Genomic DNA, 72,089 nt, shown 5'->3' on the forward strand with positions numbered 1-72,089 from the left:
CTGGGAAAATGACAGTTATACGTTTGAACGCAACTATTACGAGTCTGATAAAGATTTAAGCGGGAATTTTAAACCGTTATCTGTTCATTTCAAAATTTTGAATGAACTTCAAAGATATTTTGATTCACATATCTCACTTAAGGCTGGATTTTTTATTTTCAAAGAAAATGGAAATTATTATTTTCAAATTGAGATAATGAGTGCGATGGAAATTAAAATATTCGGTCCTCTAGCAGACCTCTTACAAATTGAGTACAAAGTAGATTATATATCTTCAGTTTATAAAAGCAAAGCATTAGACCCTCTTCAAATTAGATTAGAATTAGATAATACGGCTAATTTTATAATTTTTCGAAACGATTTAAACAGAGTTGAGAATAGTCGACGACAAAAACGTGATATTGATTTCCACAATTACGAACATGGTAAAAATAATAAACTAAATATTGTAGACAAATTCCATTGTCGAATTCCAACTGGTGTGTACCACACTATTGATGATATTTTATTAGCGATGAAACAATCATTGCCACATCAGAGTTGGTCTAAATTCGAGTTTAATTTTAATTCAGATTCGACAGTTTCAGTTAAAGGTTTGGGTGGAAACAGTTTTTTAACCTTTCCAATAGATAACCCCAAACTCGGGCGAATGTTAGGTTTTTCAAACAATCAAATTGAAAGGCCTCTTTTTAACGAAATAGGTATGTACCCCGCAGATCTCAACCACGGAATATCCAGAATTTATGTCTATACAAATATTATACAACCTATAATCACAGGCCACACTAATACGCCCCTGCTGATAATTATCAAATTAAACGAAAATAAAAATCGAGCACAGGTTGAAAGATTTCATTTTTTAGACTATTTTCCAGTTCTCTACGATCAAATACAGACTATAGAAATTTCTTTAAGGTCGGATTACGGTGAACTCCTGCCATATAAAACAGGCAAGACTATAATTAAATTAATATTTAAAAGACTGGATGCTTAGTCTAAAGTACACTTAAAACAAGCTCATCATGGAAAGATATTATCATCATTATGTTCAAACAGGACGCGGATATAACATCTTTCGAGGAAGTCAATATCAGACTGGTCGTGGATTTGGGTCAATTTTTAAAAGTTTAGCAAGATTCGTAACACCTCTTTTTCGACCCGTAGCTAAATCACTCGGTATTCAAGGGTTGGTTATGGGGAAGAGAATTATGGACGATGTCGTTGCGGGTCAAAATTTTAAGGAGTCGTTAAAAAAAATAGTAAAATTGCTGGAACAAATCTTTTAAATAGTCTCGGTGATACCATATTAAATACACAGAAAGGCTCTGGAGTTCGGAGAGTAAAGAAGCGCAAATCAAAATTACGCAATAAGCAAAGAAAACGCAAGAAAACAAAAACCGATTTTCTTGACTAAAGCATTATGCCTCAATTTGAATCTATGTGTTCAGAGTTAGAGCTTTTTAACGAACCCTTGATTAATGGGAATATTGAGGGGAATAAATTTGTAGACTATTTCCCTATAGCTCCCTTGTCTAACGCTACACAGATTGATTTTTCTATCCCCGGGGGAGATTATTATATTGACATGTCAAACTTGATGCTTAAAATTCGAATTCGGGTTAAAAAAGAACAAAACGGTGTTTTAATAGATATTCCAGCAGCCGAAAAAAAAGTATCACTATGTAATCTTCCATTGCATTCTATTTTTAGCCAAATAGACGTGTTTAAGAATGAGACTTTAGTACAATCTAGCAACAACTGCTACCCATATTTAGCATATTTAGCAACAGTTTTAAATTTTGATAAGGGAGCCAAACAATCTTACAAAACCGCCGAGGGCTATTACGAAGACGGGTTTTGCGACCCAACGCTAGCGTTTAACGATGTTCATAAAGATAAAAAACAATGGAATTTTAAAAAGAAGTAAAGATATTGCTGGATCGAAACTTTGTGAATATATGGGTAGACTTCATGTAGATTCTTGTAAAATAGACAAATTTCTTTTAAACAAAGTGAATTTAAGAATTCGACTCTTGAAAAATTCCGATGAATTTTTAATTATTTCACAAGAAGATGTTAATATCAAATATAGATTATGTATCGAAGAAGCGGTTCTTACTGCTAAACATATTCTCGTAAATCCAGATCTCCAGCTGGCACATAATGCGATATTACACAAACAGAGGGCTTTGTACGATCTAACACAAACTGTTGTTAAAACTCTGACAATTTCAGCAGGCGCGAGCGATTTCGTGAAGTCAAATATTTTTTTAGGTAAAATTCCAAATCGTGTAATAATCGGAATGGTAAACAATTCAGCTTACAATGGATCTAGTCGAGAAAATCCCTTTCAATTTAACCATAATAATCTCTCGTTCTTACAACTTTCATTAGACGACCAGAATATACCAGAAACTGCTCTAACTCCAGATTTTAATAAAAACCTCTACACTAGGTCATATTATTCACTATTCTCGGCAATGGATTTAATTGGAAATAACTCTGGTAATTGTATTGATTACGAAAATTATAAAAACGGTAATACATTATTCGCGTTTGATTTAACTTACGATTCCTCGGCAAACAATAACAATCTCTCAATTCAACGAAATGGTAGTTTACGGATGGTAATGAAGTTTTCTTCCCCCTTAACTAATATTCAAAACATAATTATTATTGGAGAATACGAAAACCGATTTGTCATTAACCAAGAGCGTCAAGTTACGTATATTACGGAATAAAATCAATCAAAGAGGGCAAAGATTGGTTAGTTGTTTCGCGAAATCGTAGTGGTAAAGATGTCTCGAACTCACAGTCTCTCACCTAAACCAGAAGTAACGGTGCTAGGTTATGTAAATCCATCCATCAAAATTTACCGACTAGACACTTGCGCCGAATTTGAACTGAATTTGGAAGCCTGGCAATCTCTATTCACATTCGAAAAGGAAATAACTGATTTTTTTGAAGACCAAGTTGCTAGTTTTCACACCTTGCTTCCTCTTGAAGGTTCAAAGATAAATATCGACTGTTTCAAGGGACAAAAGGAAAAACTCGTGGATGTACGCGTTTGTGCAAGAGGAAAAAATCATTTGTATCATCTTTTTTATTCAACAAATTATGGTTTTAATATCAACCAAGCAGGGTGGAAAAGATTAAAACATTGTAAACATACAATTGATCAGGAGATTAATTTAATTTTGTCGGCAAAAAATATTATGCGTGACATAATTGTACATGAGCTCACGGATAAAATGTTTGAAATTACCGAAAATTGTGAGAATCCGCATTGTAAATCTTCGATTGCTCACGATGTCTCTTGTAAACTAGGATTTAGCACAAATTTTGAAGACCGAGTGGAAAATATGATATTAATAGCTATCCCCCAATTAAACTACGATCATATTGTTGTAAGATTCCAAAAGGAATTTGGTCTTGATCCCTTAATAGTAGAAAGTCAATTATATTTTGATATTGTTCAAAATGTGTCAAACTTAAAATGTGATTTAATTTATTAAAATAAAAACTTTTACTATAGTTTGTTTTTATTATTTCTATTCACATATTTAAAGATGGTGTTGTCAAAAACAGTCAAACAATTAAGTAAAGTTTATTACGATGTTGAAAGCCCATACAGTTATTCTGACAGTGTTACTTTAAGAAAAAAATTTCCCAAAATTTCGGAAAAAGAAATTAAAAATTTTCTCAGTAAACAACCAACCTACACACAACACAGAGCTAGGAGGTTAAATTTTAAACGTACCAAATTATATGTAACGACGATTGATGAGACATTTATGGCCGATTTATTAGACCTCCCTATTTTACAAACTTTTAATAAAAATTACCGCTATACGTTATTAGTTCAGGATATATTAAGCAAATTCGTTTTTATTCTGCCAATTAAAAATAAAACCTCGAGCGAGATTGTGAAGGCCTTTAGAGAGATTTTCAAAAAACGGGTACCCCTTAATTTATGTACCGACGCAGGGACAGAATTTCGAAACGCCCCATTTCGCGCTCTCTTAAAGCGTTATAACATCCACCATTACCTCACGTACTCCGAGAAAAAGGCTTCTATGGTTGAGAGACTCGTTCGCACGGTAAAATCTAAAATTTTTAAAATAATTACCAAGACCGGCGATTTACACTATCTTAATAAACTACCATTAATTGCAAAATCTTATAACGCTCGAAAACATTCAACAACGGGAATCGCCCCTAAAGATGTCAATAAAAACAATGAATCGGCAATTTGGGAAAAAAACTATGGCAAACTTAGTATGATTGGAAAGTCAAATTTAAAAATTGGGGATAAAGTTCGATTAGCCGTTGCAAAAACAACATTTGATAAAGCATACAAGGGAACGTTTACAGCCGAAATATTTGAAATTCATAGAGTAATTACGAGAGATCCCTGTATGTATATTGTGAAAGATTTGACCGGCAATATAATTAAAGGAGCTTTTTACGCTCAAGAAATAGTTAAAATTCAAGTGTAGAGCGCTAAAGTCTTTATTCAACATTTTGTTATCCATGGGTAAAGTACACATTCTCCTGGGTCTCGCGATTGTAATATTTGGCGTGAGCGCAACAATAGTATCATCCGCGATGAAATTTAAAAAAAGAAGTCCCGAATACAGCTTAGATATTGGAGTTTGCGACAAAGCCTAAGATTTAGGAAGAGACACGTACCTTGTAAAATGTAACGAAACTTTCGACGTGCGACATTTTAAAAAAGAAGACGGGAGTTTGAAACCATCTATCAGAGGAATCAACTTAACAAAAGATCAATATGAGAAATTATGCATTTTGACAGTAACGTGAAAGATGAACACTAATCAAATACAATCTATACTTAAGTGTGACCCCCGCTCGAGAGATAAATTTATCGGAGTGTTTCCCGCTAATAGATTACCAAAAGTTCCAATTAAAAAAAAATCATATTGTTTCGTAATCAACACCGATCCTGATACGCTTCCAGGGTCTCATTGGACGGCTGTTTACAAATCGGGCGACACTCTGGACTTTTTTTGTTCTCTAGGAAGATCCCATCGTGACTATGGATTTTTGCTAGAGCGATATAGCAAGCGTATTCGAAATTTCAATCAAATAAAAGCCAAAACTGCGGACCTCGTGTAATTTATTTTATAACCTCGAGATGTGTGGCGATTTCTTACAGTAAAATAATTAACGAATTGTATAATTTCGATTTAAAAAGAAATGATAGTTTAGCGTTGTTGAATATATGTATTCATTTGATGAAAGAGTGGAAACGAAATAAATCGATTTGTTTAAAATAAAAAAAATGTTTATTTATTTCACACAATTATTTTTACACATTTTTATTATTCTTGCCAACGAGAAGGAGGGCGGGTCTGTCTTTTGGGCCTTGGCGATTTTTTGGGGGATGGTAATTTTAATTTTTTTTGCGGCGATATTGGAACGCCACCAACAGAACCCTCCTCCAAAGACAGCTCTCGATCCCAATCATCTTCCTTGCTTAATTGACTTCCAATATCGGTATTTTCTAAGTATTCTTCAAATATTTCATTTTCTCGATTTAATCGTTTATGCATTCTATCATCAGTAATTGTCTTTTGTTGCTTAACAATCGGCGTAGATGCTTTCCTCTTCCAAGATTCTACATTTTTTAAGAGACTCGGGAATTTTCTACTCTGCTCGTTTTCTCTCTCGCTGAGATAGTCTTTCATTTTGCGTGTCATAGTATTTAAACGCAGCTCTGCAGCGTCGCCAGCGTTAACTCCCTCGGGCGTTTTGAAGGGTGAATAAATTTGCGAGGCGAACGGGGAATTTAATGATCCAACAGGTCCGGGGGCTTGAAAGTTTGGAATTTCAACTTTAGGTACCGGTATCGCTTTTCTCATTTCCCGGGCCTCGCTCAGTATTTTTAGAAATTCTCGTAATTTAGAGCGGCTGTTTAAATTAGAAGTTAATATATTTTGCATCTTATTATCTAATAAGTTATAATACGTTTCCTGGGGAGAAACAAGCTGTTTATTTTCTTGAGATATTTGTCCGACACTCGAGGCGGGAACTAAAATCATTTTTTTCATTTTATCTTTTATTGAATAAATTGGCAATTAAAGGAACAATAGAGCAATATAATGCCGGTATGAAGAATCCCGTACCTTTCTGAATTATTAGAGCACGCTTCTTTTTTTGCGAAATTTTCGGACTGGCTAAGAACCGTATTGTTTTTTTATATTTAGATAATTGTTTTTTTTTGGCTTTAGATAATATAATTCCACCCCTTTCAAGTTTTTGCAAACGGTCTGTAAGGCTTTTAATTGCGTTGGAGAACTGTTAGCTAATAAATTTTTACGTATCCCTCCTTTAGATTTATACAATAAATTTAAATATGGATAGTGTGTTTTAAACCTGTCAGAGGGATTTGCAATAGGAGTAGTTTTTTTACGTACTGTCTTTTTTGCTGTCATTTTCTTTAATGAACTTGATAATAATATAGTAAATTATTTATTATTGGAAAAAACTACCATTTGTGGTCCGATTTGATTAAATGTGTACGATTTTAATCGTAAGCTATCTGGAGTGGTAACAGATGTGTCTATACATAGTGAATTGTAAGGTTCTCTAGTAGCCATATTGTAGGCCATTTTAATTATTTTTGTATTATTTGGAGATGTTTGATTGGCCAGATATTGAATTTGACTTAGATCTCGAGGAGATTTAAACAGATTTAGATATGACATATTAAGAGAGATTAAACGAGATTGTTTGCCTCGAGGAAATAGGGTTTGTGAGATTAATACGACTGAAATTTCATAATGATGACTGTCTACGGTAACCAATTTAGCAATTTGATCATTTTTGTAAAGTTCTTCTGCTAAGTCATCAATAATAAGTAAAGAATTTCTATTTGATTCCCAGAACTCGCTGTCCATTGGAGGAAGTCCTTGAATAAACTCTATATCGGTTAAAAACTGAGATAAATCGTGGTAACCTGATTGCCAAACCGAATAACAATAAATAATTTTAATAGGAGGTTTATCAATTAATTCATTCCTCCATCTAATTAGTGAGTTCGCCCATGCTGATTTGCCCAACATGGTAGGTCCTGACACCATCATTCGAAACGGTGAAAGAAATTTTATATAAGACATTACTGTTTAAACAAAGACAACATACTACGTATTTTGTTAGTGCATGGACTATTTTATAGAATATATGAAAAAATAAACAAACACATTTTTAAATTAAAAAAATTATTTTATTAAAAGTATAATATGTTTCTTATCAAAACTATCCCTTCACCAGTTATATAAAGTTTCAAAATAACATACAAAAATAACATTTTGAATAAAAAATAAAATCATAATATCTCCTTCACCAAAAAAATTATTAATTCCCGTTTTTTAGTAAAAATTCAATTTTGGAAGTTAAAAGTTTAAATCTTAGGTTATTTAAAAAAAAGTATTTACTCGATTTTCGGAAGAGATTTCATTTACGATAACTATTTTGTTAAATGAAACATGTTTTGCAAGTTTTTTTGTTACATGTTTTTTAGATTTATAATTAAAAGACAACTTTATTTTACAATTCGCCATTTTCACATTCTAAATAACAATAGGGGACACTAGAAATATTATCTTGTAGCACACGTTTACAAAAAGTCTTTTTGAAAGTTTTACTTAAGTTGCCAACACGTAAAAGCATTTTGTACTTATCTTTTATTACGTTAAAGGGAATTTTCACCTTAAACTCGGTATTTGGCACAAAAATCATTTGTTTGAAGGCGTCGAAATGTATGATTTCTGAATTTTCCCTGGTAAGAGTTATTCCTTTAAGTTTTATAATTGTCTGATTATTTTCAAGTTTATAGCTGTAGCTTTTTGGTCCAGTTGATACGAATTTTGTGATATATGAATTCGGAGTCTCGCACGTAAGTTCACCTAAATTACCACCAAGGGGGGGTAGCCACTCGTGTGGTTTATGTGTAAATTTTATTCCGTCAGTGTCATAATAAATTACACGCTTTCCCAACCTATTAATTATCTTATGCAGATGAATACGCCCGTAACTGGTGACAAAGGAAGCCACAATAACATTACCTTTTGAAAATGTTGGGGCTAGCTCACTTTTTTTTATAGCTTACCATGGCAACATCGTTGTTGATTAAATGAAAGTCTGTTAATTTATTCGATGTGTCTGCTTTAATCTCAGTTAATTGGGAGTATCTATGTATAATTTTAGTTGATGATTTGTCCATTGTTAACGCCATTCTGCCATATAACGAATTTGGCGCCAATTTCGCGGAAGTTCTTAAGGATGGGTTATCAACAATTTCCTCAGGCTCTAACCTTACTCCATCAGCTTCGTATATCGCGTCTAAATACTCTTTTTGCTCTTGATATGTTTTAATATTGGGTGGAAATCCTGAATTTTTAACTTTTGCTCTAAAAAAAATGTCAATATATGGTTTGAAAAAATTGGTTGTAATATTGTAATGGTATACTTCGAAAATTTCTAACAGTTTGTAGTTACATTCTTTTATTGAGTAGTAGATTTCCACCGAAGGTAAGACTACCGTTATAGCGCGTTCGTCAATTCTGTGGGTACATTTTTCATCATTATATATTACACAACTTCTGCATAAAGGATAATAAAGTTTTTTATTAAATCGGTATGGAAGAACGGGTAAGTAGAGGTCTCTGGGGGGGAGGATTCGACAGCTAATTATTCCAAAATACGCGTCCGGTGCATAATCAAAGTTGTGTGTGATAACTTTAACATTTTTACATCCGTATTCCATTTTTTGTAAGCAATACGCATACAGACTACAAAAATCAAAATATCGGATTTGTTCTCCAAGTAAGGGTTCAACTTCATGGTACAGCTTAATTGTTTCTACACGCCCTCCAACTAAAGAATCTCTAGGGTTAATTTTAGGAATAATTTTAATTGTATTAAAAAATACTTTCGCCTCGGCATTTTTTCTCAACAGTTCTAATATCTCACATTCAAAAATTTGAATATATGTGTGGTTTGGTAAATTTTGTTCAATAAATTCTTTTCGATCTAATTCTCTTTCTCTAATTTCTTTGAATGTTTTTCCGACAATTGAATTAAAGCTCGAGCCAGAAAAATGTTTTGGACAACCGTGCCAGAAATCACCCATTACATCAATTACTATGGTTGGATTTTCACAGTAGCCATCTACAAAATACGGACCTACAGCCTGTTCCCCAGCCGCGGATCTGACAGTTTGCAAAATTAAATTATTTTCCTTCTCGTACCAAGATAAATATTTTAATGCAATCTCGCTTTGATTCTGTCTACTTGCCAAACCGATAGCAGGAATAGTACATAAGGTATATGGTTCTAAAAACTTGTCAATAAAAACATTATTAAGTGCCCCAGAAAGAGAAATACCCCCATAATTACTGATATCAATTTCAATTAGTTCTTTATATAAGATGCGAAATTTCTGCATAGCTAAGCGTAATAAATTACAATCTAAAAGACAATACGCTCTGGATTCTGATTTAATACAATAGACTGGTTCGAGCTGTTTGTGTGAATACCAATTTTTAAATTCTCGGTATTCAAATTCTTTCATTTTATGGGGTTCAAAGTATTTTTCGTCCGGAATTTTACCTGAATAGTTCAAAGTGTCTTTCGTCCAAAAAATATAGGGAAAATATCCTTTAGATTGAGGCAAAAAAAACATTTTAGGAAAATGTCTTAATGGAGCACTAACATAATTCAAAGAATCTACAAAACGAATGTCTACACTTTTAATATAAATAGTAAGTATCTTGGCTCCATCGTAAATAACCTCGGGAATGACATGATTAATTAATTTAGAAATAATAAACATTCCGTCGAAAGATCTTAGATTATGGGCCATTACGATGAGGTTGGTAAATTTCGGCCTAATTGTTTTTCTCTTCCGTTTTCCATCCGTAAGTAAAATCGTTTCATGTTGAAACAAAAAATTGAGAAAGTTATTTACACAATATTGTCCTTCAAAAACCGTGGTTTCCACAGGCTGATTTAAAATTTCACTTTGGGCCACTAAGAGAATGGGTTTATGCACATTATTCTCGATTATAGTTTCAATATCGAAATATACATAGGATCGTGGATTCTTTTTAAAGGTCGACGGTTTAACATAATGTTGGTTTGGAGTATGTTCGATTTTACAAGACTCGCAAGCTGTTTCACATTTGTGAGTTTTTGAAGTTTCAAATTGAACACAGCATTTTTCGCATCTGTGGAAAAGCTTGCAAGTTTCATTTTTAAGGTGAAAACTATAACATTCCCCTTGTTTTAAATATCTATTACAAAGTTTACAACGAATTGAAGGAATTTCTAAAATTTCGTGAAAATCTCGACCTAAACACCTTTTACATTTTATATTTGAAGCAGAAAAACAGTGGTGCTTGTTTCTATGTGTGGTGGAATAAAAAAAATTTTCACAATCTAAGCACGAAGCTACCCCACCCCAAATGGAATGTAGATTTTTAGCTAAATGAACGTGCGTGCCAATTTTTACAAGTAGAATTTTGTTCTCTGCAGGGGGAAAACCCTTGAAATAAATTTGAAAATTTTCCGTGGCGTTAAATATTATTATCTGATACTTTGGGGCTAAAAATGTCTGAAATTTAGCTATATCACCAATTTCTACAGCTCCTTGAGCAATTCCTACATCATCATGTAATTTCTTAGCGGCTTTAGTTTGTAATTTACTACGAAAGAGTGTTAAGGTTCGATATTCTTTAAGAACGTTTGTTAACGAAAGTTTTTTCTTTTTGTACTCGGCAATTTCACAAAGTTTTATTCCTACTGTAAGGCCTCTTGCTACGCATAAATTATCGATATTGTTGATATAGTAAAAATTGGCTTTAGATTTCAAGAAAGCATCAAGATCGATAATATCTCTGTTTTTTAGAGCTAAAAATTTTTTTCCCATTTTCTGTGGGGATTTCAAAAGAATTATACTAAATTTAATTTCTCCATCTAGTAAGAAATCTTTTTTCGATTGAGCAACGCGAGCTATATGGTTAAATATTCGAGAAACAGTTAACTGATCAATTTTAATAAATTTAATGTTAATTGGATGTTCTAAATTTTCCGATTGAATTGCAAATCTGGGGAAATCGAAACCGGGTGCTTGTTGTCTTACGTATTTGATGATTTTGGACAGAATCTTTTCAAATACTGTAAAAAATAAATGTGTGGGGATTTCGTTTAAGTCTATTAGTTCTAGATCAATATCCAATTGTTTATATTTCCACTTTTTTGAATTTCTAGGGCTTAATTTTTTAATTTTATAAAACTTTTTATAATTAAAAGTGTTTAAAGATGAAAAGTCTAATTGAGAGTCCGAATCGTAATCACTGGAGTCATCCATGTTCTAATTTCGTTTCCAGGTCTAAAATATTATTCTAATTACTATTACGAATAATTAATTAATGAGTTTAACTTGCCTTCGTGGGTGGAACAACAATTTTTCCTTCCGTCTGCTCAATTAATTTTTTCAGCCTGTTTGTTGAGTTTATGCTTCGAATAACATCCATGGATAGGATGTTAGCTAAGAATTTCACCCTCTTATAATCACCCTTCCAGAGTTCATCTTGGGGAAGATGTTTGATGTTTTTATATGAATATATCTGGATATCTAGATATAACCCCTTGTCGCTCGCTTTTTTTCTCGGAGTTTTAGTTTCGTAAGACACTCCACCTTTCTTCACTTTCACTGATTGTTCGATTCCAACTTCTTCGATGTTTGACATTCTACGGACCTCTTGAATATAGTCCCCATCCGATTCGTCCGACTCTAATAACATCTCCTCTTCGGGCCTATCAAAAACTGAAACTACCTGACTCGCGGAGATTTGACTATTACTTGTGGAAGCCATTTTAGCCTGTTATGATTCAATAGTAAAATTTTGCCCTTTTATACCAAATGTATTTTTTCATTAATTTTTTTCAAAATATAAAACCTTGAATATTAAAGTGATTAATACTACAAGGATAGAACCTAGTTATAATTTATCAGTATGTAAACGGTATTTAAAATTATTTGTGAATAACAATTTAAATATGTAGACATGTATAAAAATATAAAATTATTAATTATTTTTTTGGAGGCCTTTATATTTAATTTCGTGACAAAAAAGACAACGCCCTAAGAGTTTTAATATTTTTTGCTTTAAAAATCGATTATAGATGTAAGAATTTTGTTAATAACAGGGTTAGATGTTTTAAAATTCTATGGGAAGAAATATATTTCTGCGAGGTATAAAATTTAAACGAAGGGATAAAATTATATTTCTGCAGGGTGTATTTGATAAAAAATTGTCTTTTAACTTGATTTTAAAACAGGTTAAAATCAGGATGTAAAAATTAAATATTCTGAAATCTTTCTTATAAAAGCGTGTTTTTCAACGTATTCTTTTTATAAACCATGGGCTCTCGCGAAGTTTTGACTGTTTCTGGTAAGATTTCTCATCCTCTCGCTATTAACCCTTTTTCACTAAAATATTTAGCTTTACGTAAAGTTAGGAATTATAACCTTTTTAAAATTAACGATATTTCAATTACAGTTGAAAATTACTGTATGAGAACTGTCTTTCTTGAGTGTAAAGCATTAATAGAACCCTTTAAAAAAATTGTTTTTGCCTGTCCCTTTATAAAAAACTCTTTCAAATTATCGCCAGCTGTTTTCGCTTCGGTTTTTTCTAGTTAGAATCAATAACAATTCTTGTCTATTTGACGTTCATTCTATTAATTTTGTCTGTCCCCACGAGGCTTTTGAGTTTGACGGCTTATTGTTCCACACTCAATCCTCTCTTGAAGGCTGGTTTTCTTACGAAATTTTACGCCTAATTGGAAAACATATGCGCCTATATCAAAATTTTAATAAGATCCCATGGGTCCATCAACACAAAAATCGTAGGAGCCTTCAACGTGACCTTTTGTTACTATTTCAATTACAACAAGTTTCCTTTTTTCGAAAAAAACAATTAAGTATAACAACTGACTTTCGCCTAACGAGATATACCATCCGTTTGGAGATAGGAATGATAGTTTTATTTTTTATTAATGATTTGGATAAACAGGAAGTTAAAATAGTTACAACTTTAGAGTAAGGAATACTAATTTAAAAAAAATAATTACAATAATTAAAATAAATATTTTTATTTAGTCGCAAATTATCTCGAACAGATCAAAATTTAAATGATCGTCGGCAACTTTTCCAACTGCGACTCAAGGTAATTACAATATTTTATTTATTTTTTTAAAAAACTAAAACTATTTATTTTTTGAAATAGGACTCAAATCTTATAAAATTTTAGAATTGTTCAACAGACTATTTTATTTAAAGACTATATTTGTGTTTTTTATTTTTAATTGTTTTTTTATTTGGTGAAAGTGATAATTTTTGAAATGTTTTATATTTTTTATTTTAAATGTTCTTATTTTAAAAAGTTTAAGATTTTTTAAAACATGTTTTCCAAATCAACTAGCTTTATTAATTTAATTCAGGCGGTGGAGGTTCTTTTTAATACTTCATAATCTACTTTTTCTTTTTTAACTAGCTTTATTAATTTAATGTTAGGATTGATGTAAAGTTCTTTTTTCTCTATATTAAAAATCCTTTGTTTTCATCGTTTTTATCCAACGCATTTTCAAGAAATTTTATTATTCTTATCTTTTTTGTTTTTTCATCTCTTGCGCTATATACCCTTGAGCCTAACCGCAACCTTAAAAGTCTACCTGAGATTATTAACATTTCTTTTCTATAGCAAACATTCTTTGTTTTCATCTTTTTTATCCAATAAGTTTTCAAGAAATGATATTCTTATCTTTTTTGTCAGGTATCAAATTTTTTGGTTAAATTAATTGTCTGATATAAATATCTTTTTGTTTTTTTTATTAGTATTAGTTTTTTTATATTTATTATTATTATTATTATAATGATTATTTAAAACATTTCTTGAAAATTTCTTGTTTAAAACCGATTTCAACAAAGTTCATCTGGGATACTATCTATCGCCTATATCAAACGACCCATTGATTATTTATTATTCTTTCTGATTTTTTTCATGTACTCTATGTACTTTTTTATACTAATATCGGTTAAACTTTAATGTTTTATGTTTTTTTTGGTAATTGATTAGTATATTAACTGAAAATTGTATAAGTACATTTTGTACTAGGTTGTTTTTTAAAAATTGAATATAATTGTTTTTATTAATTTATAAAAACTTGTTTAAGAAGGATAAGGATAATTAGTTAACCTTAGTTGTATTAAAAAATTAATAATTATTCCCAAAGACAATATTTTTAAATTTTTAAAATATATGTCAGGCTTAAACTATAAAATCTCAATGTAAAGGATTTTACCAAAAGAAATCTAGAATCAAGATGTCTGGTGAATTTCATCTAAAGCCTGTACTTTCTTTGCCACGATATTTAAAAATTATCTTTCTTCGAGTAGTAAGAATGTATAATCTTTGTAATACTCGTCAAATTTCGTGGTGGAATCACAAGAATTTTTTTTACAGCCGTGATAATAACAACCGTGATATTGAAACACTTCGTTGCCGAGAAGTCCGTCCACGTTAATGTTAAGAATTCTAGGTTCAAATCCATTAAAAGCAGACTGTATTTCCTTCCCTCGTAAGTGAGACATCCATTCAAGCCATTCAATCGCTCCAAAACTCTGGTTACAGTTCATACGATAGCCGAAAGGGGGCACTACACCAATCGTATCGGGCTGTAAAAAGTGTTTCCTAAAGATAAAACTGCATACTCCAGCAATCGTTATCGCGGTTAAGAAAGGGTCTATTTCGAATTTATCCATGAAAATAGAACGATACGATAAACAGCCTTGCAAAAGAATGTTTACGTCCTGGCGGCAGTACCGGATTAAATCTCTTTTATAATCAAAATAATTAAAGTTGGGGTCCCAAATACTGCAGGCTTCGGATCGGGAATCGTTATACCACTGGATAAATTCATCGTAGGCCTTACCGCTTAAACGATTAGGGTCGTACGCTTCCATCGGAGTAGTACGTAATTGGTTTCGTTTGAACGGGCGGGATCAAATTCATGGTCTACGGTATTAAACAATAGATGCGGGAAATGTCCCATATTTAAATTATTATCTAAACCGAATGTGGAAACGAATTGACAAAGTGCAAAGGGCATAAAATTTAAGGAATCTAAGAATTTTAATTTTTTATACTGTACATTCATGAATTTGGTCCCGTCTGTCAAGACTTTAGGGGTCCACTTTAAATCGACCATTTTACGTACTATAAATTGCGCGTCGTAACCTTTAGCGTTATGGGCGATACATATTATCTTATCAGCCACGCTGTTAAGCGTACGAAGATACTCTAGAAAGTCGCCGACGGGGTCTTTTGAGAGAAATATTTTCTCCCGAGGACCACTACCGCATTTAGCACATGCGTACTGACTATCTTTTTCTTCGAAACAGAATTTACACGCTTTTTGCGAAACGCATAAAATTGGTTCGTGAATCAAAGCATTGGCGTCAGTACGATTTGTTTGTTTACATTCCAAGTCATAAAAAACAAAGACTTCCGTTTTTGGAGTACTTCTCTTGGTCGGTGGTGATTGTTCATTGTCGGAGTCGTGGACCCGTTTATTATTGCTATTTATTCGAGAACGAGTAGTTTTATCGGCAGAATCTTTACGGTCGGTCTTTAAAGGTTGCATGTAACAAAGATGACCTGCGGGGTTAAACTCGCTACACGAAAGACAATAGGTCTCTCCACAAACGTGTACTGCCTTACGCTTAAACATACTGACAAATTTTCCGCAAGGATTACAAACGTAAATTTTATTACATAAGGGCTCGGGTCCTGATAAATGGTAATCGTAACAATTTTGATTAGGGAAAACTCTTAAACATGTTTGGCAAGTTATTTTATCTACGTCCTTCAGGCAATCTTGTTTTCTACAACAAGCGTGACAGAAAAGAATAGTGTTATATTTCCTTTTTAGTTCAGAGTCGTTCTTATTATTTAAATGCTCTCGGTGAGCTATAGCTACAACAAGAGCGCGTGCTAAACAAATTTTATCATTGTTATTGATTGTAATAGTACATTTTTTATAAAAAGAAAACTCTTTTTCTAGGGAAATATCTAACCCTGCAGGTCTAGTTCCTCCTTGGATGAAGGAAAACGGCGGGGAAAGCGACCGAAATCATGATTGATAGTTTCTATTGCGGAAGGTAAGATGGGGGGTGGATGGGAGAGGGTTAAGGAAAAAGCTGTTAGTAGCGTCTGCTACGACGCTTCTGTACGATCTGCCGACGAATTAACCTCGTGTTCGTATAACCTCGTGTATGTATACTTTTATTTGGGATTGTTATTAATAGAATCATCTTTTAATTATAAATTATAACAACTGACAGAAGTTTACTTTTAATAGTTTTTAATTTTTATTGATTCCATGTACGATTAATATTGTATTTAAAGTTCGCAATGTCTGACGACCGAAACGAGTGACTAACCAAGGCTTATATATTTAAAACCCTATTTTTGGGCATATTATCCACCTTGAATTGATTGACTTCATTCAAGATATAACTTTCAGAATTAAAGTAGTCATATTTTTAACCTATTATGTAAAAATAATTAATACAAAGCCATTTTGGGCCTTTAAACCACCAAGTCTCGCACACTAGCATTTTTCAACTAGTATGGTTAAAATAGCGTATTGAAATTAGTATCGTGTTTGTATTTGAAGTAACGAGTTGGGAATTTTGGTTGTAGCGGGCTACTCCAGTTATTTTTACAGGATTCTTTAAAACTGCTGCTCTGTGTAAAGTCTCTTCACTATAGAGTAGTAGCACTCCGTAGCTTTGGCCATGGCCGCCATTGTGGGCGCGAATTTTTTATGAATAGGAAAAAGCATGGGTGACGTTATGTGACGTAGCACTGCCATTACTCTATAGAGAGACGCAACTCCTTCAAAAACCTGGGGTACGATTTTATTTGCTGAAAATGACAACAGTTTCTGGATGTTTGGAAGCGCGGTTTAATTTTTTCGAGAATAATAGTGGATTGTTAAACCTAGGAGCAACAAACACAACACCCTACACAAGGAGAACGCAGCCCGACAAAAGTCGTGCATTTTCTTGTGTACGTTTTTCATTGGCTAGACGCTTTAGAGCCTGCTGCCGTCGGAAGGGGAAAATTCGGAAATGGTCTTCCCCCCGCCCGTAAAACGTTCAGCGTAAAGGCTCGTGAAGCTCGTCCAATTAAATTTGTAGACAACCCTTCGTTAGCGTGTTTAAAGGCTAGCTGCGTTCTCCTTGTGTTTGTTGCTCCTAGGTTAAACTAGGGATGCACCGATATGGTTACAGCCACAAATATTGGCCAATATTAATAAAGTCACTTATCATAACAGTAGTGTATATGATAAAAATCATTGTAACTCAGTGCACTGTCATACCATTTTATTCCAATTAATTTTTCATGAAAAAAGTTTGCAAAAGCATATCTGCATGTTTCTTTTTATTTTACTTGATACATATTATCTATCACCCTTACCAAAAAATAAGTTGGCTAAAAAATATTTAAACTTGGTTTTAAGTAGGTTTTAAGTTGGTATTTGAGACAAATACCAACTTAAAACCTACTTAAAACCTACTTAAAACCAACTAGAAGTACACTTAAAACCAACTCTGATTTTGCTTAATGGAGGCAACTTAAAACCAACTTAAAACCAACTTGAAACTTGCTTAATAAAGACTACTTAAAACCAACTTAAAACTTACTTAATAAAGACAACTTAAAGCCAACTTGAAACTTACTTAGTAAAGACAACAACATGTTTAGTGGGTGGCCTACCACCAGGGTATTTGCACTGCAGGCAAGTCAATATAAAGGCGGACTGACAGAAGCAAACCTAGGCCTTTAAACCACTTAACAACTACTAAAATATACATATACATACTCCCTTTAAAACTATATATTAAGGGGGGCGCAAAAGCGGCTAAATACCCCGGGCGCCATTTTCTCTCGCTACGCCTCTGCTGGAACAACACTAGTCACAAGCATGAAATGTGCCCGAAATATTCTGTTAAAGAGCGACCCTTGGACAGATCGTTACAAAGTACCCTCGTAGGTTCTTAGAAATATAAATACGTTCTTTGCATATTTGGACGAGCGTAGTTATTTAGTAGAAAAATATTCGTCAAAACATTTTAAACCTTCTCGCGATACAAGCACAAACTTAAAGCCAACTTAAAACCAACTTAAAAATAATATGAAATTTTCCGACCACTTAAAACCAACTAATTACCCCTTTAACTAGTTTCTTGAAATATGCTGGCAACTTGAGCCTACTTAAAACCAACTTAATATCAACTAAAATGTGTAAACCAACTAAAAGCCAACTAAAAACCAACTTATTTTTTGGTAAGGGCAAAAAGCGAATATCGTTGATTTTATTTGTTTACACTTTAAACCCCTGTCTATAAAATTGTCTAGCTTCTAAAATCTGGCGTGCGTGGCTCGGTCAATCACTCTTTGGGTATTTTAAAAACATTCTTTGGTCTTACGCGCCAAGTGGCGAAAAATTCTCAGACCTCTAATCCCCGAGTAAAGCAATCTTTTCGAATGGTGGAGCACCAATAAAGAACGACAACCAATTCTTGCCAGCCTTGATGGAATATATCTATATTAAAAATTAAGAAATATGCCAAGCCTTTTTGAAAGGGAAATGTCAGGTTGTGGCAATGATTATTATCACAAGGTAGTTAATCGAGTATTTTAGTATTTTTAAATGTTTTACCTACAAATATTTTTGAAATTCCGGTATTGGCTGATACCGATATTAGAAAAATAGGCCGATATATCGGTGCATCCCTATGCTAAACTCGCATTTCACTGCTTCAAAATTTTGTTTACTTATTCGATTATATATCTCAGACGCTAATGAAGCAGCAAAGGTAAATAAAGTAGTTTTCTTTCAGTTAAGACTAATTTTCTTTTTTTGAGTTGCTCTAACGTAAATTATATCAATAGAAAAATTGAAGCCTTGGTAGTAAATTCACTAGTGACATCCGGTGCCTGGGAATTGCAATAGCTGCCATCTGCTTCTTCATCATGGTTGTGTTTCTCTGAAGCGAAGCGACTTACTCTCTCTGTGGGTTATGTGTGTATGTAAATATATTCATAAGCGGGTTATTAATGCAAAAATTCAGCTTAAGTATTTTTTTGTATGTGGGTTATGTGTGTGTGTATATATATTCATAAGCGGGTTATTCATGCAAAAATTCAGCTAAAGTATTTTTTTAGTATTTTATTTTAAACAATTTCAAAAAATTTATTAAAGTATTTTTTTAAATTACTAATAGTTTTAACACTTCAAGTAGACATTTTGACTTCTTTTTGGTTTTCACATTTATGCCCTGTGTTATTCCGTACATGCATGTTTGATACTTAACATGTTCGTTTCAATGTAGCATGCACCAAAAGTGACATAATTACCAAAAGTGTGGACGGCTTACCTTCTTACAGGTGTATTTTGTTTTTAGTTGCAATAGCATATGGTAGATGGTGATAGGTTTCCCGTTGATTGAATTAAAAACTATGTATCTAGCCCTTCTCAGGGAATTATATCACACATCTATACTTACCAGGCGTTTTATTTGCCAGTTCTTTAATTTCCTTCCCTCCTCAATGTAAACTCTCCTTCCTTCCCTCTACACTTTTACTTTGAGAGGAATTTTCATTACCAAAAAATCTTCAATTGACACACTTTGTAATTGTAATTTTTAGATGCACTTATTTATTACTTACTTCAATAGGTAATACCGAAAAAAATTGAAGGTAACGTGTTTTGGTTACTTTTCCCCGTATGCAGAGATGAGAAAAAGAGGTAAATTCCATTGCTCGCCTTCTCTCTTGGTTCCCCTGCAATATTTTATCTCTCCTGATAGAGACTAAAAAAGGGAGAAGGAAATTTAACTCACATGATCCCATGCACGCAAATCTTTTTGGAATCATCTAATCTGCTAACCCAAGCGATTTTGTGTGGTCTGCGAGCAATTTGTATGAATGGTGTGTCAAAGTGGATGCAATGACAGATAGTAAATGTTTTTCTAATACCACTCTTAGGGTATTGATTGAGCTTTAACATTTTTGTAATAGGTAACACCAAGAATGTATTTATTTATTGTCAAGATTTTTTTTTGCGTTTCTCTAATTCCACCTGTTGTGGCCCCGGTATGCTCCTCCGCTTTAATAGAATCGAATAATACTGCAATCTCATTGGTTCTTAAAAATTACGTTTTTCGCCGCCATTAACGCTGCTGCGAGGATGCAAAAAATATGATGGCTGCCTTTTTTCCTCCCCCTCTTAGCGCGACGGGGTTAAGGCTTCAACGTGTCCGTTGTTAGTCTCGATATATTCATTCTCCCTGAGTATAAATAAATACATTCTTGGTAACACTTTAAAAAGTAATTTATCTCAGCACTACCTGCGCTATTAAATAAGGTACATGCATGCTCACATCAAAATTTTAAGAATTTTATAAATCTCGCAGATTTTTTTAATAAAAAGTAGGATTTAGGTTGAAAATATAAGAAATTTCTAAATGTCTTATGTTCTTAAGACCGTGGTTAGGTAAATTAATTAAATTATCAAGTATCAATAATTTTTCCATCAGTATTTTTCTAAACTAAAAATAGTTCACAAATCTTCAAAACAATGAAATCTCATTTGCATATAAAATTTTCCCTAAATTACACTGGAGGTCAACCTAGGGTTCATAGCATGTATAGTATCTTAAAAACTACAAATAGTTTTAAAATGGTTTTTTTATAAAATAACCTTTGCCATCTTGTTGAAATGTTGCCTCCCCGCCTCAGCTGTGGATCTGTTTTCTCTCTCACTAAAGAGTTTATGAACTCATTCTTAGGCGTTGGCTGAACTATTCCAGGGCAACATTTCAACAAGTTGGGCAAGCGAAAAAAACATTTTATAAAATCATCTATTGATAATATGGTTCTTACAGTTGAAAGAACCCCAAAAAATAAAATTAAAAAATTTCTTTATAGGGGTCGTATGGGGTGAGTTTTAGTCAGGGTCGGGGAGATAATAAAAAACTCAGAAACCCGGATCAGGTTGGGGTTTATGATATATAAATTTAAAAAATTTAAAATAGGAGATTTTGAAAGTCTACTCCAAAAACTACTGAAATAGTAGAATGAAAGAACTGAACTGTCTTTACCCAGGACTATTACCATAAGTAACATTAACAATAAGTATGACACTTCCTATTGTTTTAATGCTAATTTTCTAACCGAACATTTTTTCGGCACTGATACTCTCTTCAAGCTGTGACTTGGACTCGTGACTTACCGTTTTGGATGACTACTTTCTGATAAAAATTTAAGTCTTATATTGGAGAGCATGCTCTGGAATCGCGAGGGGCTTTTGCTTTGTTTTTGAAGCCTATGTGCGAATCATGCGTGGTATAAAACATGAGCTTGTGGCGCTGAGAAAACCTTTTTTAATTCTTATCATCTTAGCCCATCTATCAGAAACCAGATTTTTCTGCTTAGCAGAAGTTGAGTATATTTTAGATACTAGAGGGCTTTGTGCTGAGAAATCAACTTGATTATGCAATAACTATGAAAATCAGTTTGGTTGTAAATCTCGTCAATTGTAATCCTTATTGTTGTTATTTTACTTATGCCATTTGTTTTAATGTTGCAAAATTTAAGGACAATCGTGAAAATAAAGAAGTCAATAATTATTTTGAAAGTTTTGTAAAGTTTAAGTGTTTCTATTAATTGAAAAAAACATTATAAGCTAAAGAAAAACGAATTCATTTATTTTTTAGAAAACCTGACCTTTTTTAAAACCCAGACTTGAAAATTGGTCATCCTGACCCGAGTTGGGCTGGGTATAAAACCTGAGGTCGTGGTCCCTGTACAATCACTATTTCTTTAATGTGGTTAAATGTCTTTAAGAAAGTCTTATTTCTTTTTAATTATTGGAATTTCAAATTTAATTAAATTTCGACTGGAAAAATTCTTTGTAAGAACTAACATCATCCATTTTTATGACCGAGGTTGGTCTAAGTAACGCAGTTCTTTATTCTTGGTAGAAATTAATGTTCAAGCACTAACCTTATTTGTTTTACTCTTAATTAATTTAATAATGGTTAAATTTATTCCTACTACGCAGTTTGATGATGTCTGAAAGTAACCCTTGGAAAAGATCAGGTTCTTCTATCTCACAATTGGATGAATCAGGAATTGAAGTATTCTCAATTCAATTGAGAAAACATAAACAACCATCAAAATGCAGAGAATTAGGTATGGTGAACAAACTTAAGAAAAACTGATTTGTAATATACTGAACAGAGGTAAGAAATCAACCTAATATAACAGTAACTAGGGGTATGTTACACTAGGAGGAGTTTCCATTCCTAGCCCCTTCATTTTTGTAACGCCACTGGCTCTCCTAGTCTGAGCAGCTGCTATTGTGCTTGGTCTTAAAATTTATACCTTTTTGTAACTAATATGCTGAGAGATTATAGAACATGGAAAAAGTCACAAATTTAATTTGTGATACTAAAAAAGATTACTTTGCTTCAGAACTTAAAGGTGTTGAATGAAATTCCGGTGTAATCTGAAAAAAAACTTTTACTGAAAAACTGATACCTGTAATTTGGTCTCCCTTAAAACTGGATCAGATATTATTAATGACATAATGATGAATTTATTTATTTTGTGGGAGTTAGTGAATCCAATGTTTTTACCTTTTAAACCAAGTAAAGCGTCGGGAACTGATGGTCTATCATGTGTATTGATCAGGGGTTAAGTTATTATTTTAGCACCTATTCTAACTAAAATAATTAATTTATACTTAACTCATCAACAATTCCCAATAATGTGGAAGATTGCCGGGGTTATTTCGGTGTTTAAATCAGGTGACCCTTTGGATTCTGAAAATTACCGTGGTATTTCAGTATTACAAGGTCTTTTTAAAGTTCCTCTGAACAGTTGCTACAATATATTATAGATAAACAAAACTCTCACCAAACCAATCAGGCTTTAGACCCGGACACTTTACTGTTGATTGTGCCATTAATCTACATCAATCCATTCATTGTTACTGAGCTTGGAGTGGTATTTTTGGATTTATCAAAAGCTTTTGATAGAGTTGACCAAAGACTTTTAATTAATATTCTTAGAAATAATGGTGTCAGTGTAGAAGCTGCAAACTGGTTTATCATGTTTATGTGAACGTTCTCCATCTTAATTGGTTAATATACATATGTTCTAATTCTAAAAGCCTGAGGTCTTCTAGATCTTTTGAATATCTTGATGACAATTCAATATTAGACTGATACTGCTACAAATATTAGTAGCTTAATTCATCGATTAGAGAGTGATATGAATCGTTTAAAACTACCCTAGCACCAAAAAAATTTGTGGAACGTAACTAAAACCTTTTTCTTATTGTTTGCTCCTAACCAATTTAGACGTGTAATAAAAAATTTGTTGCTTTCTTAATTTAAAATCAAATGTAAAGAAAGTGTCGTTACTTGACATTTGAATCCTTGACAACGATTATTTTATGTATATGTATATTTTTTGTAGAATACTAAGAACTAAAAAAAATACGTTTCTTGTAACATAGTGTATTTTAATACCTCATGATGCATTTTTAGGTGACAGAAAGAGAACGGCACCTGTATTCAGAAGAAAAAAACAAGCTTCTGAAACCTCTATTGTTCAGCAGATAAATCTAGTTACTAGTGATCAGAATATATCTAGTCACAATGAATATCATTATCAAGCAAATACTACATTTGTGGACGAAGAGGTATGCTATATTACAGCTACTAGTGTTAAGCCTGTTGAACGACTGGCTATTCGATCTCGAACTGACAGGCACAGAGGCTTTATATATCAGTTTAAATTCATATTTTTCATTTAACCTATAATTTCTCAAATAACTAAAGCATAAACCCTTATATAAATGTCTAATTTTTATAAATAGGCTTAAACAACATATAAATATTGTAAGAAATATGGTTTAAAAAATCTTAAATAAGAGGTTCACCCTTCATTAGAAAAATTACAATTTTTTTAAATAATTTATTTAACGATTTTGAAGTGTCTAGTTCTGATGCAATAAAAAGCACCATTTCCAATAGACTACTAAATGTATGCATAATAATATTAGAAAGCATCACAATTAAATCTAAAGGGAATAATGTAATTGTTTTTAATTAAAACAATTTATCATATATAGTGAATATTTTTCATGTTTAGGTGTAGTGTACTAAAAAATATTTGAATTTAGAGTATTTCTGTCTAAGTAATGTTTTCAATACACGTCTTTCATTTTTCTACTTATAAACATAGAAATATTTCAAAAGTGAACCTTTTTTAAATATTTATCTGTTTTTATGCTGACTTTAATGGGTAGTTTTACTTAAAAACCATCAATACCAAGTAACTATTAGTAGGTGTTGGGAATTCTTCGACCAGATTTTCTCAATGTTTCATGTGAATCAAGGACTTGCTAGCAATTGCAGCACGGTAAATGATAAAGTTCCCCTTTTCAGTTCAATTTTCTCTAATAGTACGCTTAAAACCTTTGCAAGAAATCCGGTCTGAAACTATATAGTATTTTACCGGATTCAATTGTCAAAACTAAACCAAGAATATGTGATGATTATTTTTACATCCTTTCATGACAAAAATGCCGCCGTGATCTATTAAATTATGTTGTGGTTCATAATAACTGAATTCTAATGGTCATTAAAATAAACATAAAAAAGCAATAACAATCATAACTTCCCTCTAGGTTTTTTTTTCAGGGTATCTTATTAAGAGTACTATTCCATTGCATTAAAATTTTCTGATAAATAATAGTTAATCATTTAATTTTTATATGTATTAATTTATATATATATATATATATTAGAGGTACTATTTTTTTAAACAGCCGTCCAATTTATTTGCATATAAACTTGAAGTTGCAAGGGTTCAAGGCTTGCAGCCTTGCAGTGATTCTGGCAATTTTTTTTGGGTTCTTGACTTTAACGAGGAGCAGAAGAAACTTAAAGTATTCATTTCAAATTTTTGTTACTCAGTACCAAATGTCAATTTGGTTTTTCGTATTAGGAAAATAACGTAATTTTTATTGAACCACGGAAGAAAACCTTTACAGATGAAATCAAAATGATATACTGTTGTGCATCGTGTGATAAATTTTTATTCAGTTTATCTCCAATTATCCAAGAAACCTACAGTGGTAATATCTTGAAATTTTTTTTTATTTATCATTTTAATCTAGAGTTGTGAGAGTACCATATAATTGTGTAGAAAGAATACCTTAAGTCTTTAAATCTCAAGTTTGTTTTTTAGAATGAGCTTTTTTTTTTCAATATTAGCAATTCAAATTTTGTAATTATTTAAAAAAAATATGGTGTAGCTATAGTTTCTTTTATGCGGGTATTTCACAGGAGCTGCTATTACCATGCTACATGTGAGAGAACGGGTTTGGGGAAATAAATTTCAATGTCAGTCGGTCAGAGATTTGCATAAAAGAGTGTATAGGAGTGTATGTGGCAATTTTTGTTATTGACAAACTTATACAATCTTCCAGTGGTGGGTTTAGGAACTACCGAGATAAAGAGGAAATAAATTGCTGCTCATTTATTTTTACAAATATATTACTCGAAATTAGTTGCTTATTTTTGGAACTAAAGAAACGCTTTATCAATTGAAATTCAGCGATAAATGTGACTTAAGTTTGCTAAGTCTCACCAGCCATTTTTGCATCTTACTTTCTTCTTTTTGCTGAGTATAACACAAAAACAGCGTGTAACTTTGGGTAAATTTGTAAACATCTGGTGATTTGACGCGTCGAAGAAATGTCAGGCAACCATGAAATTTAGATTCTGAATTTCATGGTTGCTAGACATTTTTTGTCTGAAACATATTAAATTTAGACAAAAATGGACTGACAACTATGTATTTTAGTAGTAACAAATGGTCTGCTTCTCCACACTCCCTTCTACTTCCAAAATCCGCCACTAGATGTCAATATTAATAATGTTCATTGCCTACTGAAAATATCTCAGATTGATAAATTGTATAGAACTCGCAACACTCTTTAACTTATAAAAATTTGCAGATTTCATTAAAAAGACTGAATTTTGTATTCATTCAAAATGTGCGAAATTCTTCCTTGACGAATATTTTACACCAGAAACTATCGAAGGTAGGATATACATTAAAAAAATAAGCAAAGTTCTTAAAAAATATTACTTTCTGGGACAATTAACTATAACCTGATTTACCACATGTTTTAAGACTACAGTTTGTGGTTTTAAAGTTTAAGATCTTAGTTATGTTGTTTATAACTTAAAAATTATTAAAAAAAAATTTAAGGAATAGGAAAGGCATTTAGGTCTGCTATGTACTAAAATCAGAATGAAAAGTAATATTTTTTCTACCGTTTTAAGCATTAATATAGGGAAATTTAGCATTTCAAACCATAAATCTTTTAACTTCTGATTGTAGACATGCAATATTGTCAGGAAGATTTGAAATCGGTGACAGTGTTGGTTCGATTTTAAAATGGTTATTCCAACCGCAAATTTTATCAGCTAATTTATTTATTGTCATTTCTCTAGTGGGGGTTTTTAACCCCAGGAATAGACTCAGGGAGTGAAGTTATAGGAAACATTGATGAGATGAAAACTTAAACAAAGATTTAACAAAATTAAATTTGAAAATGGGCGATATTCCTATTGCTCTCAAACTGTGGTTTTAAAAGCTTAGAAAGGGAAGAATTGAGCATACAATATTTCATTCCTTAAAATGACCCATACAATTCCTAAAAATACAGGGTTGCAATCTCATATTGTCCAAATTTTTTTTGTATTAAAAATGTCTGGAAACCATGATTATCAGATACCAAATTGCTGGTTTTCCAGATATTATTTTTGTTTAAATTACAAGATAAATCGGGATGAAATAAGACTGACAAACATTTATTAATGAATAAAGTATCGTCTGCTTGACCAGATTCCCTTTCTGAGAATAAGAAAACCATTTCGTAAGACTAAACACATACAGGGGCAACTCCAGACCAACTTTTTGTTGTTGATCACTACTCTGAAAAAGCCTATTTAAATGACACAACGATGTGAATGCTCTTAGTGGACGCGTGATTTCCGTTACTATTATTACAATATAGTCATGCACTGTTTTGACCTTTGACGTGTGTTGGAAGAAATTTAATGACTGTCACTTTGCGGGGTTTAGCTATGACATACATCTTTTTGCTTTAAGTATTTTGCTCATGGTTCAAGGATCTAACCAGTTTTAATTTATCTGTGCAATGAAATGATTTTGTGAATGTGTAATCATTTACGTGACTGTCAAAATGTAAAGAAATTGTTCACTGATTACACTTATTGATTAGCCTAGCCCTTACCTTGAAGCTTCAGGGATTTAAATTTTCTGTTTAGGGAAATATGTTTGACTGACATGTTTTTTTTTATAGATTTCACAGAAGAACATACGGAGCCATTTTCTGTAAGTTTAGGCATTTTATTGCATTATGAAAGTTTTGCTAATGATCCTAAGAGAGAACTTGCAAACTCTACGCAGAAGAAGTGGTTCCAGATTTTTCACCCAGTGCCACAAGCTGGGATCGAACCCGGTTCCTCTTGCGAACCGCTCCGCCACCCCACTTTTTATTTTAATTATTAAAGATTAATTATAAAGTTATGAGTAGCTCAAGTATCCCTAATCTATCCAATGGATCTAACACTGAATTTTTGATGCCCAAAAATAGTGACCTAATAGTCTGTTATTTACTTTGAATTCATGATTTCACTAATATTTTGTTGTATCGTTACATTTTAAGCAAAAATTTTAATGAGAAATTTTGTGAAATTAATACAATAATATATAGAACCTTCAAATGTAGTATGAGGGGTGTACCAGCAACAAGGTAAAGAAATTGTTTCCCAGCTGGCGGAGTTCAGAGGAAAGAGGGTAAAGAGAAGCTCCCGCTAAATTATCTTTCTCATAATCGAATAAAATTCTTGGTTGTACTAAATAGCCCCAAGAAGTAGTGAGGTATTTGAAGTCGCAAGAGATTTGATTTTCATTTAAAAGGGGTTGTAAGTGAATAATGGTTTATATGGTCACGATTGCTTTTTTGGTAAAAAATTGTATTAATAAATATCTTAGTCATACTTTTTTTCTGATAAATTTCTATATGTGTAATTTCATTTCAAAAAATTTCCTTAGCATATCATTACGTCTGTGAATGTGGCACATCATTTGCCTTTGATGGAATAGAAATTGGAGCGATTAATATGGGACGCTTCATGGTGAGCCACCAATTACTTTGGGAGTACCATGATGCTTTTGTTTTTGCAAGGTAAAATCTTTGAATGAAAGGAAATTTATTAAAATTTCTGATACATGTTTAAACCTTTATAATTTTATGTATTTTCAGAAGTTCTTTTCATGCTTTTTATGAAATTGTCATTGCTCGTTTTGAGAGATCCTTCAATTTTCAAAATATCAGGCAACTATTGTCATATGCTCAGTTAAAAGCAGCCTGGGCTCACTTCCTGAGTTTGCTGGATATAGACTATTCTGATGGCTATAAATGTAGTGAATGTCTTGAAAATCCAAGAATTATTCTATGTGATGGGACTACTTTAGGGTTCAAAAGAAAGTTTTTGTCCTGGAACCACACTAATATCGAAGACCAAAATATCAGAAAAATACCTTATGCCAAGTATGTTTTACTTTAATTACTAGACTCAAAATAAAATTTTAAGTATAAATATCCAAAATAATTAACAAGACTCAAGAACCTTTTAGTTTTATTAATTGTCAAATTACTTTGACATCTAAGAGCTCCATAGTTATTGTAAAATAAATGTTATAATGAAAAGTATAAACCAATATAGGTTTCACATTTTCTTATTTTTCCTAAGAATATAGCACTTGTTTTGTTTTTCTAAAAGTCTTATCTTTTACAGGTTTTCTGATAGAACATTTCTAAAAAATTCTCAGTTAAGGAAAAAACTATCCAACTTTGTTTGCTCGAAGAACATCTCCAAATTTTATTTTGAAGTTTTAATTTCTGATCTGTTATCTGAAAACACAAATGCTGCAAACAGCTTAGTGAATCTACTCAATTCTATTATTGTCAAATCAGAAAACCCTTGTTGTCCTCAAAACTATAAAGACTTCCTCTATTGTTTATCAAAGGATTCTGCACTTTGTGCAACTTTTCCCTGTTCAGTAGAATTTCAAAACTTAATAGATAAATTATATGTTGGATATAAAATTTGTGAATTTCCTGATGATATGAAAACATTATCTACAGAATGTCCAGTTTTATATGATTTATTATCAAGTGAATCATTGACTTCAAATTTAATTCAAATAATGAGTGTGATTGCTGTTAAATCAAAAGTGTTTCCCACTGTATGATGCAACTGAAATTAATTCTGAAAACTCATCATTGGATTTACCAGAGGCTTCAGATATCCTAGCATGCTTTCCAGCAATGACCAAGAAATGCACAAGAGGAATCTACTCAGCTGACAAGTCAGCAGATGATAAGTCTTGCGAGAAAGATTTTTCTGGGAAACATGCAACACTCACTCCTGGAATATTCACAATATATTGCCAACATGGTAATTATGTTTTCATTAATTTATGAATAGAATGTGTGGGAGAAAGAACAACAATATGCTTTTGCCAAACTTTTTGCAACTTATATTTTTTCAATATCAGCTGTGGTTAGATAAAAACCCATACTTCACAAACTTACATCAGTTAGCCCACACTCATTTAAGTTCCTCACAAAACTCCATAGGAATTAAGCTAGTTAGTCATTTCTAGTAGCATCATGAATTCTTAATTAAATTTATGAAATTAAATGTCTGCTTTATTAAATAAGGTAAAGGGAAGTAGCTGTGGTCACTAGCTCTTAATTCAAATGATGAGAGGATATTGGAATATAAATATTTATTTGACTGAAATTTAGTTTTTCAAACTGTATATTGAAAAACTATCTTTCATCAACCCACATTTTCAGTTTTTTTTTCAGTTAAAATTAATGTTCCATAACATTTTTACTAGCTAGCAGACTCCTTTTTTTATTTTGTAGTTTTGGTTTAGATGAAAAGAAAATAACTTTCTGATACCAATCCAAGTTGAATAACATTTAACTGGAAAAATATCCAAAATCAAAGTTAATTTCAATGTTTTTTAACTTTCATAAACTTAAAATGGGTAGCTCCGATTAAAATTACCAAAATTGAACTGCTTTATAAATAAACAGACCATTTTTAGTCAGTACACGTAAAATTCACATTTTGGATTAGTGTGATCAGCACCAAGGGGTTAACTTTTGCGTTTTCAAAAATGTTTGAGATTAATTTTGAGTATGTTGTTAGTTAAACCCCAGCATGCCATATAACGATACCATACCTTAAAATATAATTATTTTTCATTCAAGAGTAATTTCAAGTCCTCTAAAAATATTTGTGATCACAGTAGATTAAATTATATTTATTATATATTAAAAATGATAATTCTAAATATTAGTTGGTATATCTATGCAATAAGATAATTTTTTCTTTTTTTTTCTTTTGAGGAATTTGTTATGGATTTCAAGTCCTTAATAAGTCCGAATCTGTTAATGTTCCATTTTCTATATTGAGAACAAGATTTCACCAAAGTATGATTATTTAAAATATTTATCATAAAATTTCTACTAGCACTTCTATTTAATACTAGAGTCCAAGTACTTTATAGTGGGAACTCGGAATTTGCAATTTGAAAAACCCTTCATATGGTTTTCTATACAAATAAAACAAACTTTATCTGTAAATGCTTTAGCTTTGTTTCAATAATAAAACTGAAGTAGATTACTACCAGTAACGTTAGCACGGGGTCATCCAATTTGTTTTTTATTTTATTTGAAATGAAGTTTCTAAAATATGAAAATATGAAATTTAATTTTTCTTTTTATGAAAACATTTCTTTTAAAATGAGTCGTAAGATGCTAATACCTTAAATATAACCAAATATAGATGTTGAAAACTAAATTCTGATATTTTAATAAAATGATGTTTTTTTGTTTTTTTTTAGGTCCTGGGGTTGTGGTATATGACTTTGCTTGTGGTCTTCACCAATACTGCCTAAACAGAGATCCTATCTTTTTTAAAAACACAAAGTTTTTAATTGATAAGCTTCACTGGAGGAATCATACAGGTGCTTTGCTAAAACCTAAACATTTAAAGGGGCGTTCAATAGGAGAAGGCAACTCCTGTGGGCCCCCAAATGTGTCCAAATTACATGTAAAAGTTAAGTTAGGGGCCTCCATGCCTCACCCCAAACGCATGGCAATATACAGCGATGTACTCTCAGAAACATATTATCTGGAGCCTCCCCTGAAATAATTCAATGTGGGCATTAATTTAATTTAAGTACATTAATTTAACATAAACACAGCTGTTATCAGACTTAATTTTTATTGATGAGCACAATACCAATTGTTTATGCAGGTTTTTGAAAAATTTGAGTGGCAACTGATGTATTTCAAATCGCATTTAGACTTCCTAGAGATTTCTTATAGGGATGCACAGATATAACAGCATATTTTTCTAATACCGGTATTGGCTTAAGCAAAGCTGGCATTGGCCGATACCGGTATTAGAAAAATGTTTTGAGGAAAAACTTAAAAATAAGAAGATTCTCGATTAACTAATGAAAAAATTTTTTTGCCACAATCTTAAATTTCCTTTTAAAAAGACCTGTTACGAGTGTAAACAGAAAGGTCTAGTGTTATGATAGGTAACTTCGTTAATATGAGTACAGTCGATATATGGGCTGTACCCATATTTTTGCACAACTAGTTGAAAGTTAATTAATTAAAATATTTTTTGCCTTAGGATGTTCGATTGGTTTTTGTCTGGACAAGTATCCTCAGTATAAATTTTTAAACACTCAAATTAATGAGCAGATGAACTCCACACTTAAGAAAATTAACCACATACTTACTTTCATGAACCAACCAAATTTCATGGCTCACTGTCAACTGTTCCTTTATTGCTACAATATGAAGAAGAAATTAAAAAATCAAAAAGGTATTTATTTTACTCGTCTCACTATTTGTAGATCTAGGTAAGATAATCAGGTTTACACGATACAAAAACTTATAAAATTCTTTTAGCCTTGACTTCCACACCTAAAAAATACATTATTAGACATCTAGGTGACAATCTTCCTGTAAACCGATTAGTTTTGTAGAGCTACCTTTTAACCAGACTCTTAATCAATATTTTAGTTGTAGAAAGTGGAGAGCAGTGATGGATTAAATCTAATGGAAACCTAAGCTTAGGAACCCCTGGGAAGCTATATCCTAATACAATGTCACAGGGCTCTTAAATACCTTATAACAATGGGCAGCTGCCTATTATCCCTAATGGTTAATTTGGCACTGGTGGAGAGAAAAGGAAAAATATTTAACGAAATTCAATTTTATTGGCTGTTAACAATATGAAATTAGCAAAAATGGCAAGTTAATAATTACTATCAAAATTGAGGAATTGATTGTTTTAATCTGATTTACATAATTGAATTGATTTTTCTAGTTCCTTTTTAGTCCATTTTACAGATCCAAACATTAAGTTGAAGGCTATAATAGTGAATTAAATTAACTTGAAATAAAATAATTGGTGTGATTAGTAATTTGCAAAAATTAAAAATTTCTTATTCAATAGAAAATCGAATAGTATTTAAAAAAATTATGTAATACTTTATAGAGTAATAAAAGGCTTTTACTAAAGTACTCTTTCAGATAATTCAAATAGCTCCAGTCATTAAATTAATAGAAAAAAATCTTACGAAAAGATATTGTACATTCTAAACTACAATGGTTTTATCTTTTATGTTAAAATGCCCCAATGTCGCTAAATCATCCAAATGACTTTGTTGAAATTTTATTTTGTTTAAATTATAGCTTTGTTTATAATAAGTATTTATTAACCTTTTTTTCCAGCTCAAGCCACTTGAAATGAAAATAGATTGTTGTTGACCTCACGCAGCCAGCTACATCATTCGTGATATAATAGTTCATTATCTTTATAATATAAAATTTTACATGTATAAAAATATGTTTTTAATTAAAAAACATTGTGATTGACTTAAAATAAACTTATAACGCAGAACTTAAGGCATAGAATCATAAATTGTTACCAATTAACTGACTAGTTTATCAGAATTGTATAATCTCTTTAACTTATAAGCAGCACTCAAGTTTCTATGTAAATTATTCAAAATCTTAATTGCAGAAACTGACAAAGATCCTAATTATTGTATAATTCATACTATATATTCACTGTTTTTGACAATACAATTTAATAAATCATTAAATGTTTTTAACAATGTCTACTTTATTAAATTGATTTTAAGGGTTTTTTAACTAATATTTGGTATGAAAACAATTCAAGAAGAAACCCTAATTTTTTTTTTGCTATACTGTATAGGATAAATTAGCATATAGGATGTTTTTTTCATAACCTCATGTTATTAGATTGTAATAAACATTTATAGATAACACCAAAATAATTTAAAATAAATATAATTTTGGTTGGGTTTTATTTAAGAAAAATGATCTTTACTCGAATAATTTGCATCGAGCAATAAATAAGTTTTGCTTATGCTTCCACTAGGCGTTAAAATGATCTAAATGTTTTAAAATAACGATTTTGCATGCTGAACTAACTCCATTATATTCCAATAAGCCAGGCCTACCAGAAGTAAATAGCCCTAACTAATCTACTTGCTATTCCTCCTACGTAATTTTCTATCGTACTACTCAGTGGTCTCGCTAGGTCACTTTTTGGGGGCGTTAGCCCCTCAAATTAAAAAAATAGCCCCCTTAATTTTTCTCAAAGCCCCTCCAAAATAAACCTATCACCCCTCAAAATATGTTTGCTTTACTGAAGAAATATTAAAATATACATTCAGGTTGTGTATTTTAAGTGTTATTTTTATACTGTTTCTTGTTTATAAACTACTAAGTGCTGAAGGAGCGAGGCTCCTTCAAATCTCTTGCAGAGAATAGCTCCCAAATTTAGAATCCTGGCGACGCCATTGAGTAAGCTTAAGATTGATGAACATCTTTTTTCTCACCTCTGTTATACCATGATATAGACTTATGGCATAAGTATGACGTTTGGTTAAAATTTTTGCAAACTTGATTTTCACAGTAGTGTCAAATCAAATATTACGCAGTGGCAATGGCAAGAACTATACTAATGTGATTAACATCAATGAATTTGAAAAATTCTCTTAGGTTTGTAAAAAGGTTTAAGAAAGTGACAAAATAGAGACAAAAACTCCAAAAATTTTGAAACAAAATCGTAGCAATAACTCCTGAGAATTTAGGAAATGAAAGGACATTGCAACTAAAATTCCTTAAGTTGCCATTATGGAACAGAATTGGAAAATTTATTTGAATATTTGGCATTTTGTCTAAAAGTCTGATAAATGATTTTTTTTATACATTTATGTTTTTCAAGCCATGAATAAATCCGAGTCAGTCAGCATACAGTTTACAATACTGAGGATAATATTTCTAAAAAGTATGACAGTAAATTTCTGTTACGTAGACTTGACCAACATTTTTCTAATTTATGTGCTTGGCATATAAGTTTATTTATTAAAAAAGTGTGACTGGTGTGGATATATAAGATCTCATAGTACCTTTTGAAGACATAATTAACACCCACCTTCACCCAAAATTTTTTTTCTTAAATATGGATGAGATAAATGGGCGGCTCAAATCAGCCATATTTTATGCCATTATGCAGGTGGGTTACAATGTGTAGCAGGGTGGTGTATATCCCTTCATGCACTTTTATTAATTAGTGGAAACTATAGGTTTTATTAGTGCTACACTCTCACCTAGTGTTGGACCAAAATAAACTATTGGCGTAAAGTGTAACTCAAAAATACCCACACTGGAAATTATTGGCCAGTGTTTTTGTAAACTGTAACACTAGTTCTACACTCAACCTACTCTAGAAAAGGAGATAAATCTAATGTAACTCGTTTCTATGAAGCAAAATAGCAGCTTTGAAAAAGTTTGTTTCACTGCTTCAAAAAGCGTTTTTCATTTTTAACCTAGCTGTTTGAGGTATAAAACTTGGGCGGTTAAAGAACCATAAAAGGTAAATAAAGTTTATTTCATTTCAATTTCGGTTCTTAAATTATTTCTAGATGAAATTAGGTTGAAATAAAAGGTAAGTCTTGGCTTTAATTACATAAAAACAAGCTATTAGTGTGAAAACATCAGGATATGTGCAGTTCAACAGTTTGAAAGAGTAATTAAAGAATGCTTTATTCTCTATATTTTCTGGTCCTCTTTAAGCCCATTTGCAAATCTTATGTGTGCATCTTCCTTAAGAAAATTTATTTCTGCATGAGTCAAGTTTGTAAAAATTGACAATTTATTCCACGATAGATTGAAACCTGCTCACCCGACCCCTACGATTTCATACAAATTCGCTTTCTAGGGTTAACTTAATTGTAGAAACCAAATTCCAGATTTTCAGAAACATCCAAAAGGCCATTTTGGAAAACAGAATAGGTGTTCAGGCAGCTCTTTATAATTTAATAATTGGCCAATCATTGATTTTATTTTTGTGGAATACCTCTTACGATATTATGATAATATGAAGAAATAGTAGCCACATGGCATCAGTATGAAAATCACACAGAAACTGCAGTATTTAGTAGCATAAAGTAAACTTTAATACAAAACGTTGACAATTGTCATAAGCAATTACGATTTTTTTAAAATTACTGAAAAAAATCAACTGAGAAATATAACTAGCTATTAACTATTTATGAAATTGAAAACGAAATTTATTCAATATCGTTTTAAACATTATTAGATGAAACATAACTATAAATCAAAAAATTTATCCTAAAGAAGATATTCATTAATTGATTAATTACTTATTAAATGAGTTATCCGAATTTTACAATTTGCATCAACTTAAACATGAACTTCCACGAATCCAATTTGCTCGCTTGCCCGCGCTTTTTTAGGTATTTATTCTTCAATTCTTGTTCACACTTTGCGCTTCTAAGCCTTGGATACCTAAAATTTCCTAATAGGTTGGAGAAGCATCCCAGTGCGAACAAACTTTTAAATTGAGAAACTTTTAAAAACATCAAAAACTTTAATATTTAAGCATATTTTCAAGGAAAAAAGTTATTTTCTCGAAAATAATTAAATACTTAGAAGCTTGAAATAATAAAATTGAACTTATGTTGGTTTACTATTGTTTAAACGCCAAAATACAAGATTTACCTATTTTGTCAAAACCATCTGCTAGTGTAGCCAAGCCCATAAGATGGGACTACTTCTCATGCCTCTGATACCAGATTACAAGTCTACATAGTAAGACTAAACTTTTATCGCAAAAGCTTTGAAACGTATAGAAAATGTGTACGGTATGAAAAACTTGGAAAACGATTGTTGAAATTGGTTCTGACGATGCCATCACCTAACAATGCTGTTAAAGGCTACGAATATACCAAAAATGCAAGGTTTTAATGCCAGATTACTTAATTAGAAAAATTAATATAAATATTGTTTATTTGTCAAAATTATTAACTGAAATCCAAATTTTTTAATGAAAGGTTCAATTTATATCAAAATTGAATAAAAATCAATTATTTTGAAACGAAAAAATTTAGCAACTATTATTTTTTTTAAATTTTTATATTTAAATTTTTTAATTTTATGATATTATAATCATATCATACCAAGTACTTCATAATAAATGATATATGATGATATTAAAGGATGATAAGTCTATTTTGGCGCTCTCAAAGATTAGTTTTAAGATAACGCCAAGGAGACTATTAATATATAGTTTGAATGCCTTAAATGTAAGATTCCATGAATAAAATAATATTTAACTAGTTTTAAAGTAGGCGCCCGTCGGTTTTCTTAATTAATTACCTTTTCTTAAAATTGGTTAATCCCTTTTTATTATCTCAGAGCGCTCTGAGGTCCACTTTTCGTTATCCTTTAACTCTACTCTTTATAAAAAGTGTAGTTCAGAGGGTTCTTAGCGCACTGAGAGCGGTAAATGGGTTTCACCAAAATAATGGGACGATCATGTTTCGATTTTTCCTATATATTGCTTCAAAAATGCAAATACATTATTTTTGGCAATTTATTTGTGGCCAAATACTTTAGATTAGCTTCAAATAAATTACATTTTCAAACACTTAAATTATTTTATTTGTTTATCCCTTGTATCATTGCTTCCAAATCGAAGCGTTATATCGTCTTTGCCTTTTTTTTTCTCAAGAGTCTTAAAGCAAAGAATTCTTTGCCAGTAGCTGAGGTACTTGCTGAGTGAGAAATAAACAGAAATCCGGTCTATAATTTAAAATCTTTGTTTTAAAGAAATAATCCAAAGGAAGTATAAGAGAGGAATAGTTTATGGTTAAAATTATCTCGTCGTTTTAAAGCTATGATTTTTGTGCGATAAACTTCCGGTTAATAATTTTTCAATAGGCAAGGCTTAGTCGTAAGTAATCTTTCGCCTCCAAGACCTATCGGCCGAAGTACCTTAGTACCGCATTTTAACTTAAACTAATAAAATTTAGTTTGCCCCATTTGTTGTTGGTCTTTTTAATCTTTTCACGTCGTTTATAAGGCCTAGTCATAACTTACCGAAAGTGAGTAAGCCTAACGTATCCCGTAACGTATTCCCCTTTTTCTGTTTACTTTCAATAATCCTGTATTATGATTTTACCACACGTAAGAAAATCCCAGGCCGGATTCATTTCTAAAGGGATCAACCAGGTCAGACTTGACATTTAATAAAAATTATTAATTGACCTAAGTAATATTTAATTTTAATATCATTACAATATGGAAAATCCAAACCAGGGTTTTTCTGCCCTGAACCAAGTACCTGGTCAACTGAATGGATTGTTGAAAGTTGATGTTGGGCTTTGAGGCTCTACTGGACGTTTTATCAATTTAAATTTCTTTGTTTCGATTCAACTACACTGCGCCTCCCTACGCGATTGGTTAGATTTATTAATAATTATTAATCATGTAAAAGGGCATAGGCATAATAAAGGATGTAATTAGTAAATCAGAATTAAACGTCCTTCGTTTAATTCGAATACACGTGGCGTGGGTTCTGCGGAAATTAATCGTTTGGATTTATTCATTTTAAAACTACAAGGAGTTTTAAATATAAATAATTAAGGATGTATAAAGGCATAGACATAATAAAGGCTGAATTTGGTAAATTATAATTAAACGTCCTTTGTTTAATTCGAATATATTACACGTGGCATGAGTTCCGCGGAAATTAATCGTTTGGATTTAATTATTTTAAACTACCTAAATTATACAACCTAAGCTTACAGGCTATTTTAAAGTACCTATAAAAATTTAAAACGGAATGGTATTAAAATATACATAGTTAAAAAAACCATTGTTAGAGAAGATTAAAAAATATACGTGTAACTTACTCAAATTCGGTCAAGAGAAAACAGAAACGTGGAAAAATATTTTTAAAGAAACGGCCAAACAATTAGAATTGAAGGAAGATATTTCATTGGTCAATGCAAGGTCACGTGGTTGGGACTGTGAACGTAGCATACGAGCTAGATCCACGGGGTGTGGATGCAGCAAATTGACTACGCTCACGGGGTGTGGACGCAGAAAGTTGGCTACGTTCACGGGGTGTGAATCTAGACTCGGCCTTTATCTTTTTTCTTCAAAACACCCTTTTTAAAATATTCTAGACATAAGCATTTATTTTTTATTTTTTTACCATTTTGTTAATAAACAGGTGAAGTCTGGTATGGAAAATTCTACAGTTGTTTTTTTTAAGAAAGATCAAAAGACAAGTAGTGCTTAACATATGTAAGTTATCTAAAATACTTAATTATTTAAAATTTGCTATGCAGTGGTCAAACTTTAAAGCAGTGGCGTAGACAAGGGGGGGGGTGTTTCCCGGTCCAGACAACCCCTTGGGTCTACCTTTGACTGTACTAAATTTCCACCCCCTTCTTGACCCACTCTTAACATTCACATAACTCGACCCCCCCCCCCCCTGGATGAATATCTGGCTACGCCACTGATTTAAAGGAAAGGTTAATTATAAAATTATATTGGTCTTAGAAATTACCAAAATTCCTGATTCGTTCAAAGAAGAGGCAATAGAGTTGTATCACCTTGTAGCTTTGGCCATGGCTGCCATTTTAGAAAACAAACCCTCTCTTAACTTAATTCAAACGCCTATAAAATGGATTATAAAATGCCAAAATAAACAGTTTTCATAGGGCTTCCCCTTTATAGAAAAATCAGAGTTGTAGTTACTGGTTCATACCTGACATCGTTTAACTGGAATATATAAACTGTTTGTTTATTTGAAAGTATCAATCCGCCCAAAATGACAATGACCAAAAGTGAGCCAATGCTAAAGATCTGCTTTTGTGTTTTGTAATTTGTGAACCGTTCCTAAAAGCTTTTTGTTGATGTTAAACCTATTTTTCTTTCGTGGTGTATCCTATGCTATAACAAATGTTTAAATTTTTATTAACTGTGCTGCCCCCCTGGGTACCAAAACTTCTTTAGAAAAATTTTGTTTTTATACGAAGATTTTACCAAATGTTTTACATTTACAGAATTAAACTAAATATTTATTTCATCATTTACAAATTTGGGATGAGTGGACCACTATAACTTTATACGTACAATATTTCAGGGTAAATAAGTCATTATGGACAAATTTATTTATAATATTAAAGAACTTTATTACAAATTTAGGGTTTTATCATATTCAATGTATATAAACTGAAAAATTAGTAACTTTTGACAATTAGACAAAAACCAATAGGGGAAGGGAGAGCACATTATTAGTACCCAACCCACAAAGCCTTACAACACCACTGATAGTGAAGGTTTTTTTTCTTAATTTTCCCTTTTAGTTAACTGAGAAAACACTAACAGGTGTTTAGTTCATGGTTTTACCATTGGGGCAGCCCACTTAATTGTAATTGTACTGGTAGAATATGAATTTTGCTTTAACTTCCTTGTTTTTTAGGTGATGAAAACTTTGGATTGGTACTGAATTCCTCTATTTAACATTTGTGGTGTAGTGCTGTTACCAGCCATTATTTTTATAAAATAAAAACATTTATGGTATAAAAGTGTTAATTTTGCATAATATAACTAATTTTAAATGCACCAACCTTTATATAATACGGGATTATAAAAAGACCATTTTTTATGCATTTTTATTAAATAAATTCCTGTATATAGTACAAATTTTTCAATAAAAAATTTAAATATAAATAAGTATGACGCACAATAAACTTCAACTTTATTGGATACCTGACCACAAAGGGCATCACGAGAACCTTGGCTATGGAGGGTGCAAAGGCTGGATTTAGTGAGGCAGAACCTGCACGGAGCCTAGTCTCCAAGTATGTGTCTGATCGTCTGTCTAGCGTATGATGGCATCACCAGTCCCTCTATTATTGGTCCAAGGTGCTGAGGCAGGTAAAATCACAACTCTTCCCCCCCAAGAAGGGTCCAACAAAGCATATGGCTGTAGTATTTGCACATCTGTAGCAACATTGCGTAGCATTTCAAAGTGTGAAAAATATGCTAGCTCGACCCCTTATTACCGTGCTAGTGCTCTTTCGAAATAAGATATCGCCATCTGTTCCTTTTTACTATGAAAATTCTAAAATTATATTCCTATATTAACTTTATTGGAGCATATCTACATATCACACCCCCAAACAATTATATCTGCATGCATCACGCCTTTTGGTGCTTCTGGCTATGACATTACTTTGTGCATCAGGAAAACGAAATGCCCAAAGATCAAGAAAACTATGATAAAAATTCAAGACTATAATAGAACAAACTTTGCTAATCTGGTAAGAGAGGTCCAACAGTCCTTATCACAACTATTAGTAATTTAGACAAGCATGCCCCTTTTATTACCAAGAGGAAATCTTTAAATAACCCCCCATGGCTAACTATAAGGAAGTTAAATACCCAAGGTTTATAAGTGATTAATAAAAAATAAAAACCTGTACGACGATTATAAACACTATAGAAATATGGCTAACAAGGCTGTTAATATTGCTGAGAGTAAATATATTAATTGTCCAGAGACTTCTGGAAGCCATAAAAAAGAACTCTCAAACTTTAAATGTAAATAATGTATATATAACTGAACCTTTTAACCATCACTTTATAACCAATCGCAAAATAACTGCGCCTCTCCTGATAACAATGAAATTATTCCCCCAATTTAACTTTGAAAAAGTTGACGAGAAGACTATCATGTGTTATATCAAGAAACTCAAAAATAGTTTCGCAATAGGTACTGTTGGTATCTCTGCTAAAACAATAAAGGGTTTAGCGACCCTCATATCTCCAGTTCTGGCCACAATTATAAATCTATCTTTTGAAACAAATTGTTTCACATCCCTATGGAAAGAAGCCGAAGTCTCTATTTTAAGTCTGGGAACAAGGAAGATCCCATCTCATATAGAGGCATCTCTATTCTGCAATACTTATCAAAAATTCCCGAAAAACCCAACTGTTAACAAATGTGACACAAAATTATATGCTTCATAGTAATCCATCTGGTTTTATCCCTAAGCATTCAACTATGACATGTATAATTTACATAAACTTATCAAAAGCTTTTGATTGTGTAAATCACAAGAAGTTAATAAGTTTAATGAATGTAATTTGTCTCCTGACGTCTCGAAATGGTTCATATCATATTTATCAAACAAAGCAGGCAGTCAGTATAAACGGAATTGAATCTAATAAGAGTACTATAACCTCAGGTGTCCCACATGGGAGCATTCTTGGCCCCCTAATTTTAATATGTATACTAAAAACATGTACAAATGTTTAAATTCCTCAACATCTTTCGAGTTTGCTGATGACCATTCACTGCTCACTTCTGACGAGTCAGTTGATAATGCTCTATTGAAATTACAAAACGATTGTAAAGAACTTGGAACAACTGAGTTTAAAGCTAAACTTAACAAAAGACTGTTTTCATGTTATTTTATCCCTTCAAAAATACTGAAAAATTAAAAAGCATAACCCAGATGGGAACCACAGATGTTAAAAGGGTCGATAAAATGTCAAAAATTTGCAATACCTAGGAAAACAAATATGGAATAAACTACCAACCAAAGTAAAATTTATTGCTAGTATTAACTCTTTTAAAACTGAAAAAACTAAATATGTAAGTAGTACGTAATAGCCCATTTCATGTAATTTAGGTTGTTTGCGTCAAGATTCTTTTTAGGTAAGTAAAAAAATTATTTTTGACATGTACAACAAATCATGTTCAGTAGTCTATTGCCGTTAAATGTACAGTTCAGGCAATATTTCGGTAAACCACTTTTTCACCTAAAAAAGACTATTTGAAAATTTCAACCCCTTTTAGGGGGTGTTATGTATGTAAATTCAATTCCAAGCTTTGCTGTATGATGGCACCACGGTACACAAGATATAGAAGAATGTAGCGGCAGTCAAAAAATCTTGAACACAATCAATGTATCAGTAGTCATTCCCCAATTATATTGAAATGTTTTGATTTAAACTTAAGTATGTTTTAAGTTATTTAGGATAAAGCTAGGACGCAACGCTAGTGATGGAGATGGGATCAATTCCCTTTTGAATGTTCACCAAATATTGTAGATAGGTTTATTTGTTTATTTTCAAGTTTCTCTATCTTTCATTTCAAACCAATAATACAAATTCAGCTTAAAAGAGGAAAAAATAGACTGCGCCAAGTGGAAACACTGCATGAAGTAGTAAGGGGGCCAAGTTATACAATTACTTATAGCTCTTGTAAAAGATTCCTGTACCCAAAACTCAAAATATTTTTTTCCTTAATTTTGTCATTTGACATAACAAAAATCCGATTAAGAAAACTGTGTCATTCGGTCTGTGTCTGTCCATCTTCACACTCTCCTATTGATGGGCGCCTACCTCTCCCGTCGCCTTAGTGATGGGTGGTTACTAGTCGTTGTTCACTATTTTTTATTTGAAACTGTAAAAAGATATTTGAACAAACTAAGTAATCCAGCCACGGATTATTAGAACAATACAAAATGAATAACACTACTTCTAACAAAACTAGTTAACTTATCAACAATCAATTAGTCACACATGTATTCAAAATTAAATAAAAACTTTTTATTAAAATAATACATTTGTTTTGACTAGTCTGGTTAAGAAATAATTATTCATAGAATTAAGTTTTAAATGTTCATAAATCAGAATCCTTCCTCAAAAAAAGAATCGTGGGTTTCTTCATGCCACATACCAACTCCTGTATGATAAAAAAAAATATCCTGGTTATACTGATTAAGAAAATATAAAATAACCCTATCCAAACTTTAGTTTTAACATGCATCAATATACTTGAGACAATATAAAAAATTTAAGCCCTTTTGGGAGTATTTTGAGAGTATTTTTTAAGATTACAAGGGGCCCAAATGGGTGACCAACATCAAAAAAAAAGAAAGAAAAATAGATTACATTATGTGGTTGGCAAGGGGTTTAAAATTGCTCAAAGAATGGCTTCTTGTACACAAGTTTGTGTTAAGGGATAATGAAAAGCTTAAATAACCTATCTTTTATCAATTCCTAAACCAAAAATAAGTCCAAAAATATACTTACACAATTAAAAAAACTTCTGAGAAAAACGGGCCTCTGTGTTTTCAATGCATTTTGACTGTATTCTGCGCTTTTTCCGATTCGGCAATGGCAGCCCATGAAATCGCATTTTACTTCCAGTCTCAAGAGCCAATAAGTAAGTAAAACGCGATTTTATTATCGAGACAAGTGCAGAATACAGTTTGGATATATCGAAATCACCAAGACCCGTTTTTCTCCATGTTTTAATTTAATTAAAAATAGTTTAATTTTTTTGGTAATGTAAGTATATTTTTGGTTAAGGAATTGATAACATATAGGTTATTTACCCTTTTCATTATCCCTTTAAATGAGAAGTACTCTGTAAAGTCCAGAGCCAAATATTACAAAATAATTCAAACCCCGTGCAAACTATTTGAAAATATTACTTTTCTTACATTACTGATTGTAACAACCCTTCTAAAATTTTAACTTAAAAGACTAGTTACACAAAATTTTGCTCTTCTCTTATTAATCACTAGAGTATCTTATTACCTCTTTCTTTATAGTTTTTACAATTAATTTGTTGTATTTCTGCTCTATGACAACTTTGAAAACCATGTTTTAATTAAAAAATAATATTACTAACATCTTTCTGGTCACTATTCATAAGAAGATAGCTGCATAAACTTTCACTCTCTGTATCTAATGTTGGAAGCATTAAACTTGTAGGTTTCGATGCCAGTTCCTCACCATGTATGTAGTTCCCACCATCTGAGTGTGAGGACTGACTGCTAGCAACAAAACTCCTAATTAAGATTAAAACATGAAATGTAAAGTTACTTATCAATATCATCAAAAACCAACCGGCATTGTGGGGAAAGAGAAAATGGACTATCAGCAGGAACACACGATGCGGAACTTGATGCTCGGGTACCAGTGCCTAGTATAAAATAAGATATATAAACATTGGCTCAAGTATTACTACTTCAGATGAGTTATATTTGTGGTCTATAGTGACAGGAAAAACATTTTAGAGCTTTATAGTTTGTTACATTTTTTCCATATCAATTAATGCTAGAATAAATTAGGACCTCAATGGTTGTAATAATATATTTCATGTTCTTTGGAAGCTTAAGCTATCTAAATTTAAATCAAAAACACTTGATATGCACTAATACAATATGGAAAAATTCAATGGTGGAGTTTCAATATCAAACTCAAAAACAAAACAAAACATCAATTTTAGAGATATTGTAAATATTTTTTTTAGTTCATAAGCATTAATTAAGGACACTTTTCCCTTTTCAATAAAGGAGAGGGATGCTACTGGCTAATAATTTTTTTTTTAACTTTACAAGGTGGACTAGCTTATAGCTACCAAAACAATTGGGATAATGGGCTTTGAGGTGTAATGGAATTGACCCTAAAAATAGTCATCCTTAGTCAAATTAAAACAATTCACTTACTGGAACAAGAACTTCGTTCAGAATTGCTAGCACTCCTTTTAAATTTTTGAGATTGATTAGTTGCAGATTTATTTAATGCACTATTTGGCAAAGGTGCAACAGAATCAACCTCAGAATGGTTTGCTGGAGCAACATCATTTTCCATTTCAGATTTTGGTCCAGTGTCTCTATTAACCTGAATGAAATTAATTTTTTATTTATACGTTACTAGAAATTAAAAACAATTTCAAAATAAATAAAAACTATTTTTCAAGACATTTAAGTGTATTAAGTAATTAAATAAAAGAGTATTTTAAAGGTGCTAATAATACCAATACTGCTTACCCAAATATAGCTCTAGCATATTGAAAAACCTCATATTGGTTTATAATAAATATTACTGAAGAGCCAATAGATTTCTAACAAATCCAATTTAACCTCCTCCAAATTAATGTTGATATATTACTATCATGAACATATTGAAATATAAATATTCAACCATATAACATTTCCCTCATAACATTTTGATTTAAATAAGTGGAATCTTTTGGGTCTAGTGACTAAGGCAAACAGAAGACAAAATGATCTGAAATCAGAACTTCATAAGATTGTAGTGAAATTTTTTTGCATGTAATTACTACGAGTTACATGAATGCATACCTATACAGGCTCGTGAGCCCGAGCTACATTTCAGTCCGATACCATGCTTATTTTAAAGATTTAAAGAGTCCGAGCGGAGACCTAACTATTCTGGTCTTTTCATTTGAGCCCGAACCCGTATAATTACTCATAAAAATACCGAGCCCGAGATGAGATCATTGAAATTATAAAATACTGTTGTGAACCCGAGATGAGTCCATTGTCATACATATAAATAGTCATGAGCTTGGGCTGAGCCCATTACCATTTTATGAGCAGTACCAGAGCTGAGAGTCAAAAATTTATGCAAGCTCGAAATAAGCCAATTTTGAGCCCGATAGGAGTCCATTTTTTAGTTTGACCAGCTGGCACTCGAGTAAAAAACCAACGGCGAGAAGAGAGACTATAAATTTAAAATAGTCAAACAGATTTATTTGTTTACTTTTATCTTGTGAACCCAGTAATTGCTCAGTCACTCAGAAAACCTTGCAATAACTTCGAAATTTCAGTAGAATGCCCAGTAATTGACTCGGGCTACACATGCAAATTTTGCAGTGATGATTGTTAACACCAATTATACGATAATGCATGTTAAAGTAAGACTGTGGCATCTGAGACTAAGATGAGTCCACGATTTGGAAAAACAGTTGTGAGACTGAGATGAGTACTTATGTTTAATAACATTAAAAGTGTGCTTTAGCTTTATTATGAAAAAAATGTGAGACTGATCTCAGATCTCGAGTAGATTATAACAAATAATTAGCCCAGGACATGCCCTCAAAAAACTGAGTGCTAAAATTTGTGAGACTGAGACCAAGGGTTAACTATAAAAATTAGTGAGATTGAGCCTAAGCCCAAAGTACATTTCCTAATTCTCATGAGCTGAGCCAGAGACCAATGAGGTAGAATAAATAGAGATCCAAATCCGCCTTCCACGACCTACCGTTTTGCGGGACAGTGTTTGTTAAGTTGAAGAGTTAGGCCTACAAAATGAACTTAATCAAATCGTGTTGGCGCCATCTATCGTGTTATTGGAAAACTAAAACTTACTATATTTTGCAAAAGTGTCTGCTTATAGAAACAGATGGTGCCAACACTATTCGATAGAGTTGAAACTTAAGCCTAATTATCCTACTCGAATAAAACGTGTCCCATGAATCCCAGATTGGTTTGGATCTCTATTTATTCTACCTCATTGCCAGAGACCTAGCATTGGTGTACATTTATCCATGAATGTTAAGTAAAATTAAAAAAATAGTCACTTTCTTGTTGTTATGGTTCAACCAACTTGAATAAATAGACCGAAAATTGCTTTCCTTGAATCTGTGACCATCTAAAAAATGGATTGTTAATATAATATAAAATGGCTTTTCATGTTACAAATTACCAGTATTTGAGTTATTCATTGAATGGTATGGCTCATTTGATGGCCAAAATTCCGGAATGTTTTCGGGATCATAAAATTTTCCATTTCCTTAATAAAACAGAAATAGTCCATTTGGTTAAAAAGGTTGTCTAGCTTTGACAATGGAATTAGTGTTTTAGCAGGAATGCTATTGCTATCTAGTGACATATTTTAGAACTTTACATTTGTAGGGTTTTGCATTAAATAAATCAAAATGTCCTAAAAGTTTTCGTGAAAATTTCCCCAAAAATTATTAAAACTTTCTTAGAAAAACAATTTATATTTTTCAATTACTTATAATGGCATCTACAAGTTTAAAACTTATGAAGAAATATGTAATTTTTTTTTACAAAATTTCCTCTTCATTAAATCACAAAATAGGATTCATAAATTAATTTGTGGCCTTTCAATAGAAAATTTTAAAAGCTGAAATTGGAAGTTACGTTAGAGTAGTCAAATAGCCTGACAAAAATTTAGTAAAAATTACTATTTTTAATAGTACATTTATAGATTTGTGGGTAAAGAGATTTTCAACTAGTTTCATTCAAAAAGTTCTCTTGCGCAATTTGATGGAATTGACTGCAGAACAAGTAATCTCACCTTATAAGGTGAGATTTTAGCTATACATACAGTAGCTAAAATCTCTACATCTGTCGAAGATTAAGCAATAGTCTGAGTCATCTGTAAAAAATTGGCATCAGTATGAATAAAATAACTGATTTATTAATATGGAAAGCTCAATCTCAGCATGGAAAGGACTGTGATAAGAGATAAAAAAATAGCACCAGCTCTCTCGCCACACTTAAGTGATTCCCATAAGTGTAGAAATATCGACAATGTTAAATACAAAATTGATGTACGGATGTTGAAATAGAATTGGAAAAATTGAAGTGTAATTGCGAGTATTATAGTTAATATATAAAACAGTCAATACAAAAAGGTTTGACGTGCAGCAAGCAGTATCGTGCAAACTTATCGCTACATGCGAAATACCAGAGTTCTGACATTAGAGAAAAATGCAACTAAATCCCATGATCAGGTAAAAAAAATTACCAGAAATTTCTTGTTAAGGCAATGGACAGACCTGAATTAAAAAGATTCCTTACAGTCACATCAGGTTCCTTATTACATTTTACAAAATACTAAATGACTTCTGAAGCCTTGTATTTGTCAATGAGAATGAAGATAACAATTTTGAATTCAAATTATAAGTAACTGTTACTATTCTGAAGTGGTAAATATCTGGTGACAAAAAATATTAAAATAATCGTTAGCTCTGACACGACCAAAATAAATATTTCTTATCAGAAAATATTTCAGAACAAAAATGTTACATTTGGGCCATTTTACCAGATTTTGGGTCAGAAAAATGTAAGAGAATAAAAGAATTTATGCCTAATTTTCAAGTTTTTTTGTTCTGCCAAAATTCAAATCAGCTGCTGTATTTTTTTAGTTACTATTTTTAACTTTTTCAAGACCGAAGTCACCATTCAACACTTTTTAACTTATTATCATTTGAAACGTGTAATTTTACTATTCTTTTAAATTAAACCCATAGAAATCTCATAGGTAACTAGAATGCTGCCGTGTAACTGGCAAATGGGCCAAACGCCGTGACAGACGATAGCCAGATCTCAGCCAATCAGAGCTCAAAGAGTGGTTCTGCCAAGAATTTAATGTCACCAGAGAGAATGACGTCACCTATCTCCCGCTATAGTAGCGGATCCAAGGAGGATTGTTAGATGAAAACTATTCGTGAGTTCTGAACCGTTAAGAGAACGGCCTAGGACTGAGCTGTGACGTCACACAAAAGTTCAGGATAGTTCAGAGCTTTTGTACGAATAGTTGTGATTCGTACAATTTGACGTACGCAGCCCGATGTGCAGACGAATTTTAGAGATTTCAACCTTGAGTTCCGGCCAGTACTTGCTCTTGAGCAGGTACCATTAAGAACGGTTCCGAACGGTTCAACAAGAGGTTCTTGTCTGCGAATAGTTTGCATTTGGGTAGTTCTAGAATTTTTTTGCCGAATAGTGTGCATGGGGACTGGTTGAACGGTTCAGAACTCACGAATAGTTTTCAGCTATTATCCTCCTTGGCGGAACCACTCTACGGCCTCTCATTGGCTGAAGGTTCAAGGCGAACTGGCGTCAAGCTCGGCCGTAGGCGGCAGCATTCTAGTTACCTATGAGATTTCTATGATTAAACCTGAGGTTCATTATAGAACAATGATATCATTGATATGAGAAGAAAACTTACTTATTTTGGCTTATATTTTAATGCCAAAATTTGCTCTTAGCTACTTTGTTTTGTCAGTTTTTGCCACTGTTAGGGACTATTCTCAAAAAATGTCAATTAGGTAAAAATGCTTTTAAGATATTAACAGTAGATCACAAAGGCATTTGGCTCAATTATGTTCGCTGTAATGCTTCCAATTGACATTTCAAATATACAAATTATTTCAAAAATGAAATTCAAAAAGTTTATGCATTGTGGATTGAATTGATTGAAACTTTCAAAGGGAGAATACAGTAGTTTTAAAAATTGGTAACATCACTGTATAGTGAGGGTGACAATTAATTTATTTAGTCATAGAGAGGGTTTTAACTTTCCATTTAATCAAATCAAATGTCTTAAAAAATGTATAAATATTTTTTTTAAATAACACTGTCTTAAGTAAAATGAATTTTTTGGAGTGTTCTTAACATTATTATTGTATTTATTTATATTTATTATATCAATCGCTAGTCGACTTTGCCCTCCTCGCCACTCATTAATTAATAAAAATTAAACTTAAAACTTAAACCCTGCTAAAATTCTATTTGAGTATGTTTCAATAGGAGATTATAATATTTTTATTCAGTGAGCAATTTAGTAAAATCTATTTTTACTTCAGGGGATACGTGGCTCACTTGAAAATTTTATCCATATAGCGGTAGTAATTGTAACTATGATTATTAAGTGTTTCTATCACTCACTCTTTATCAAGACATGGTTTTTGGAGTCTATTTGTGGTCTTTTTCTGATGGTTACTGATATTTGATTATATAACGAAGCTTTTCACTAGGCTTAACTATAAAAAAAGAGGTGATATTAATATTGATTTTATCTTACTCTTGTATGGTTTCACTGAAGAAGTCACAATTTCTCTTATATCCGACACAAAAGCCTCATCTGGATGCGGAAATACTTTTTCAGGCATTAATGCTTGGCTGTCTGAAATAATAAGTAAAAATACAGGTATTTATTTGAAATTTCAAAAAAAAATTACAAACTTGAAGTAAGCTTACTATAGGTAACAAATTTTAATGGTTTGAGTGAAAATATTGAAATAAAACTTGATTGTGCAATATGCATTAAATTACAAAAACAAAATAAACAGGGCGGACCTTTCCCTGACAAAACCATTAACAATGTACCAATTACAATTTCACATGCAAAGTATTATAAAAATCATCTAATTGAAAAGTTAATTGTTAGTTTTAAATAGTTTAAGATTGTTTGAAAAATTGTACATGAAACAGCAGCATTTTGGTCTGGCAGCACTTGTTTCTCCTTATGTCATAAGGAGAAAAATCAACATTAAATTTTGGGCAGAATTTGTATACATTGTTTTTAAAATATATTTTGGATTTTAAAACAACACATTTAAGTAAATAAATAGTTATTGACAAGATAGGAAAAATATTTTTAAGATTTAAAAGTAGTGGAGAAGCAAAGTTTGTCATTCTATTTAATATTTAGTTAATGGTTTATGTTAATTTATGTGCTTTAGATATTGGATAAAATGCTACGTTTTTCACTCAAGTGTGAAAAATTTCACCTGCCTATGTATTTATAGGTTACACATTAATAATTAGTAATAATAACTTACCAACGACACTGCTCTTTCTTTTTAATGATTTTATTGAAATTTCTATACTCTCTTCGAAGAGGTCTTTAATCTTTTTAAAATTTTTCATGTCAACGCCTGCTTTGTGATAATGGATTTTACCATTTTTAATTGTTAAAAACAATGAAGAAATATTTTCATTATCATACAAATCATCAATCTGTAACAGTTTAAGTTTAAAGTAAGCTTACATAAAAATAAGTTTAATTTTTACTCCAACTGTATACTATGTCTTAAACGTAACTCATCAATTAATGGCACAAAACACCTCTAGGATCTAAACTGAATTATAAATAATTTTATCAGCTGATTTAAGAACTGGAATTATTTAAGTTTTCTTCTCAATACTTGAACTAATAAGAATAATATTCTTACTGGTATATGTGTGAGGTTTTATATAGGACCAACCATTATAAAGTCCAGCTTTCTCCTGAGCAGGCCAGAGAGGTAAACTGGTCACAACGTTCTGGGATGAACAGTAACACCTTTCTTTTTGTATTCGTATCTAAGTGACTGCAGCCTAAGCTCTCCAGTTGCGTGCTCACTTTCTCTGTACGGCTGTTTTTTCACTAGTTATAAGAAAATTATTATTGCAGAAATGTTCACCTCTTGCAGCAGAGTACATGATGGTTACTCTCCACGCTTAAGGGCTAGAGACCTTCCAGCATTTTTTTAAACTTAAGCGTTTCATTTCTCTCAGAATTTACTCTGAAGTTCTTGACAAGGTGCTACATGGCAAATTTTAATAATATTACTCTACATATAACCCTTACCAAAACAAAACTGGTATTTTAGTGGATTCAACATGTTTTCCATTAAATAAAAATGTTTTTGAGAAGTTTTAACTTGGTTCAACCTATTTTATTCATTTTGATAGCTATATGTCAAACGAACTACTTATCTATGCATCAAATATACCTGGTGTTTAGCAAGTGCAAAACTGACCTTTAGCTAGTGAAAAAAGCTATGTATGATGAAGTGGTACTAGCGTGATATAAATGAGTAGTTACCTAGCTAAATAGCGACTGTACTATCAGTAGAGGTCTGTTATTATGTATAAACCTATTTTCTAAAAAGGACAGGCCTACCCTTAAAAAAAATAAGTTGTCTAGGAACTACTTAAAATTGGTTTTTGTAACTAAATTTAACTAAAAACCAACTTAACTAGTTTATTGAAATATGCTGATAGCTTAATATCAACTAAAATGTGTATACCAACTATATACAAACTTAAGTCCAACTTATTTTTTGGTAAGGGTAGTTATTACATGAAAATTTTTCAATTTTCCCAAAGGTAGCAACTGTGACCTGGTTTCTTAAAATACTAGCCTGGAAATATAAAGTGGTGTGTCATTTGAGAAAAATACAATGTTGAAACTAGGGATTAACATAGTTCTTTCACCTTTGACAGGGTTCCCTAACAGTCAATAGTACCAAAAATTTATGTAGGAATTATAAGGCAAAATTCATAATATAGAATTGCAGGACTGTATTTCCCTATTTATAGGAATTTTACAGGATAAAAAATGTAAGAGGGTTTAAGTTCTTCAAGACTGCAAAATCAAACTTACATAATCAAAGGTTAAATATTTGATAGACTGATATTATCTGAATATCTTTGGAGGTCTTTCTTTGGAATGTAAATAAATGTTATAGCAATATTAAAGACAGTGAACTTAACTAAATATATACCATTGGTTTATGGAAATTATTTTCAATTCAAGTATAAGTTATTTGCTACGAGCCTATTTAGCTCAGTGGGGCTGAAGCTTTAGCATTTACTAAGAGGGTACCCTATACACCATCTGTAAAATCTTCTCTTGCAACTTTGACTGAATTATTATTATGTTTCTGTTGGCCTCCTGAAAGGTGATGATGATCAATTTTGGAAGCTAATTGATGAAGTATGTTATTATAAGAGCCATTAACTTTTAATCTGCTATGGTTTTAATTAATATATTACTATTCAATTAGTGATGATTTATAAAACTTCCTAAAATTGAAATGCTGGAAAAAATCATATAACTGATTTACAGTGTTGGGTAGTATTTACCAGCAGTATTTTAATTACTATACAAATAATAAAAATGGTAATTTAAATACATTTATGGGATTTGTATTTACATGTTCGCAGTAATGGGGGGGGGGGGAGATAATGGCCCCAGGCGTTCCAAGCAAAGCGATAAAAGACGCTGGTATGTGCCCATTAACGTATTTTATCAGAGTCAGTTTTAATGAGAGCTTTTGTCATAAACGTAAATTTTTATCGCTTTTCTAAGAGGGTTTGGTTTCTTAAAAGCTCGTTTATCAAAATTGAGTTTATACTTTCCCAAGCACGTTTTTCGTAAGCGATTACTTTGGTAGGTAAATTTTCTCACTAGGGCGTCTCATTTAAAATTACCCCCTTTTGACCGAGAAGATAAAAATCCGAATACAATCAAAATATTAGAAGCATAATGTGTAACAGACAACTGAAACACAGTGTTACTTCTTAGCAATATGGCAGACCCCAAAGCTAAAGCCCAGCTGCTGCACCAATCCCAATATTAGTGCGCATATCGCCGGAATGTCTCAAGCACTAGCCATTTTTTTTAAATAGTTTTTTTATTGAATGCGGAAGTAGACCATTAACATGCAGAAGGATGACTATTATTGCCTATGACCTGGAATATTTGAAACAATTAAGTTTGACATTTTCAGCATGTAAGATAAGTCGGTCAGGTACCCTGGCTGCAACGAAATTGACCGGTTGTGACCAGATAAATAGCGGATGCTGTTTAATAGCTTCTTAATTTAATCAGTTACTCAAAATTAAGTACACCTTTCCTATATTTTAAGCTTCTTCCAAGTATTTTTGGATAACGGGGACGAAATGTAAATCGGTATAGAAATCGGACGCGCCCTTTGTTTCAAATTTCATTTAAAAACTTTTAGTCGAGAATGTAGTCAATTAGCTATACATTAAAGAGAGTGCATATCTTCACTTTATAATATTATTTAAATTATAATTCTGGAAGAAAAATATCACTCCTTAGCTGCATAATTTCTTTCGATTAATAAATGAACCAATAAACTGCCTGTTTACATTAAGGTCATGTTTATTTATATGGCGAAGGCCACAAAGCATAACTAAGTCTCTGGTTTGGGCAGTTTACAAACTGTGCTAATGGACCCATTCCAAAACGACCCACAACTGCTGATTTATTTTTTCTAGAATGCCTATCATTTCAAAATAAGTTTCTGAAATGTATTTAAAAAAATGTTTACATGCTATTCTAACTTTCTACAAAATATAGATTTCATGAAACTTACATATTGTTCAATGAGCCTGTACCTAGTTTGTAATCTTCTTCGTTTGGCCCTTTTGTGCTCACTGGGAGGGTGCTTATCTTCTCTTTTTTTTGGTTTATGACTCATAATGGCCAAGGACAAATCACTGCAGTGCTTATTTACCTTTCTTAAAGGTAAAGAAAATTGATCAAGAACTTTTGTAACATTTCCTAAAATTTATTTACTCAGAAATATAATATTATTCATTCAAAGATAAATTATTACATTCAATAAATAATGTTTAAACCAATTTAATTTTTACACTTCTGAGCTTTATTCTATCAGTCTTTAGAAATCTCATGATTGTTGACTATCTCAGACGAGCATTATAAGGTAAATGGTAATAGTAAGTGTAGGGAGCTGCTGGCTAGCGTAGCATGAAGGGCTTGTAACCCAGCCACCTGTTTTAAGTCATTATAAGTAGCTAGATGACTTGGGCCTAGGGTGGTGCCTTGGGTATTAGCGTAGCTGATTATTATATGACAACCAACCTAACCCATGGCCCCCTGGAGCAATTATTGTGGGAAACAAAAATATGTATAAAAATACACTTGGAATGCCTATCCCGTCATAGCGCTTAGCCGCAGATGATGGACCCCAGTAATGGACATTTACATCTGGTTGTGGTGATGCCCGATCGATTGGCTCTTTACTTTATAATTCTCAAAAAATGAAAGTCACTCCTCCTTCAACTAGGGAATGCAACTTGATTAATTTTAAGCACTTTTGCTTTAGGGCTAATCACAATAGATTAGCATACACTAATAAAGTACTATACTATAAAGTATACAAGTCTATGTCAAAGTCATCTCTCAATGATCTTAGAAATACCTAAATCTGTTCATTCATTCATTCTTTTTGTAAGAACTGTTCACAGAGTACACAAAATTGGTTTGGTTAGACTTTAAATATGTAATGGGTGCACAAACCTGCGTGTACGTAATCACACGTGCTATTAACGTGTAAATCAAAAGAACTACCAAAATTTCTGATAAATAGGCAGCTTGAGGTGTTAGCCGCAACCACCAAAAATTGATAAAATAAAACTCACAGCGGATTAAAAGCCGCGGCTACCCCAAGTAGTACTACGGTTTATTAAGATCTCTTTTCATAAACCAAATAGGCAAAAACAAAATAATACCTAATGAAAACTATTAATTGATTATTATTAGTTAAAAACAAGTGAAATATTTTTAATAAAATATCCAAACTTTTAAATCATTATTATTTTCAAACTTATCCTACAAATTTAAAATATCACCCATAAAATTCAATTATAGGCTAGCAAAAAAACTTGAGAGAAGTTGCACAGCAGTAGAGGTAGGTTGCACTTTACGTAGTGTCTAGAATTAGTAATTACTGCAACTTATTTGACGTCTTCGCAACTGGATCGTTAAATTGGCGGCCATATGCCTTCCAAAAACCACAGCGATAAGGCATAACCCTTCGTCATCACACTCCGATGGAATTATTTCTGGACTCAACTGATATGCCAGAAAACCAACTTATCTTTTGAAATACGAAATTTTTTCGATGTTCTATAATTGGTCAACAAAATGTAAAAATTTCAAGACCTACCTTCCATTTAAATGAAAAATTATGTAGCACGAGCAACTTAGCAAAATGGCGATACAAAAATCGAGGAGCTAGGAACAGCAACCCCTCCTAGTGCAACCTACCTATAAGCTGCAAACAAATTTTTTTCATATATCTAAACCCTCTCCTACTTTCTCTTCTCATTTCGCGACAAGCTCTATGTAGAAATCTACCATTCTGACACACTTTTGGGTCTTATGTCGCTATTGATCATAGCTAGAGCCAACCCTGAGATATTAAAATTTAATTACATTAGTCAGAGGTTTTTTAAATATTTTTCTTCAACTCACCATATTCAATTGTTATATAATGGGGGTCATTTAAGTCGTGCCTTATTTCTTTAGAAGCTTACACCTAACATGCACATGCATATAACCCAGTTTTTTAGAATCCGGTAAAAAAAATAAAATAACCCACACAAGATACAATTTGCAACAACAAAAATTCGCAACTCATTAAAATAATAAATTTTTTAAAGTATTTAAAATACTAAAACCATATTTTAGTTGAATTTTCACATATATAACCCGCTCATGAATATAACACACACTAGCATATAACCCACAGACAGTGTACGTCGCTTTGCTATAGAGACAACTTCCTATTCCTATTTAGTTATAATTTTGTTGTCATTCAATGACGAAGCAGGCAACCGCGATGGCAATTCGCAGGCACGGGATGTCACTAGTGAATTTACTACCAAGGTTTCAATTTTTTTATTGATTTAATTTATGATAGCGCAACTCAAAAAACAAAAATTAAGTCTTAACTGAAAGCAAACTACTTTATTTACCTTCGCTGCTCCATTAGTGTACCAGATATACAATCGAATAAGTAAAAAACTGTGAACAGAGTTTTGAAGCAGTGAAATCAGAGTTTAGCTACACACTATTATTCTCGAAACAATTAAAAAGCGTCCTAAAGCATTAATAATTTCGGAATTTAGTTCAAATAAGGAAATTTTGGTTTTACATTTGGAAATAATAATCAGCTAGGCTAATACCCAAGGCCTAAGTCATCAAGCGACTTTTAAAGCCATTAATTCAGGTAGATGCGTTACGATGCGTAGGAGGGTGGTGGCAAGCCCTTCAACAAGACGCAACAGCTCTTACACTTACTATTACCTTTAAATTCAACAAGTTTTTAAGGAAGGGTAAATGTAAGAGCTCGGGGGAAAACCCCTTAAACCAGTGGGAAGAAAACTTTCAACCTCAACGCAGGAGTTGGTCCGCGTTCCCACCCAGTGCCACAAGCTGGAATCGAATGCGGCTCCGCTTGCTGCGAGGCGAAAGAGCTAAACACTCTGCTACCCATTGCTCTACCAACCGCGCTTCCAAACATCCAGAAACTGTTGTCATTTTCAGCAAATAAAATCGTACCCCAGGTTTTTGAAGGAGTTGCGTCTCTCTATAGTGAAGAGACTTTACACTGAGCAGCAGTTTTAAAGAATCCTGTAAAAATAACTGGAGTAGCCCGCTACAGCCAAAATTCCCAACTCGTTGCTTCAAATACAAACACGATACTAATTTCAATGCGCTATTTTAACCATACTAGTTGAAAAATGCTAGTGTGCGAGACTTGGTGGTTTAAAGGCCCAAAATGGCTTTGTATTAGTTATTTTTACATAATAGGTTAAAAATATGACTACTTTAATTCTGAAAGTTATATCTTGAATGAAGTCAATCAATTCAAGGTGGATAATATGCCGAAAAATAGGGTTTTAAATATATAAGCCTTGGTTAGTCACTCGTTTCAGTCGTCTGACATTGCGAACTTTAAATACAATATTAATCGTAAATGGAATCAATATAAAATTAAAAAATATTAAAAGTAAACTTCTGTCAGTTGTTATAATTTATAAGTAAAAGATGATTCTATTAATAACAATCCCAAATAAAAGTATACATACACGAGGTTATACGAACACGAGGTTAATTCGTCGGCAGATCGTACAGAAGCGTCGTAGCAGACGCTACTAACAGCTTTTTCCTTCACCCTCTCCCATCCACCCCCCATTTTACCTTCAGCAATAGAAACTATCAATCATGATTTCGGTCGCTTTCCCCGCCGTTTTCCTTCATCCCTCCTTGGGGTAGCCTGACTCGGTTAAAAGTAACCGTAACTATTATTTCAAAGAAACTACCGTCGTTCTCGGATCTTTAACTTTTTTCATCTATATACGTCATCAACCATTGCAAATCTAATTGGTCCCTACGACGGAAACTGACGTGAATTTGGAATGAAACCGAAACCATATCAGAAGGCAAACATTCTTCCAATAGGGTTTCCATCAACGTATAAATACCATTTTCGATATTATTTTCTAACCGGACATTTAAAGTCCGTTCCATTAGTCCGAAATTTGGGAAATTTTGGACATTATTATTCAATATTTTAACAGAATCTGGTAAATTAGGAAAGGATGGAGGAATTGGAACAACTAAACCACAACCACCACCTCCAACTATTGCCTGAGACAAGGGTGGCGAATACTGCGGTGCTCGTGAGGGGCCTGTGACAGCTATGGGGTCGTTATTATGCTGAGGGGTAATATTACGAAGGGGGCTTTTAGCCGTACGGGCAGCCAACAACGCTTTAGCTTCCTCGAACATTTCGGTCGCCCTAGCAGCAGCGGCAGTAAGTTCCTCCGCGTCCCGTCGGGCAACTCCAACTTTCTCAGCCAAGCGCTGAAGGCTGTCCGTACTTGTTGACAACAAAAGCCCCCAATCGTCTTCGGAAGGGTTAGGCGATTCTAAAAAGGGCGATGGAACATCCATAGGCGTATACGAAGGCGAATTACGTACTTCGTCAGATGGGATTGAACTAGGTTTTAAAAGGGGTGAATGTAAATTAACGATAGGGGGTGTACTGATTTGACGGGTTATCTGATATTCGCTAAGATAATCTCGTACCATTGTCATTTCTTTTAAACGATCCAATTGCGAATCAGTTACTGTAGCTAAGGGAAGGGTGGGGTCTTGTGTATCTGTTAAATCTATTATTTCAATTTCTGGAGAATCGGGTAAAGTAATTATGGGTACTTCAGGGGTCTCGTTATCCGTTATATCTATCAATTCAGGGGATTCGATTAAAATAATTTCAGGGGTGCCAACTAAAATAATTTCAGGGTATTGTAAACCTTTCATTTTAAAGCCTATTTACTTTGAAAATGAAACTCCAAAAATTATGAAAAATATATAAAAATAAACAACAATAGAGTGACATCCCCCCCCTGTTCATGCACCCCCTTATATAGGGCCGAGGAGAAGATAGCAAGCTTATCTCTTATTCCCAAAGAACTTGTTCAGTTCTCGAGAATATATTAGGTTATATTACGGTTAGGCTAAATTTTATACTTATTTATGAAAATATTCCATTTAAATTCATTTCCGATATGGACACTGAAGTACAACCGTCTAAAATTATAGCCGTAGTGATTATTTTAATTACAATTTTCTTATTTGAGTTCATTTTGTGGTATTTTGAAAACGTTTCTACCGCAAAATTGTAACTTTTTTCACTGTAGTTCGCAAAATGGTATTAATAGTATACTAATTTAATGTAAATTTCTATTAATTACATTGTTTTCTAGGCTATGATTGCATCAAAAGCTCTCGAGAGGAATCTACATTGGGTTTTTTTCAAGTGGATTAATATGTGACGTCAATGCGAATAATTAGATGCAGTTTCGAGCACGAGACGGTTTAATTTCGAGTGTCTAGAACTGTTATCTCAGAGAGACAGCCAATAGAATTTGAAGGTTATTTGAAGTTTAGTTCACGTGATGAATTAATATCAACAATTAAGATAGGAACTGATAAATCTCCCACGCGTCATTTCTCTCCGAGACGCTGAACTGAAAAAGAAGTGCATCCGCTTTGCTCCCGTCGTCTACCGTAAACATGGAAAAACAATCTATTGGTAAGCATTATTTTATTAATACTATTACTATTTCAATAGACAAAGGCTTAACATTTTCATTTTATATAGCCGAGACGCATACCGTATCCAAACGCAGGGCCCAAGAAAGACGTATCAACATAAAAATAACGTTAGGAGGATCAGTCTACATTTCTTTTGGTTTCGACGGATCAAAGTTACAAGTTCTCTTCTTCAAAAAATCGAACGAAAATATTCTGTTCCTGACCTCCGAAGCTTTCACCAATCTACTCTCTCTTTGGGGATAACTTTTCGCCGCTACGCAAACCGGAGCATCGTCTCTAACCCACAACATCATCGACTATCACGGCAACAACGTATCCGTCGTCGCCACGACCTACGGCCATGTTCTGGATCTGGGAGCTAGCGAAATCGGTGAGTTCCAAAAAAAAATTAATTTTATTAGGTTTCAAATAGATCTTTTAAACGAGCATAAAAATGTTATCGAATGCATGTACTTAGCTATTGTTAAAAACCTTAAAAAAATTCACGAATTATTATATGGTAAACCTTTCAAGGGTTTATTTTTGTACCCCGATCAATTTAATTCGTACCATCAAGTAAAATCTTATTTTGGCTGTTTTAAATCACCCTCGGAAGTACTACAAGATTTTACCAATTTACTCGTAGACAATCAATTAACCTGTAAACTTAGTTACTTTAATTTGTTTTCATTGTGTAATGTACAAGATAACCATCTAATGGAATATCTGATAGTACCTACTAACATGTAAACAAAATCTAAAATAAAATTTAATTAAATGTAAATAACTTGTTTTTATTGATCTTATTATAGAAATTAGAAATTATGGTTAACGGGATGGGGGTGCTATAGCGATTATATTCTGGCGATTGGGGAAAAGCAAAGGGGTAAAAACTAATCTGCGCTATGAAAAACTAATTCTGGGGAACAGGAGAAAGCGAAGAGGGGGAAAGGAGCTGGTGAACGAGAGATAATCTTGGTGATTGTGTTTCAGTTAACGAAGATAGTAGCGCGGGTAGTACAGAATCTGGAGAATGAAAATTATGGTTAATGGAAGCAATGATTGTACAGAATCTGGAGAATGAAAATTATGGTTAATGGAAGCAATGATAAATTCTGGCGAATGGGGAGGGTACGCAGAGAGTCTACTGATTGCGGTACGGTTAACAAAGATAACAGCGCTGGGAAAACATTCTGGTTAACGGGGGGAGGGGGAGCAGAGAGAATCTTGCTGTTACCGTTTGGTTGATGAGATATCAGACTGATTATCTCATTAACCAAACGTAACACCTTTCTCTCACGTCAGTCGATTTGGGGTTCCAATGGCTCCAATTTTCGCAGGAAACTTGTTATGTTTCGTAGGGTCGCGTCTAGGGTGACAGTAAATTGTTGAATATTGGATTCCTCCCTCACCTTCCATGTCAGTCTCGTTAGTTGTGACACCTGCTCTTGAGACGGTGTCCCTCGAAGGTGGCGAGGCCCAATTTCTAACCATCACAAATTATAGTCGCTATCTAGGTCCCCAAAACCCAGTTCGTCTATAAACATTCGAGTGATTGAGTACAGTGCGTAGTCAATTATTGTAGTTTGGATTCCGCGGCTCCAAGAGGATATCTGTGTGTAGGTTCAGTGGCGGATACAGAAAAACCTTAAGGGGGGGGGGTGCTAAAAGACATCTTGAGCTATGGGCGTAATGACAAATCATCAAGGTCACATGCAAAGCTTAAGCGTCAAGGGTGTATGTATCCGCCACTGTGTAGGTTGCGTTGTAGACCTTGGATGTCTTATTTTAAGCACTCTCGAATCGATGAATTTCAGGATGGGTCTTCAGAGCTTACTCAACCAGACAACCAGAAGTGTTCATTACACCGCTTGTACACCGAGAAGCTTCATGCACACCCCACCCCGAACATCGCCCCAATTACCCCTCTTTAATTCTCATGTCCGACCCAATTCATTCCCTTTCATATTGCCGTGTCCATGCGTGCTAGAGGAATCCCCAAGTCCCGTAAATGAGTTTCTGTTAACGCCAGCAGATCTAGACTGTGTTATCTCATGGCTGGGATTGCTTTGAGCCACTTCAAAGGGTTGAGGCCGCCACCCATGTTCCAAAAACCAACAAGACGGCAGAAATCCTTCATCTTGGCACCTTGTCTCTTGCCCCGTTGGGTACGACTTTTAGGGGTGAATGGGTAATTTTTCAATGGCTGGGGTGATTACCACGGTCACATCCTATTGACAGGAGGAGACCCGACTCCCGTTTTTTAGAGTCAACGTTGGGAGGGAATGGTGGTACACCCCGGTCTTGCTTGGAGCCCGGGCCACAGTTACGGCTCCAGTAGAGGTCGGCGTTTGAATAAGTAATTATACGATTGTTTATATTTATCCATAACCGAGAACTATTCAGAAATATTCGAAAAAATGATTAATTTTGCATGTTAAATCGTTGTTTAATCGTATAATTTATTCGTATAAAACAAATAATACTAATTTTAATGATTAATTGAAATTTTTGCGGTTAATTTATTTGTTCCGCCGACCTCTAGGCTCCAGTAATTGCTGCGTGGGAGTCTCGGTTCCGGTCTATTTTTTCAGGTTTTTCCACCTTAGAGGCCTGTTTTTACATTACGTTTCCCTTTCATTTTATTCGCCGTGTGACGAGACTTAGATGTGCTCGCGGGTTCCTCCAACGCCGCCGCCCTTTCGGTCGCGCCGTACCTCAGCCAATTGTGTCACCACATTCTGCACAATATTCGCCAAGGCGATGTCGACGTCTCCGCGCATACTATTAAGGTTAGACTGCCATTTATCTTCGTTTTTCATAATCTGAACGTCCGTATAAGCTGCCGTGCACGCTTAGCTTTCGATGTTTAATTTGGCTAGCGTATCTCTCATTTCAACTTGCCCTTGTGCGACCTCATCTCAGTTTTTCGTAATTTCCGATAGTACGTTTCCAAGCCCACCCGGCACCGATTGTATTTCCGACAATACTTTTGCCAGCTCACCCATTATTACCGAGTCAGGGTGGTTGGGGGGCAACTGCTCTCCTGTATTCGTGGATTAGGGGTGGCATCTGTGTCGGATAAGGGGACGTGGGAACGAGGTTCCACGCAGCTCCCCAGTTGACAATGAAATATTGCCCTTTGATCTTCCTGTTTGTACAATTAGTCTGTTATCGTAGCACAAGATTTATTAATCCAATCTCCGCATGAGTTCCACTGAATCCAACGCCAATTGACATTTTCAATGTCTCCACAAATTTTACAGTTTTCTCTTTCTACCTGATTAACGTCCTTCCCAGCCGCAGCCATCTCCGGCGTTTTCGCAGTTGTTTGTCCCGTCTTACCACGCCGCTATACCTACTTCGCTAAGTCTAACAGAGCACGATGCGAACACGATACACTACGAAACCACTCTTACTCACGGTAATTTATTCAAATAACGGATGCTTATAGATTCCGTATGTCATTTGTACATTCTACAAATATAATTATCTAATAGTTATACTTTATAATACCTGAGAAGAATCGACACGTGCTTCAACATCAACCGTCGTTATAGCGCCATCTTTCCACGTGGGTAGTGGTGCTGCCATCTAGAGTAGCATTCTATCATTGGTAGGTGGCGCCATAGATATATGAAATAGAATAGATCCATGATTAAATCCGGGGATGGCACGACAGCGACAGCTAGCAGATAGATTTACTAGGGAATATCGTGCCACGATATCTGTTGGAGAGCAAAAAATTATTAAAACTGTCACATGACTCTTTATCGTCGGCTTGGCTTGGCGGTCAAGAGGTGCCAAGATAGAAAAATTATATTGTACAAAAAAATTTATTTGAAATTGTAAGAAAAAACGTCTATTAACTTAATGGAAACCAATAACGAAACGTGGTAATTATTATTATGAACATAAATATTGATATACATTTATTTTCTTGCGTTTGGGTAAGAACAACAGGCTAGCCATAGATGAGTATGGGACATTTCATTAAAGGCAAGGTGATAAATTATTCTCCTTGAAACCAAATTAATTTTGAGAGTTTGTGCTTTATATGCCTTGGCCTTTCAATTGCAGAATTTTACCTTTTGCTGATTTGTGGAGTCTGACTTTGCTGTATAAATGTATAATTTTCTTAATCAGACTTATGCGATGATGTTCGATACCCACTTCGGCATCAAACATATGTTCATAAAGATCTGATAAAATTTCGATATAATTCGCAGAACTGCAAGCTCAATGGCCAAAGAGATCTTATTACATTGCATCGTTACTGTTACATTTTGACGAAGGCATTATTGTGTAAGGCGACATATTTAATAAACACTTTTTGAAGATTTATGCAAACCACCATTGTTCTTGAGTTGAGTGAATCTTGAATGCCTGTTGTAAAAGTAATTGTGCTCATTTGGTTGATATTTGAGTGCTTGCAAACAATTTTCACCCTTTAGGATCTTGCATAGTTTTGAAACCATGAAGCCAGCAATGTAGAAAATCATATTTTCTCGGACAATTTCCGTTCCAACTTGTAATTTCTTTATTTAAAATAAAATAATTATTATTTTGATAAGATTGTTTTTTTAAACCTCAGTTGGAATTGAGTTGTTAATAAGTCTCCGTTTCCCATTTTTCAGTTGTATTTTACTAACAAGGAAATGGTCACCACACAGAAAATCGTCTTTATATAGAGACCAGTCCCTCCGATTTACAAGCGTCTATCCATTTTAACAGTATTTCAGATTTCGAAAAAAGAAATTGTTGTAATACCACTCAGACCAGTGAAAATGTTAAAAACAATTGTAGGTCAATATAACTAATAACACAAATATTTTGTCACACGTATGAAATAAACTTTTTTATTAATTTCAAAATAATTCTGACATTTTGCAAAAGCGCCATTTTTAACTATATTTACCAAAACAATAATTCCGATCAAAAGCTCTTTTCATTTTGGGGACGCAAAAATATCTACTAATATACCTAATTCCAATTCACGGTATTTCATAGTCACCGATCGATGGAATTTCACGCGCTATTCACAATTATCAATAGATGGCACTATACAGACTTCCCCAGTAAAATATCTGTCGTCCGCTAGCTGTCACTGGCGTGTTTTCTCAAAGGGCCTACTCCAGCGCAGGGTATCTAGAATATTTGTATATTTCTAGCTATATCTATGTGTTTACCGCCTCTTTTGGAGGTATACGGGCATATAGGGCAGGAAAACCGTTTTTACCTACAGTGTAGTGTAGAAGTACGCCAAGATTACTGGAGATTTTCACTAATATCAGGAGTAAAGAAATGACTCGCCTGTTCCCTCCCCTTTCTGGAGTTTTCACGTGGATGAATACAACCAGAGAGGGATCTACCATAGAAATCCCATTGGGTGGAATGCTGCCTCGTAACTGAGAAATAGCCAAACAGCCGTCGGAGATGATCGACCAATATCAACCAATCAGAACTCAAAGAGTGACTACCGCCGGTAACGTGTGACATCTAGCTTGAGTTCTTAATAATAATAAATTACTTATAGGGAAACTTTAGGAGACGATGCGCGAAATATTCGTGACGTCACGCGATTTGAAAATATGCACAGTGTTGCCAGAAAACTTTGGCTGGCGTTGGCGGCCATACTGGAGGCTCTGACTCGGATTTAAAGATGGGTACAGTGGAAGTTAAAGAGAAAATTACCCTAGAATATTTAGAGAGTCTTCCGTTAGATGTGAATAAAGGTACGCTGAAAAACTAAATTTCATGGATAATAAGGATCCCTATAAAAAGATTGCAAAGAATTCGATGCTGACGAAGAGCGCCAAGGCTTAGAGGATTGTGTAAAGTATTTACCTCCTGTAACATTTGGAGATCTTTACATTTATTTAATATCTGGAATTTCGCCTTACACGCAGCAAGAATTGCGAAGCTATAAAGGCATATAATCAGTTCCTGAACGGTTTTGTGCGAGATGTACGAGTTAAAACGTTTAATAAATCGGGAAATGTAGTCGTTCGAAGCTTGGTAAGTTCTTAACTGTCTTGAATATCAAAGTAGAAAATTTAATTAAATTTACAATCTACAGTTTATTTCAGGTTATGCATTCGCAACAACTTCGGTACAAACCGTTGGACTGTTGGATCATCGCTGACAAGGGACGAGCGGTGACTTGTGGTCACTGTACATGCATTGCAGGTCTTAATGAGTGTTGTACTCATGTCGCGGCTCTCCTATTTTATATAGAATATGCTGTCAGGTACAGAGAAACTGTTAGTTGTACTGGAGAGAAGGCAAAATGGGTTGTCCCTGTTACAAAAACCATTTCGTACTTCCCCTTTTGGAAAGCGGACATTACCTCAGCAGAAACTAAAAAGAAACTGGTAGATCACAGTTTAAGAATATAGAACCACCAATAAAACCGAAAAAGGACATACGAAAACAAAAAGAAGTGCCGGTTATTAGCAACGAAGAATTTGAAGCTTATGCTGAGAATAATTTTTTAAAGCAAACCCAAAAAGTGTTTTTTTTTAGCATAACTCCAAAATATCAAGATCGATTTATTCCAACATGCCTTACTGTAATTCAAAATATCCACCAATGTAAGCCAAATTGTTTGATGAAGAAAATGAAACTGCGGAAATGGACGGATAGCTCTACAGATTGAAATGCAAGGAGGGTGTCAATTCCGTTACAACAGATAGCAAGCACGAGGGCTGTCTTCACCTATGACATAGACGTTTCGGTCTTAGAGACTCAAAAGCTGTTAAGAAACTGAATGACCAAGAACTGGCAATTGGGGTTCAATTGCGGAATTGCAAATCCAAGATTCTCTGCGAATGTTGCGTTAAAGTAAAAATGACCGTTTCCGAAAGAAAGAGAAACTTCAAGTTTCCAACCATTAGATTTAATTCATACCGATATCTGCGGTCCAATGAGAACAGCCACGTTCAGCGGAAACAAGTACTTGCTTACCTGTATCGATGATCACTCAAGATTTACGCACACGTATCTTATAAAGAACAAAAACGAAGTCCTGGAAAAACTGAAGGAGTACATCGCCTTGGTCTCTAATAAATTCTGAAGAATACCAATCATGATCCGTTCCGATAAAGGAGGCGAGTACGTTGTTAAAGAAATCAAAGACTACTTGAGGATGAAAGGAATTGAACCAAGAATTCAGCACATAAGAGTCTTTGGCAGTAAAGCGTTTGCTCAAGTACCCAAGGAAAGACGCTCTAAATGGGACGATAAAGCAACCGAATGTATCTTTGTGGGATATGGATCCGCTACCAAAGGCTATCGTATACTAAATCCTGAAACCAATAGGATTAGCTTGAGGTGAAATGTGCCATTGGATGAAGGCGATTCCGTTTCCAAGATCTCTCACGAGCCAGAAGGGGATATCACGGCATCTACTCAGAAACCCACGACAGACTACGTAATCAGTTCCAATGAGAGCGCCGAGAAAGAATCCCCAGTTACCTCAGAGTCCGATGAAACTGGCACCAGTATTGAAGACGAGGATGATAATAAAACTACACTAAGACGTTCCACGAGGTCAACTAAAGGGATTCCACTAAATCGGCTTACTTACAAGGCAACAACTGAGCACGAACGACCACCTGCCAGTTGGGGCGAAGTGATCGGCATGCCGAAACGTGAGAAGACCAAATGGGTTCAAGCCGCTGACGATGAGATGAGATCACTCGAAGGACTTAAAACGTGGGAACTCGTACAGCTACCAGAAAGCCTAAAAGCAATCGGATGCAAATGGGTGTTCAAGACGAAATACGACCAGAACGGACAAGTACAGAAGTAAAAAGCAAGACACGAACATGCAAGTTCGACACTTTGACGTGAAGACCGCCTTTCTCCATGGGGATATAAAAGAAGACTTGTACAAGTATGCAAGCTCAGGCACAGAATATACGGTCTTATACAATCCGCAAGAGCTTGGAATAAGCGAGCTAATGAAGTTTTACTCAGCGAATGATTCACTAGAAGCAAAGCCGATCCATGCCTATACAACAGACAAGAAAAGGACATGACTTGGAGCTATGTACTTCGACGATATGCTTATAGCCAACAAGAGGGACGACGTAATTGACTCCATGGCAGACCGATTGAATGCTCACTTCAAATTGAAAGATCTCGGTGAGGTCTCTACTACCTCGGTATTCAAGTTCTAAAGACAGACAATGGCAGTTATTAACTCCACCAGTCTACAAAGTTCAAGCATATGCTAGAGGACTTCAAGTTGCAGGACGAAAAGCCTTTGAAGACTAGATGGAGAAGACGACGCTATGCCTAATAATTCTCTTTATCGTCAAGCCATTGGAGTATTACTACATTTCGGCTCTGTATCGAGACCTGATATCGCCAGCGCAGTCGGGATTCTTTGCCGAAGAGTTTCGAATCCCCGAGAACGGGATTGGGCAGCTGCTAAACGAGTGATGCGGTACCTCAAAGGTACTACGGATGTCGCACTACAGCTCTCATCAACGTCGACGTTGGATATAAAAGGCTACGTCGACGCCGATTGGGCTGGGTATCAAAAGGAACGAAAGTCAACCAGCGGCCACTTATTTCAACTCGGCAACCGCATGGTGTCATGGTCAAGTCGAAAACAGACAACAGTTACGTTGTCCTCAACCGAGGCTGAATACGTCGCGGCCTCTAACGCAGCCCAAGAGATCATATGGTTACGTCAATTACTAAAAGACATGGGTCAACGAGTATCTTCTCCAACGACACTCTACGAAGACAACCAAGGGTACATCAAATTATCGTTGACTGAGAGAACCAATGCCCGCACCAAACATATCGACGTAAGACATCATCTCCTTTCGCGACTTGCAAGAACAATGAACTGTTGACGTCCAGTATCGTCCAACCGAGGAGCAGGACTGGCGCTAGGATTTTCGGGCCCCAGGTAATTTTTACTCCAAAATTTGTTTTTTGGAAATAGTTAGATAGTTTAAGTTAGGCACCCGTTCCGGCGGCCCCTTTCGGTGGCTCGAGCCCGGGGTACTTTTGCCCCGCTTACCCCCCCCCCTAACGCCGGCCCTGCCGAGGAGATGACAGCCAATATGCTTACCAAGTTAGTGACTGGGATCAGACTTAATCACTTGATGATTAAAGCAGGACTTACGAGACGACATCGAGAAGGGGTGTTAGAGATAAGCGACCCCGCCTCTAACAATAACCTTTAAACCTTATCGAGATTTACTGTTTTTTATGCTATGTATATATATACGAATATCTAATTTAATTTGTCATTCCTCGCCTAATAAATATGTTTCGTTAAACTATTGCCTCGTTCCTCACTCTGCTGTAACTTAGTGGTGGTTTTCTAACAACTATTTCATTTAATGATCTCCTTGTTTATTGTGAAACAATTAACGTCGAATTTTCATATCGTCAAGCCGACAATGCAGATAAATATACAAGACTTCAATCGAAAAATAAACTCTGGCATCGGATTCGGGCGGGTAGAGTTACTGCTTCAGTTTCCAAGAATGCCACTAGTACGGATCAAGCTATGCCTTCCATCTCACTAATCAACATCATTTGTTATCTGAACTCGAATTTTTTTGAAACTCAAGCCACCAAATGGGGATCAAGTATAAAAGATACTGCTAGAAATAAATACAGAACTTACATGTCCGAAAAGCATCAGAACTTTCCGGTACGAAATTCAAGATTATTTTTAAACGTAGAAATTATGTTTTATTCAGAGAAAACGGCATGGTATTAGAAGAAATCGAGACATCACAATGATCATCCATCTAACCGTTCTATAATCACCAACCTTTATAATCGACAATTGACACCCGGCGAAACTTCTCTACTAGAAAAGGGTCTTAACTTCAAACCAACACAAACCAATCCCAATATCAATGATATCTATGCTACACCTGAAAATTTCTTACGAACTTCTAAACCATCCGATCAAGATAAACAGGAAATAAGGAGTCTAATAAAAAATTCGTTCAAGCACGGGAAACAAGTGAAAAACTTAACTCCATCAAATCTAAACAAAATTGAAAGAACAGCTCTCAAATTCCTTAAAGAAAATAAGGACATTATTGTTTTAGAAGCGGATAAAGGTAAAAAAGTAGTTGTCATCCCTTACAAAAAATCAATAGAAACCATTTGTTTTTTTTTTCACATTGGTAACGAGTAGTTGGTTCCACTTGTATTTTTAGACCATTCCCATTAGTTTCCACTTGGTATTGTTGATCATTGGCGGCTAAAGAAGGCTGGGTCCCCGGGGCGGCGGCGGTGTTTTGTGACACCCCCCAGGACCATGCAGAAGTTTTCACGGGTCCGTCTTCTTCAAGTTTAATCGTTCTGTTTTGCACCCCCCCCCCCTCGAGCTTCTCCGATGGCACCCCTGGCCCCCCCTTACGCCGCCACTGTTGTTGATGGATGAAATTGGTATTTTTGTTGGTTCTAAATGGGATATTTTGTTTATCCAATTGTTGGATAGAGTTGATTATGATCACAAGATGGCTGAGTCTTAAGATAAGAACAATTACTTAAAGCTAAAAAAAGACTGTACTCAGGACATTGACAGGAAACTTAGGATTATTATAAATCAAGCGGTGAATTCAAAAGAACTTACGGAAAAGGAGAGATTTAGATTCTATATTGACAATTTTCAGACCCCTGATATTTATGGAAAACCCAAAATTCATAAACCGAATAACCCACTACGAACTTTAGTAGCTTCATATGGAAACCCAACGTACAACACGGGAAATATTTTATGTAATATAATTTCCCATTTAATTGGAAACAATATTTCTTGTTTAAAAACTCTGAAGATTGTATTCAAAAACTAAAATCCTATTGCCCTGTCTTATCCCAGAATGACGTCTTAGGGAGTTTTGACGTATAAAATTCTTTAAAAGAAGAAGCTCATGGATTGTCAAATTAAATTAAAAGAAACCCAGCTGCAAAATGGCCGGGTTAGCGGAGAGAGCTTTAGGCCCTCGAAAGGCCTTTGTCAATCTAAAGTAAAATCTAAAAACCATTAGTATATATACTAAAAGTTAAAAAATTAAAAACATCAAACATTTTTGTTGTAAAAAATGTCACGACCGATTTTTATAAAATGTCCCCCCATAATTTTGCCTCCAAGCGGCCTTCGTCCAAGTTCATATTATCCTGATGTTTTTTAATAAATAAACCATCAATAAATTTCCTTTTAAACCAATTTTTCTCCGAGTATGCAATTTCCACCCCATTGAAATCCATCTTATGATTATCACCCGTAGAGTTCCAAATATGATGGGCTAACCCATTCTCCATGTCACCTCTAGCCACACAGTTCTTATGTTCACTCATTCTCAATATTTTTTAGAGCAACTACATTCTAATTTATAAACCACGCCACTGTGTTGTCCGACCGGTACTTTATTATCAGGTTTATTTTTGTTATTAAGAATGTTTGTTAAAATATGAGTGCTGCTACTGACCAATTTAACGTTGTATTTTTGTTTTAAAATTCTACCTGCCTTTTCTGTTTTTTCTTTTATATATGGTAAAACTAACGGTCTGTCTTTTGGTGGCTTTTGACTACTGTAGTTACGAATATGGTTATAATTAAATATGTTATCAATGCATTTTTCTGGGTAATTGGAGTTTAATAATTGCAGTTTTAATTTAGCTTTGTCAGCACAGGGATTATCGGAAAACGATTCCACACGAGCTTTTAAACCTTTTACTAAGCCTAATTTTACATGACGCGGGTGGTTAGAAAAATAATTCAAAAATGCGTGGCTATATGGGTGGGTTTTTGGTAGAGGGAGCAAGTGAGAGTTTCAGTATCACTGACTCTCTCTACCATTACATCGAGGAAGGGCAACCTTCTATCAACTTCTATTTCTAACGTGAATTTAATAAATGGGTCAATGTCATTAAAAATTGGTAATAAATCTTCAAAGGAATTTTTCGTTTTTGTCCAAATTATAAAAATGTCATAAACATACGTAACCAAGTTTTTATGTTGCGAACTAAGCGCGGGTGCTTAAAAATTGTCTCCTCAATATATTCCATATATA

The 72,089-nt window shown here is 33.5% G+C and overlaps 3 protein-coding genes, 1 long non-coding RNA gene and 1 pseudogene across 19 annotated transcripts; 3 read left to right on the forward strand and 2 right to left on the reverse strand.

Annotated features, from left to right (window-relative positions):
• The first annotated feature begins 16,189 nt into the window (after nucleotides 1-16,189).
• Nucleotides 16,190-28,459, forward strand: LOC149940506 (uncharacterized). Of its 8 annotated transcripts, none has more exons than XM_090176938.1 (10): nucleotides 16,190-16,252; nucleotides 19,056-19,189; nucleotides 19,841-19,911; nucleotides 22,228-22,358; nucleotides 23,720-23,874; nucleotides 25,006-25,125; nucleotides 25,185-25,314; nucleotides 26,200-26,286; nucleotides 27,577-27,608; nucleotides 28,332-28,459. In XM_090176938.1, the coding sequence occupies exons 2-10, from the start codon at nucleotides 19,184-19,186 to the stop codon at nucleotides 28,380-28,382; spliced, it is 783 nt and encodes a 260-aa protein (XP_090033064.1). In that variant the 5' UTR covers nucleotides 16,190-16,252; nucleotides 19,056-19,183; the 3' UTR covers nucleotides 28,383-28,459. The 8 variants fall into 8 exon arrangements, with proteins under 8 accessions (XP_090033064.1, XP_090033068.1, XP_090033063.1 ...); XM_090176937.1 differs by lacking the exon at nucleotides 16,190-16,252 and adding an exon at nucleotides 16,259-16,364; XM_090176940.1 differs by lacking the exon at nucleotides 16,190-16,252 and adding an exon at nucleotides 19,973-20,122 and having other exon boundaries at nucleotides 18,542-19,189.
• A 1,050-nt stretch (nucleotides 28,460-29,509) lies between these two features.
• LOC149940507 (uncharacterized) lies at nucleotides 29,510-33,500 on the forward strand. 2 transcript variants are annotated; one of them, XM_090176946.1, is made up of 5 exons: nucleotides 29,510-29,740; nucleotides 30,706-30,789; nucleotides 31,203-31,325; nucleotides 32,006-32,200; nucleotides 33,115-33,500. In XM_090176946.1, exons 1-5 carry the CDS (start codon nucleotides 29,611-29,613, stop codon nucleotides 33,126-33,128), a joined length of 546 nt encoding a protein of 181 aa, XP_090033072.1. In that variant the 5' UTR covers nucleotides 29,510-29,610; the 3' UTR covers nucleotides 33,129-33,500. The 2 variants fall into 2 exon arrangements, with proteins under 2 accessions (XP_090033072.1, XP_090033073.1); XM_090176947.1 differs by lacking the exon at nucleotides 30,706-30,789.
• Nucleotides 32,610-36,426, reverse strand: LOC149940508 (uncharacterized). Its single transcript, XR_016481106.1, has 3 exons — nucleotides 36,081-36,426; nucleotides 33,103-33,195; nucleotides 32,610-32,751 (listed from the first exon to the last, which is right to left on the reverse strand). It is a non-coding gene; the product is annotated as an uncharacterized LOC149940508 (long non-coding RNA).
• A 6,905-nt stretch (nucleotides 36,427-43,331) lies between these two features.
• Nucleotides 43,332-58,149, reverse strand: LOC149940509 (uncharacterized). Of its 8 annotated transcripts, XM_090180014.1 has the most exons (12): nucleotides 58,014-58,133; nucleotides 54,491-54,635; nucleotides 51,554-51,747; nucleotides 51,370-51,460; nucleotides 51,161-51,256; nucleotides 50,401-50,502; nucleotides 47,269-47,355; nucleotides 47,144-47,214; nucleotides 45,264-45,438; nucleotides 44,662-44,737; nucleotides 44,444-44,603; nucleotides 43,332-43,489 (listed from the first exon to the last, which is right to left on the reverse strand). In XM_090180014.1, the coding sequence occupies exons 5-12, from the start codon at nucleotides 51,246-51,248 to the stop codon at nucleotides 43,427-43,429; spliced, it is 822 nt and encodes a 273-aa protein (XP_090036140.1). In that variant the 5' UTR covers nucleotides 51,249-51,256; nucleotides 51,370-51,460; nucleotides 51,554-51,747; nucleotides 54,491-54,635; nucleotides 58,014-58,133; the 3' UTR covers nucleotides 43,332-43,426. The 8 variants fall into 8 exon arrangements, with proteins under 8 accessions (XP_090036140.1, XP_090036137.1, XP_090036138.1 ...); XM_090180011.1 differs by lacking the exon at nucleotides 51,370-51,460 and having other exon boundaries at nucleotides 44,444-44,588; nucleotides 51,161-51,338; nucleotides 51,587-51,747; nucleotides 58,014-58,149; XM_090180012.1 differs by lacking the exon at nucleotides 51,370-51,460 and having other exon boundaries at nucleotides 44,444-44,585; nucleotides 51,161-51,338; nucleotides 51,587-51,747; nucleotides 58,014-58,148.
• Nucleotides 58,150-68,324: 10,175 nt separating this feature from the next.
• Nucleotides 68,325-68,897, forward strand: LOC149940510 (uncharacterized; annotated as a pseudogene).
• Nucleotides 68,898-72,089: the final 3,192 nt, after the last annotated feature.

This window comes from Leiobunum rupestre, chromosome 6, assembly GCF_980474605.1.
Source record: "Leiobunum rupestre chromosome 6, qqLeiRupe1.1.hap1, whole genome shotgun sequence".
In the NCBI taxonomy this organism is placed as follows: Eukaryota; Metazoa; Arthropoda; class Arachnida; order Opiliones; family Sclerosomatidae; genus Leiobunum; species Leiobunum rupestre.

Bases quoted from the DNA above. Each gene is read 5' to 3' on its own strand.
- LOC149940507 (XM_090176946.1), top strand. From the start codon at position 29,611: ATGACCAAGAAATGCACAAGAGGAATCTACTCAGCTGACAAGTCAGCA. The intron at 30,790-31,202 runs GTATGATTATTT...GTTTTTTTTTAG, and splicing joins GAGAACAAGATTTCACCAAA to GTCCTGGGGTTGTGGTATAT. The intron at 31,326-32,005 runs GTGCTTTGCTAA...TTTTTGCCTTAG, and splicing joins TCACTGGAGGAATCATACAG to GATGTTCGATTGGTTTTTGT.
- LOC149940506 (XM_090176938.1), top strand. The intron at 26,287-27,576 runs GTAGGATATACA...TTTTTTTTATAG, and splicing joins TACACCAGAAACTATCGAAG to ATTTCACAGAAGAACATACG. The intron at 27,609-28,331 runs GTAAGTTTAGGC...AAATTTCCTTAG, and splicing joins AACATACGGAGCCATTTTCT to CATATCATTACGTCTGTGAA.
- LOC149940509 (XM_090180010.1), bottom strand. The intron at 45,439-47,143 runs GTGACTATTTTT...AATTTCATTCAG, and splicing joins TGAACCATAACAACAAGAAA to GTTAATAGAGACACTGGACC. The intron at 43,490-44,443 runs GTTAGTAATATT...TTTATCATACAG, and splicing joins TGAATAGTGACCAGAAAGAT to GAGTTGGTATGTGGCATGAA.